Below are 71,101 nucleotides of genomic sequence, written 5' to 3' on the forward strand. Positions count from 1 at the left end.
ACGGCTATGCTATTAGCCTCTTCATCCCACCACTAGAACGTATTAATTCTTCAAAGGCAGTGATCCAACTTGACAATAACGAATTCTACCACAGATCGGCCAGCTATTTTACTCTTTTATTCGAAGGCTTCAAAAACGTGACAATTAAACACTCTTTGTTTCGTAATTGTCGTGTCAGTGCTTATAAACCTGAATGGGATCATCGTGAAACTGGTTTGTTTTACGAACCAACTGCTGGCGCCATATCTATCCTATTCAGTCCAGACAAACTGCTCAGTTCGGGATGTGTGAAATCCAAAAGCGATAATGAAACACATCCTTCATGGAACTATAATAACCATGTGCTCTTTGAAAATACAAAGTTTCAAGAGAACTTAGGAATTGAAGTTGGGGCTGTACATATCAGCAATGGCTTCACGAGATTCAGAAGATGTGTGTTTGTCAACAACTTTGGCATTCGTAGAAGTGGACACGTTCACTCTGCATATGGAACTGGCGGCGTAGAATTCGAACATTGTTCTCTTTCGAAGACAATGGAAAGTGCCACAATTTCAGACGGCACTCAATTTGATAAAGGTGTCTTCTTTTACTCTGAAAGTGGAGGTCCCTTGATATTCAAAAACACAACAATGACCTCACTAAAATTTAACCGGAGCTCTTATCCGATTGTTGACATTTCCAGTGGGGGATTTGTTCACATGGATGAAAAGACCAGGATGAAATGTAATAGAGGAGAGGCTCTTCTACTGGAAAATGGTACGCATTTTCAATACACGGAGAAAAACAAACGCATTTGTGTATTAAATGTTACCGTTTTGAAATATTCGTGCAAACCCTGCAATCCGGGCTACTACAGCCTTCAAAAGGGGGTCTCCGAAGGCTTATTGATAGCTTCCAGGGCTGAGTGTCATCAATGTCCGTTTGGAGCCATCTGTAGTGAAAGGAACATTGTTGCGAAACCAAACTTCTGGGGTTATGTAGCACCTGGCAATCCATCAATGCTGAAATTAATTGCTTGTCCTGAAAATTATTGTCCATTGACTTCGTCAATAGACTACAGCAGCTGCCAAGGAAACAGAAACGGTACTCTCTGTGGACGGTGTGCTGATGGGTTCACTGAGACTCTTTTATCAACTGAATGCCGCAAGTCTACCAAATGCAACGACTATTCTGTTTGGGTAGTGACCATATTTCTAACAATCACACTGGCTATCTATCTTTTGACCAAGCCCCCAATCTTGTGCACCCTAGGAGAGCAAATCTTATGGTTCAAGAAATCAGATGAAGATCAGCCGGGAGAAGGATCGGACTTCAATGGTGGTGGTGAACATTCCGAGAGTGGCTTCTTGAAAATTACGTTTTATTTTTATCAAGCAGCTGAGACTTTGATAGTAGGCTCTGTAGAAGAACTTATTGGAAAAATTTCTTCAATTCACTTTGTCATTTCTGCCTACAACTTCCAGGTTCAATCCATCAATCAAGGATTTGGCTGTCCATTTGCAGGACTTACCGCAGTAACAAAAGAGCTCTTTCTCTCTGGTACAGTGTTTTTGACAATGGCCAACCTTGTTCTCATCTATGTTGTGCATCATGTCGTCTATATGTTTATGGGAAAAGGAAAGCCGTCCCTTATCCGTTATATGGCCGTTGTCATGGAAGTGTTGCTGCTTGGATACGAAAGGCTTGCAGAAACAGCCCTTAAGCTAATGCACTGCGTCTCAATTGGATCTGGAAAGTGGTTATTCATCGATGCTAATGTCCCATGCATGCAATGGTGGCAATATCTGCTTCTTGCATATATTGCCATTTTCCTTGTTCCCTTCATCGTCGTTCTTTACTGGGGATCTTTCAAGCTGTACAGATCTTCCATTACAGCAGGAGAGTTTGTTGGCGCTAGTATGATTCCACTACCATTCCTTATATACTGGTTTGTCAAGGGAAAACTGAAAAGGAGAGACCGGGAGTCGGGGCAGCAGGTCCTCAACACAGATGTTTCGATTATACTCCATGGTCCTTTTCGTCCGCCAACCGATATTGACAACGGAACCATTTACTGGGAGAGCGTTTTGATTGGTCGAAGACTAGTTCTCCTCGCTTTTGGGGCGTTCATCACAGATGTCATGTTACGCATGGTCTTCCTATCTGCTGCATGCTTACTGATAACCCTCCATCATGTTTTGAAGAATCCTTATCGACATCCCATGGCGAATAATGCTGAAACATTATCTCTTGTAACATTATCTCTCATTGCTATCATCAATCTGGCCAAAGCAACTACATTGTCATTTGGTATCACGACTGACGGGCCGAGTGGGGTGTATTTGAAAGCTCTTGAGTGGTTTGAGGTGTGTGCCTTGGCATTTGTCCCGGCGTTGATGTCCATTTTGATCATATTCGCCGTTTTGTCTCAGCTTGTGAGGTTTACTCTTTTTCTAATTAAGAAATGTTTGAAGTGTTGCAGGAAGATATCTTTCTATCCACGGTACGAGGACCAAGAGCAAAGACCTCTCTTGGCTACCACTTAACAGAACTTTAATTAAACTTAGGATGCTAATATACCGTTCCTTGATTGATAATTATTCTCCTCAAAAATGTTAAAGTAATATGGTCAAAGATCGCGTCATATCGCTCAATCATCTCTCTCGAGGTGATTATAGCAGGGGCGCTAAATATCAAAATAGCTGCTTGTGTTTTGTCAATGTTACGCAGGAATTGATAAATGCAATGGAAGAAAGTACAATTTTGAAGAGCACAAAATATGCTATGAAGTTTTGCGTCACACTTTTCAAAAGAAAGATGTGAAGTTTTTGTTTTGTTCATTGATTTTGTTATCACAATAGCTTTCTTACCTCAATTGAGCCTAAAATTAAATGACACAAATAAAAGACACAAATAAATTTGAATCACAGATGTGAGAGGTTAATGGTAAAATCTGATTTTGCATGGTAACACATGGTTGTATGTGTGAATCACCTGGCGTTTGCGACAGGATTACGTTGAAAAGCTTAACTGGTAGTTAAAAGATACTCTTCTTTTGACTGACTGACTCGACCGGTTGGGAATGAATGAAGAAGAAAAGCTATTAATACGATGTGTATAAGCGTATAAAACATCTTTTGAATAATTTAAAGTTCATAAATAAAGCGTTAAACGGACTTCTTTGTTCTTCGATTGGTAAAACATCGAATGTTACTAAGACGTGGAATGGGGAATGGTGATCGAAAAGATTTGAGCATATCCTTTAATGTGGCCTCACTTAAATCTTAGATTGAAAATGCCGAAATACTTGAGCCAAGAATTCACATTTATTTTCACACTCAGAAAAAATTCCTGAGGCTTTGAAGATAGGTATCTCTCGAATCTTTTTGCGGGGAATTATTCGTATGTGCTAACCTTGACGAGCTCATGTCCATGAATCTTTTAATTCAGTTCTGTGCTGAAATTTTTTTAATGATCGGACGAAGAGCTCCAGAGGGAAATATTAATGTGAAGCAGATGATTGAACTGGGAGTTTTACCTCTGTTATATTTCTCTGATTGCTTGCGGAAGCGATTTGCTGTTTTCCACAGAGGAGCACGTATACAACAAAACATAAACAGAATCTGCACTAAAACACAGTTAGAGCCATTATGCATATGGAGATCATTAGTTTTACACAGGTCTCGTGGCGAGTGTCGACCAATGAAAAAGGATAAAATGTCTTGAGAGGCAAAGTGTGGTGTGGGCATTATGAAATTACCGAATCCACTTCGCACGCGCAACACTGTCTGTGATCAATCACAACTTGAAAGTGGGAATCAAACTAATCCCAATTGTTCTCTTCCAAAATGTTTGCAGGGCAAATGATAATTTTACGAAGATCTGGATTCGTGTCAACGCTTTGTCTTCCTTCATGCTGTTTAAAATTTTCCGCCACTGGGAGCGAGACGTCTGGAGACCTTGTTACTAGTCTCTCATCGCTATTCAAGAGTGACGGTTACAAAATGGCGGACAGAGTGTTTGAATAACATAAACAGTTTGTAAAAATTGCCATTTCTGTTTTGTTCAATCAAGGCAAATATTTTGGTTAAATTCCTTCCGCACACTAACTGAGGAATTTAAAAACCATTTTTATTTTATAAGATCAATCTGATCTCCCTCCCTCTCACACTGTTCAAATCTTACACTCTGGTCTCTCTCATTTTAAATATGTAATGAGATATAAGATAATTCAATCATCTGTCACTTATCGCAAAAAGTCAACCGGAAATCAATTAACGCTGAATGATCTTTCGCAATTTAAAGACCATTTGGATAATGGTGATCCTTTGAAGTTGAAGCCTGTTTTAAAAGATCAATCTGACGAAGATATATCTTGACTGCACAGCATTCACAAACTCAGAGTATCAGAGACATCCACCTTTTTATCAATTTGAAAATTTTTCTGGCAATAAATCTGCTGTGAAAGCGATTGTCCACGTGGAATAAATTTTTTTTTTCAGTTTTCTGGGGAACAAGATAATTTGGTTTTATCAACTGCGTTAATTATGTAAATGAACCACCGTAAAAAGTTTCGTTCTGACGAAGGGCTGACGGTCGATAAGTCAGCTCTGAAACTCTTTACGGTGGCCAGTTTCCATTATGAAGTAAGTTGATAATACCAAATTATCTTGTTAAACTCCCCCTCCGACTCAGCAACACAGTCTTTAGTACCCCCTCTTTTCTTGGGAACAAGTTCAGTTCTTGAAGGCTCCAGCTGCGAATAATTATGAAGGCGGTTAAATGAATGGCGCCACAGAGGCGCCTTCACTGAAAATATGAAAGTTTTGAGTCTGAATACTTAGAAGTGAGAATTGTTTTGACTGTTTTCCTTGATGCGCTTATACGCTGAAATGCACTGAAATGCGCTGATAAACGTTTCTCCTTAATTAAGATAATAGAATAGAAATAAGAGAGATGGTAAGTTTCCAAGATTATAGAATGTTTATTCTCACTTTTAATGTTTTGCCACCCCGTTTGGCTGTAAGGAGATCGAGATCTTCGAAAATTTCACTACATTAAGTATGTTAATTACTTTTCAACAAATCACGAGTCAACAGAAAGTTGTGACGAAACCGGAAATTGTAAATTAGCTTTTCGCTTTCTAACTTACTTTAGCTCCTAGGGTTTTCTTGGTTCGAAACAGTTTGGATTTGCGTGAGGAGGAAATAAGAATTAATCATGAGAAATGAGTGTTGGCTAAGTCTCATGGCGTATGTAAGCTGTTTGTTCCAGGCTCTCTTGATTTTGGCACTGTCAAGCAAAAGCGCAGGTAATTTAATTTGTCATGACCCTATTACTTTTGTACCAATGGTCATTATCTTATTACTAGATTCGTTTCCTTTTTTATCTCTGAAAAAAGTCCGCCGCCTAAACTATTCCAGCAGTCGGTCATTATTTGAACTTTACTAATGCTAAAAGAAGCTTTACTTCGTCTAAAATATGTGTCGCTCACTGTTGCTGATCAGATAACTTCATAAACTTTCACTCTAAGAGTGAACAATCATTGCTTAAAATAAGTCGTTTGCTTTCGTTCCCCTTTGAAATCACATCAAAATCGCACTATTAGATTAGAATTGAGTTTCGGTCTAGAGATGAAATAATAATAGCTGTTTGCTCAATTTGAGCTTTAAAAAGTGCAACGTGTTATGACGGATGTGAAGTTTCGAGATCGAGAGGGTTAAAGTACAATGTCTGACAGTTTTTTCACCTGCGATATCTTATCTATGTAACGACGTTACATTCAATTTTTCCTACTTTATTCAGGCCTCTCACTGAGTTATCGAAAAACTCCTCAGCAGGAGACATTTAAGCACAAAAACGTCTGAACAAAATTATAATCGTGGACAATAATCTTTTATAGAATCGCTGTAATGAATAGAACAACTTTTGAGAGTTTTGTGATGCATTCGGCGGATCTGTCATCTTGAAACTTCGCAAATGAGATTCACAAGTTAATTTTTTGATCGGATATAAATATCACTTCACAAACTTTCACTCTTAGAGCGAACATTCATTGCATAACATAAGTCGTTCGCTTTCCTTCCCCTTTGAAATCACACCAAAACCGCACTAAATTAAGGAGAACGAGGAAAAATTCAATTTTAGATAAGCATTGACTTTCGGTCTATAGATGAAATTAAAATAGCTGTTTACCCAGTTTTGAGCTTTAAAAAGTGCAACTTGTTATGACGGATGTGAAGTTTCGAGATCGAAAGACTTAAAGCGCAATGTCTAACAATTTCTATACCTGCGATATCTTATATATGTAAGGAAGTTGTTCCCAAATATTTCTTCTTTATTAAGACCCCTCACTGAGTTCCCGAAAACTTCTTCAGCAGGAGACATTTAAAACGTCTGAACAAAATTATAATTGTGGAAAATAATCTTTCATAAAAGCAGATTAAATAACAGAACAACTTTCGAGAGTTTTGTGATGCATCCGGCCGTTCTAATTTAACTTGCAACTCACAAGTTGGTTTTTTGATCATAAAACCTTTCACGTTTGATTGCTGCCTCCTCATTACTGTCATCAACCAAAGAAGAGTTTTTGTTATTTCAGCAGTTTGTTAGGACGTTTTGGGAAAGTCGGATATAATTTGTGCAAGCTTTTTGGCTTTTAAAGCGCAAGAGTTGGTTTCAGCTGAATGCGGAGACCGAGGGCAAAACCGAGACAACAAATCAGTCTCAAATTTATCCCACGTGTAAGTTGTTCGATGAACTGTCGGTGATAGACACGCAAAATCCCATCCATTGAATCATTTTGATGGTCTCCGCGGCATGCTATAACATTGTTAACAAAATTTTACATGCTATCGGATTGTAACAGTACGATTTGGAAACCAGGACTCTGATCCATACGATGTCTACAGGACTTTGCTTTACTTTTAATAATGCGCTTATCACAGTAAGTATCCTTATCTCCAGTAGACGTGAACTTACTGATTTTACATGCTAATACGAAGCTCCATGCAGCGCCCAAAGCGCTCAAATGAAGTTTCACATTTAAGGAAAGGTGAACATGGCTGCCCATAACGTGGGTACCTCGCAGTTGGTCAGTTCATCCGTCCATCCATCCAATATAGTGCAAACTAAACTTCGTTTATTTTATTTATAGCAGTCATCAATTACTCCTGCAGAGTACTTTTAATTTATTACTTTAAGAAAAATATGAAAAACAAAAAAAAACATAACAGATCGTTTATGGGCAGAAGACCGGGAAAGTTTGGCATGCACCAATTAAATGACAGCACGGTTTAAATGAAAAGGCATTCATTTATCGTTATATTCTAGAATTTCTCATGCCATTTTACTAGAAGTACTTTATAAAGCTCTGATTTGTAAAAATTTCAGGTTCAAACATTGAGAATGTGTATGTTTCTCTTCATGGAAAAGACACTAAAACTTGTGGCACCCAAAGCCTCCCTTGTCGGTCCATTGCTCAAGCAGTGTATCGCGTGGGCCATGGCGGGAACATCTATCTGGACGGACGCGGCACCAGGAAACGCCCTTATGGTTGCAGAAGCGGTCGCAATATTTTGATAGATCATCCGGGTGTTTACGTGAACAAGACCTTGACTCTGAGGGGATTGTACTCTACCCCACACGTTTTATGTACTGATGGATTTCACTTTCAGAAGACAAATGGCGAGCAGCTGACATTTGCTTTGGCGCTTTCAGGAATCGATTTTCAACAAACTCCGCTAAATTGTAATGACTGCCAGCGCATCACAATCCACAACTGTTCTTTTCATAATGCTTCAAGAGCCTTGGCCATCAAAATACAGAACGTTACATCTTTTCAGCTTGATTTAAAAGGCAATTCAACGTTCCGAAATAACTCACAATGCATCAACGTCCTTTTACTCAATAATACTAAAGGAAAAAGTCAAGACGTTACACTTAAAATAAAAGATGCAATGTTTGAAAGAAATGGTCTATACTGGCATGGTACTGGCAAAGACGTCATAATCATCAGATCCGTCGCAAAAAAAGGTTCTTCTACAGTATATATTCACATATTTTTCTGTAGAGTGAAAAGTTCTTACAATCAAGGCCCCTTCCTACATCTTAACGCTTCAAATGCGATTACAAACGAAACATTCGTAGATGTCGACCTACATCACCATGGAAAAGGTCACGGAAAACGAAATCGACGTTTATATTTCTCACATGCCAGAGAAACAAAAGCAAAGTTCTTCTCCTTGACATGCCATAACAACGCAAATAAACAATGCTTACTAGTTCAGTCAGACTGGGCAAATATAGTTATTCAAGACTCGACTTTTTACAACCAATCTGTCGATTCCAAAAAGTCAGGTTCTTGCTTGTCTTTAGCGGTTAGTACTAATGCATCTTTAAGTATCGTGAATTCTAACTTCCATAACAATGAAGCTGGGGCCGGCGGATCGATTTTTGCCAATAGCAAACATGGGCATCTAAAAGTCGATATTACCAATGTAACATTCAGTAAATGCAAAGCTGCCAGGTATGGATGCGTGATATCCATTGGAAAAACCGCTCAAGGCCAGCGAAAAAGTGATCGGGGTCCCCACAGGTTATATTTTACTCTCAGGAATGTAACCGTTGAACAGTGGGAAGGAAACAATGGAAAGAGAGCACCAAGGTGTATGGCTGTAGACGTTATGCTAGATGGCGGAATTGTGACATTAGAGGGATCAACGTTTACGAAGAAAATGTTATCAAGAGGCGATGGAGCTTTCAGCTTGTTTACCACTGTAGGTGAAAGTAACATTACAATTTCAAACTGCATTTTTAAGGACACTTCTATGGACGCAACAAGAGGAAATATTGTCCACATAGTCTCCAGAAACGGAAACGCAGGGATGGTTACAATTTCGAACAGTTTCATGGAAAGCAAAAACAACAGAAAAATAGCTTTGTCCATAAGTCCCAGATACCACATTAAACTATTAAACATGACATTCAAGTCTCTTAAATATGGATTACATACAGCATCAGCTACGCCAAAAAATGGCTCTTTTCCAATAGATATTTTCATTGATAACTGCTCCTTTATCGATAATACACATGATGCACTGTTTACACTTCGTAGTCCAACATCAGTCCAAGTAACCATTAAAAACACACTATTTAGCACCAGAAACGAAATAGCACAACGGGACCAAAGTGAATACGGCTATGCTATTTGCCTCTTCATTCCACCTCTTCGACGTATTAATTCTTCAAAGGCAGTCATCCAACTTGACAATAACGAGTTCTACCACAGATCGGCCAGCTATTTTACTCTGTTATTTGAAGGCTTCAAAAACGTGACAGTTAAACACTCTTCCTTTCGTAATTGTCGTGTCAGTGCCTTTAAACCCGAATTGGATCATCGTGAAACTGATTTATTTTACGAACCAACCGCCGGCGCCATCTCTATCCTATTCAGTCCAGACAAACTGCTCCGTTCGGGATGTGTGAAATCCAAAAGGGCTAATGAAACACATCCTTCATGGAACTATAATAACCATGTGCTCTTTGAAAATACAAAGTTTCAAGAGAACTTAGGAATTGAAGTTGGGGCTGTACATATCAGCAATGGCTTCACGAAATTCCGAAGATGTGAGTTTGTCAACAATTTTGGCATTCTTAGAAGTGGACACGTTCACTCTGCATATGGAACTGGCCACGTAGAATTCGAACATTGTTCTTTTTTGACGGCAATGAAAAGTGCGACAATTTCAGACGGCACTCAATTTGATAAAAGTGTCTTCCTTTACTCTGAAAGTGGAGGTCGCTTGGTATTTAAAAACACATCAATGACCTCACTAAAATTTAACAGGAGCTCTTATCCGATTGTCGACATTTCTGGTGGGGGATTTGTTCACATGGATGAAAAGTCCACTATGAAATGTAATGAAGGAGAGGCTCTTATATTAGAAAATGGCACCCATTTCCAATACGCGGAGAAAAACAAGGGGATTTGTGTAATGAATGTTACCGTTTTGAAATATTCGTGCAAACCCTGCCATCCGGGCTACTATAGCCTACAAAAAGGGGTTTCCAAAGGCTTGGTTGTAGTCTCCAGGGATGAGTGCCATCCATGCCCATTTGGAGCCACTTGCATTGAAAGTAACATTGCCGCGAAACCAAACTTCTGGGGTTATGTAGCACCTGGCAATCAATCAATGCTGAAATTAATTGCTTGTCCTGAAAATTATTGTTCATTGACTTCGTCAATAGACTACAGCAGCTGCCAAGGAAACAGAAACGGTACTCTCTGTGGACGGTGTGCTGATGGGTTCACTGAGACTCTTTTATCAACTAAATGCCGCAAGTCTACCGAATGCAACGACTATTCTGTGTGGTTTGTGACCATATTTTTAACAATCATTCTGGCTTTCTATCTTTTGACCAAGCCCCCAATCCTGCACACCCTAGGAAAACAAATTCTATGGTTCAAGAAATCAGATGAAGATCAGCCGGGAGATGGATCTGACTTCAATGGTGGTGGTGAACATTCCGAGAATGGCTTCTTGAAAATTACGTTTTATTTCTATCAAGCGGCTGAGACTTTGATAGTAGGTTCTGTAGAAGAACTTGTTGGAAAGATTCCTTTTATTCACTTTGTCTTCTCTGCCTACAACTTTCAGGTTCAATCCATCAATCAAGGACTTGGCTGTCCATTTGCAGGACTCACCGCTGTAACAAAGGAGCTCTTTCTTTCTGGTACAGTGTTTTTGACAATGACTAACCTTGTTCTCATCTATGTTGTGCATCATGTCGTCAATATGTGTATGGGAAAAGGAAAGCCGTCCCTTATCCGCTATATGGCTGTTGTCATGGAAGTGTTGTTGCTTGGATACGAAAGGCTTGCAGAAACAGCCCTTAAGCTAACGCACTGTGTCCCCATCGGATCTGAAAAGTGGTTATTCATCGATGCCAATGTTCCCTGCATGCAATGGTGGCAATATCTTCTTCTTGCGTATATTGTCATCTTCCTTGTTCCTTTCATCGTCGTTCTTTACTGGGGATCTTTCAAGCTGTACAGATCTTCCATTACAGCAGGAGAGTTTGTTGCCGCTAGCATGATTCCACTACCATTTCTTATATACTGGATTGTCAAGAGGAAGCTGAAAAGGAGAGAGCAAGAGTCTTCTGACCGGCAGATCATCAACACAGATGTTTCGCTCATACTGCATGGTCCTTTTCGTCCGCCAACCGATATTGAAAACGGAACCCTTTACTGGGAGAGCGTTTTGATCGGTCGAAGATTGGTTCTCCTCGCTTGTGGGGCGTTCGTCACAGATGTCATGATACGCATGATCTTCCTTTCTGCTGCATGCTTACTGATAACCCTCCATCATGTTTTGAAGAATCCTTATCGACATCCCATGGCGAATAATGCTGAAACATTATCTCTTGTAACTTTATCTCTCGTTGCTATCGTTAATCTGGCCAAAGCAACTACATTATCATTTGGTATCACGACTGAAGGACCGAGCGGGGCTTATCTGAAAGGTCTGGAGTGGTTTGAGGTGTCAGCCTTGACATTTCTCCCAGCGTTAATGTCCATTTTAATCATATTCGCCATTTTGTCTCAGCTTGTGAGGTTTGCTCTTCTTCTGATTAAGAAATGTTTGAAGTGTTGCAGGAAGATATCTTTCTATCCACGGTACGAAGACCATGAGCAAAGACCTCTCTTGGCTACTGCGGAACAGAACTTTGATTAAACTTCAGATGCTAAAATACCGTTCCCTGATCGCAAATTATTCTCCTAAAATCTCAACGTAATATGAATTTAGTAGAATTGCTTCGGTGATATTAGAGATTTGCGCGCTCTCATTGATCGAAGATTGCGTCATATCCCTCAATCATCTTTCTCGAGGTGATTATAGCATGGGCGCTAAATTTCAAAATGGCTGCTTTGCATATTGTCTATTTTACGCAGGAATTGATAAACGCAATGGAAAAAAATTAAATTTTAAAGAGCACAAAATATGCTATTATATTAAGTTTTGCGTCACACTTTTCAAAGAAAGATGTGAAGGTTTTGTTGGCTGTATTAGTGAACCTGTTAATTTCTGGCGGAAGTCTACGGTTTATGTTGATGCCATTAATCCCAACAATTGCAATGGAGTGGTTTCAAGAATAAAACGAATTGACTATAGAATTCAAGAGCGCCTCAGCAATTAAACTAAAACAAGTATTTGTTTCAGGCTCAGTGAATATTGTTCAATAATCTCCTGAGGGATTATTCAACAACATTTACTCTGCCTGAGGCGTAGAACTGTAAAGTGTTTCATATGTCTTACATCGAAGCGCTAAATTAAGCTTCACATATGTACATGCCACTAGAATCTTGTCTAGAATCTCAAATACTACTTTGTTTTCACCTTAATTTCTTTCGGTTGATTTTGTCATCACAATAGCTTCCCAACTCCTCTGGGGCTAAAAATTAACTAGTTAATCAATTGGTCTAAACAGCACTAGTTTTTTTTTTAAGGATCCGCGAGAAAAAAAACAATTATTCGGACCCCTGATTAGCTTCTTGTGAGATCTCCATCAGATTTTGGGATATCAGTATGTGTTATACATTAATCTTACAGTATTTTTTATTAATCATGAAGTTCGGCTTTTTCTTCCTTCCAATGACACACAAAACGAGGTTGAATTACAGTTGAAAGAGACTTATGATGGGGGTAAAACCTGATTTTGCACGGTAACACATGCTTGTGCGTCTGAATCACTTAGCGTTTACGACAGGATTACGTTGAAAAAGCTTAACTAGCATTTTAAAAAAAAACACTTTTTTTAGGCTGACTCGACCGGTTGGGAATGAATAAAGAAGAAAAGCTGTTAATACGATGTCTATAAGCGTATAAAACAACAAGGTTTGAATAATTAAAAGTTCATTAATAAAGCATTTAACGGACTTCTTTGTCTTTCGATTGGTAAAAGATGGGATGTTACTAAGATGTGGAATGGGAAATGGAAAAAACAAAATATTTCCTATTTTCCATATACCATTCCCCCTTCACCATTTCGCATTTTACGATTTAGTAACATCCGTAAAAGATCCGTCACAGGTAATTTCGAATTGTCGGTAACAATGCATTCATTTCGTGTTTTTAGTGATCGACATGGTTTGAGCATATCCTTTTATGTGGACCTACCTAAATATTAGATTAAAAATGGCGAAGTACTTAAGCCAATAGTTCACATTTTTTAAAAACTTAGGGAAAAGGCTCTAAGAATAGGTTTGTCTCTTGAATGTTTTTGCGAGGACTTATTCGTATTTGCCGACCTCGACGAGCTCATGTCAATGAATCTTTTAATTCAGTCCTGTGCCGGAAAATTTTCTTTCGGTCGTGCAAAGAGCTCTAGAGGGAAATATTACTGTGAGATGAATGATTGAATTAACTAGGAGTTTTTCCCTGTTATATTTTCTCTGATTGCTTGAGACAACGATTTGCCATTTCCCACGGAGGAGCACGTACACAACAACACATGAATAGAATCTGCACCAAAACATAGTTAGAGGCATTATGCACAAGGAGATCATTAGTGTTACCCAGCTTACGTGGCGAGTGCCGGCCAATAAAAAGGATAAAATGCGTTGAGTGGCAAAGTGTAGTGTGGGCATTACGAAATTACCGAATCCACTTCGCACGCGCTACACTGTCTCTGATCAACCACAACTTGAAAGTGGGAATCAAACTATTGCCAATTGTTCTCTTCCAAAACTTTTGCAGAGCGAATGATAGTTTTACGAAAATTTGGATTCGTGTCACTGCTTTGTCTTCCTCCATGCTGTTCAAAATTTTCCGCCACTGGGAACGAGACGTCTGGAGACCTGGGACGTAATTACATTGTTGTGGTTACCATTCTCTCACCGCTATTCAAGAGTGACGGTTACAAAATGGCGGACAGAGTATTTGAAAAACACATACAGTTTGAAGAAAATTTCTATTTCTGCTTTGTTCAATCCAGGTACATGTTTTGGTTAAATTCCCTCCGGGCACTAGTTAAGGAATTTAGAAATAATTTGGATAATGGTGATTCTTTGAAGTTGACGTCTAATATGTAAGGATCAATCTATTGAAGATATATGTTGGCTGCAAAGAATTAACAAAATCAAAGACATCTACCTTTTTCTCAATAAATAATTTCCGTGCTTTCTTTTGCTGTCATTAATTAGTTTTTCCTAATTTCCTGAAATTTTTCTAGAATCTACTGTCTAAAGGTATTGTCGACGTGGACTGAATTTTTTTTTCCTTAGTTTTCACTAGAACAAGATAATTTAGTTTTAAAAATTGAGTTAATAATGTAAATGGCCACCGTAAAGAGTTTCGTTCTGACGTTCGAAAAATCAGTTTTGAAACTCTTTATGGTGACCAATTTCCATCATGAAGTCAGTTGATAAAGCGAAATTATCTTGTTAAACACCCCACTGACTCAGCAACAGTTTCTCTAGAAACTTACCCCCTTTTTTTGGGTAGAAGTTCAGTTCTTGTGGAACGTAAGCTTTGGCTGCGAATAACTGTGAATGCGGTAAAATGAGTGGCACTACAGAGGCGCCCTTCATTAAAAATATGAAAGTTTTGAGTCTGAATACTTAGACGTGAGAATTGTTTTGACTCTTTTCCTTAATGCACTAAAATGCGCGGATAAACTTTTTTCCTAAATCGAAATTATAGAATGTTTCTATCGCTTTCAATGTTTTGCCACCCGTGAGACGGTGTGACCCATTTGGCTATAAGAAGATCGTGTTTACGAGCTACAGATCTTCGAAAATTTCATCAAATTACGAGACAACAGAAAGTTATGACGACACCGGAAATTGCGAATTAGCTTTTCGTTTTCTAAAAAAAAACAGAGTGGATTTACGTGAGGAGGAAATCAGAATTATTCATGAGGGCTAAGTGCTTAAAAGTCTCATGACATATGTAAACGGTTTATTACTGGCTCTCTTGATTTTGGCATTGTCAAGCAGAAGCTCAGGTAATTTAATGTCATGACCCAATTAATTTCGTACCCGATGGTCATTATGTTCTTGCTGGAATCGTTTTCTTGTCATATCATCTCCAGTCTTCAAATTGATGCTTATTTTGGACCATAGTTCTCCGCTTAAACTATTCTTGGACAAATATTCCAGCAGTCAGTCATTATTGGAACTTTACAAATGCTAAAGGAAACTTCACCTCGCATAACATGTTTTTAGCTCGCGTCACCATGCTTTCTTTAAGCTTTTCAGGTTGAAAACCGAAATTATTTAAGTGAATTTTAATCCTTGATTGGAACTCTCACTGTTGCTGATCAGATGAAAATATCCCTTCATAAACTTTAACTCTAAGAGCGAACAATCATTGCTTAACATAAGTCCTTCGCTTTCGTTCCCCTTTAATATCACATCAAAACCGCACTAAATTCAGAAGAACGAGAAAAAAATGGCACCAGTAGATAAGTATTGAGTTTCGGTTTAGAGATGAAATAAAAAAAAAAGCTTTTCGCCCAATTTTGAGCTTTAGAAAGAGCAATTTGTTATGACGGATGTGAAGTTTCGAGATCGAAAGACTTAAAGCACAATGTCTAACAATTTCTATACCTGTGATGTCGTATCTTTGTAAAGAAGTTATTCCCAAATATTTCTTCTTTATTCAGACCCCTCACTGAGTTACCGAATAATTCCTCTGCAGGAGACATTTTAGCACAAAACGTCCGAACAAAATTAAAATCGTAGACGATAATCTTTCATATAATCATTTCAACGAACAGAACAACTTTCAAGAGTTTTGTGATACATCCGGTCGTTCTGTTCAACTTGCAACTCACGGGTTAATTTTTTTTTTAATCGAAATATCTTTCACGTTCGATTGTTTCCTTCTCATTACTGTCACCAACCGAATAAGACTTTTTGTTATTTGAGTAGTTTCTTAGAACATTTTGGAAAAGTCAGATGTAATTTGTGCAAACTTTTCCACCTTTAAAGTGTGCACGAGTTCGTTTCAGCTGAATTCGGTGACCGGAAGCAAAACTGAGACAATAAATCAGTCCCACATATTATCTCAAGTGCAAGTTGTTCGATAACCCGTCGGTTATAGACAAACAAGATGGCATCGGTTGAATCATTTTGATAGTCTCCGCGGCGTGCTATAACACTGTTAATAACTTTTTTTTTTTCTTATAGGGCACGGTAACGAATCCTGTGATCTGATTGGTTCTTTGTGCGGTCCTTATTTTCCTATCTCTGCCCACGGGCAACGGTAACGCTTTCGTGAGTCGCCGAGTACATCCCTTCCTTCGTTTCCATTTTTCATAAACATCTCTTGTTTATCCGGCTGGACAGTATTTGTAAGCGAAAAACTTATGAATCCTCTCTTTTCTCTCTTTCAAATCACTTTGGTTGACAGAAAAATATTGGTTTCGAAATGAATTTTTATAAGCAAAAGTGTCATTAAATTGGTTGACAAGCGGCCCAAACACCACCTGCAATTAATTATAATCCTTCACAAAAAGTACGTAGAATGTTAAAACGTGAGGTATTTGGTTACAATTGAATTAATATGAAACTTTCATTCATTTATATCTAAATTCTCTCAAACAATTTGTTCGTGGTGTAAGAGCGAGCGAAGTTTTCAGTTCTACAACAAATATATGCTCTCGGTGAGTCTTTCCAAGTCCGTTCAATTTGGACATTTCTACCGTTAATAATATACATAGAAAAATTACTGATTGGTTAAATGAGGTAAATGCAGTTTTCAGGTAATTCAATGCAGAAGAGAGTTAATTCAGTGCAGAAGAGGGTTAATTCAGTGCAAAGAAAGTAACAAATCAGACATTCTGATTAGTCAATAATCAAAGAAACTCACAGATAGCCAATCAAATGCGAGCCTGAGTCATCCGGGCTACAGCAGCCTTCAAAAGGGGGTCTTGTAAGTAACATTGCCGCGGAACCAAACGTCTGGGGTTATGTAGCACCTGGCAATCCATCGATGCTGAAATTAATTGCTTGTCCTGAAAATTATTGTTCATTCACTTCGTCAATAGACTACAGCAGCTGCCAAGGAAACAGAAACGGCACTCTCCGTGGACGGTGTCTCTTTTATCAACTGAATGCTGCATGTCTATCAAGTGCAAGGACTATTCTGTGTGGGTTGTGACCATATTTCTAACAATCACACTGGTTATCTATCTTCTGACCAAGCCCCCAATCCTGTGCACCCTGGGAAAACAAATCTTATGGTTCAAGAAATCAGATGAAGATCAGCAGGGAGAAGGATCGGACTTCAACGGTGGTAGTGAACATTCCTAGAATGGCTTCTTGAAAATTACGTTCTATTTTTACCAATCAGCTGAGACTTTGATAGTAGGTTCTGTAGAAGAACTTATTGGAAAAATTCGTTGTATTCACACTTTCTTCTCTGCCTGCAACTTCCACGTTCAATCCATCAATCAAGGACTTTCGATTCGCAGGACTCCCCGCTGTAGCAAAAGAGCTCTTTCTTTCTGGTACAGTATTTTTGACAATGGCTAACCTTGTTCTCATCTATGTTGTGCATCATGTCTTCAATATGTATATGGGAAAAGGAAAGCCGTCCTTTATCCGTTATATAGCCGTTGTCATGGAAATGTTGTTGCTTGGTTACGAAAGGCTTGCAGAAACAGCCCTTCAGCTAATGAACTGCGTCTCAATTGGATCTGGAAAGTGGTTATTCATCGATGCTAATGTCCCATGCTTGCAATGGTGGCAGTATCTCATTCTTTCGTATACTGTCATCTTCCTTGTTCCTTTCATCGTCGTCCTTTACTGGGGATCTTTCAAGCTGTACAGATCTTCCATTATAGCAGGAGAGTTTGTTGCTGCTTGCATGATTCCACTGCCATTTCTCATATACTGACTTGTCAAGGGAAAGCTGAAAAGGAGAGGGCAAGAGTCTTCTGGCCAGCAGATCATCGACACAGATGTTACGCTCATACTCCACGCTCCTTTTCGTCCGCCAAACGATATTGACAGCGGAACCCTTTACTGAGAGAGCGTTTTGATTGGTCGAAGATTCGTTGTCCTCGCTTGTGGGGCGTTCGTCACAGATGTCATGTTACGCATGGTCTTCCTATCTGCTGCATGCTTGCTGATAACCCTCCATCATGTTTTGAAGAATCCTTGTCGACATCCCATAGCGAATGATGCTGAAACATTTTTTCTTGTGACCTTATCTCTCGTTGTTATCATCAATCTGACCAAAGCTACTACATTATCATTTGGTATCACGACTGACGGGCCGAGCGGGGCTTATCTGAAAGGTCTGGAGTGGTTTGAGGTGTGTGCCTTGGCATTTGTCCCAGCGTTAATGTCCATATTGATCATATTCGCCATTTTCTCTCAGTTTGTGAGATTTGCTCTTCTTCTGATTGAGAAATGTTTGAGGTGTTGCATATTTTTCTATCCTTGGTACGAGGACCAAAAGCAAAGACCTCTCTTGCCTACTGCTGAACAGAACTTTAATTAAACTTAGGATGCTAATATATCGTTCCTTGATCATTGACATGATACATTGATAAACGCAGTGGAAGAAATACAATTTTAAAGAGCGCAAAATATGCTATTAAGGTTTGCATCACACTTTTTAGAAGAAAGATGTGAATGGAGTGGATGCTGGCGGTTTATCTTGATGCAATTAATCCTAACTATTGCAATGGAATGGTTTCAAGAATAAAACGAATTTGACTATGGAATTCAAGAGCGCTTTCGCAGTTAAACTCAAACAATTATTCACTTCAGGTTTAGTGAACATTGTTGAATAATCCCCATGGGATACTTTGTCTACGGCATCTTCAAGAGATGTGTGCTTTCTCTATGCTTTGGGCTCTGATAACAAAACTTTTATAGATACTTCCATGGACTTGTAAGAACGACACAGTACCACTGAGTCCCGATAATAGTTTAATGCAACCTGTAGCAACATCCGATACGAATAGAATCTTCTCCATAGAACAGATGCCATGAATTTGCGCAAAAGGACACGTTTCATCCGTTCCATCACTTGCTCCTTCATAACCAGAGCCCATCAAGGTTTTAACGTTTTACTCAGAACATTTAATCGATCTCCTGAGTCAGTGAACGCCATCCCGTCTTCAAATTCACAAGGTGTTTTGATTCCTTTACAAGACTCCGAGTTGTTCTTTAGAAGTGGGTCAACTTCTAAGCTTATAGGCTTGCAAACATTAAGTTTCACCAAAGCAGCTACAAGTATACAACGGGCCTTGTTAAAAGTCCTCACTGTTTAATGCCTCAAGGCTTGCTGGTTTGGCAGTCAGTGGAAAAGTAATAAAAGGAATACATTCAGTTACATTTAAATGATTATAATTAAGATTTAAATATCAATTCTAACTGAGCAATGACCCAGGATATGGAAAACAAGACATTGATTGCATTATATTAGGTGGCTTGATCCAAATGAGCCAAGCAAGCTTTCTTTTTTGTTTCGTACATAATCATAAAAAAGCCCCATATTCTGTAGTTGTAAGTCATAAAGTGAAATTCAGGGCTGGGTTGTTCAAGGCTGGGTTAAGATAACCCAGGGTTAGGGTAAAATCTGATTTCAGATCTGATAGCTTTAAAAGAAAATTTGGTCAAATTCTTATTGTCTAAAATATGACCCTTTGATGCTCTAAAAAGAACACAGGACATTAACTCAAAAAGGCTTTTTGAGTAAAGGAATAAAGAAACTAAAAGATTAAAGTTTTAACCTTGGGTTAGCGCTAATCAGCTTTTGAATAACTGGGCCCAGTAATCTAACTATATACAATAGACCTAACTGCAGCTTTCAACACCACCTTGATGGGTTGGTGGGCAGGCATGACCTTACAGTATCTGTATGAGAATCCAATATCAAATAATCTTTGTGAATTATATTAGGTGGCTTGATGCAAATGAGCCAAGAAAGTAATTTTTTTTGTTTGGTACACAATCATAAAAAAACCCCATATTCTGTAGTTGTAAGTCATGGAGTGAAATTCAGTACTTTAACTATATTCAGTAGACCTTACTGCAGTTTTCAACACCACCTTGATGGGTTGGTGGGCAGGTATGACCTTGCAGTATTTGTAAAAGAATTTAATGTCAAATAATTTTTGTGAAAATTCTGTTATGATAAAAATATCAGTAATATGGCAAACGCAAGCAACAGTTGTACACGTTACAGGGAAAGGATTCTTCTGTAAAAAAATTTTCTTCTTGCACACTAAAATTTCCTGAAAAAAGTAACAGACAATGCATGGAAAATCTATTACAAGCAACAGGGCAAATTCAAGGACAGGTATAGCCATAGCCACCATGAAGTAAGCATCCCTACCACTCCCAAAATGCATTATCAGTTGCCTCAGATGTCCAAACAGTCCAGGGAACAATTTAAACATTAGCTCAGTTTTTTTTAATCAGACTAATTGTTGTTCAGAGTGCATTATTTCATGACAACGCACTTCAACAAGTTTGGTCTACACATAGTATATACCACAAAAGCAAATGATTTCTGGTGTTATTGCTAATTGAGATATTAGATCAAGAAAGTATAAGGTTGTTAATAAAGAGTTAAATTTTAGCTGCAAGCTTTTCGAGTTTTTAATTTGACAATTCACTGTAAGTTGTAAAATTACACAGCAAAACACTAAATTTAGGTTGTAAAACACTAAAATACTTACTTACTTACCTTTCGGTCTCAAAACGTTTTTCTCTTTACTGCTTTAAAAATTTGAGCTTGTGTTTACTGACGAAAAAGGTCACGCAAGCAAGAAAAGGTTTGGGCACAAATTCAGAAGGCTTGGCTACTGAGTTGAGCCTGGTTTCTACGCTTGCGCCATACTGTTCAAAATTTTCCGTCACTGGGAACGAGACGTCTAGAGACCTGGAACATAGTTACAGTGTTGTGGTTACCAGTCTCTCATCGCTATTCAAAAGTGACGGTTACAAAATGGCGGACGGAGTGTTTGAATAACACAATAAGTTTGTAAGAAGAGTTTTCCAGGTGTAGGTTTTAAAATTCAGTGGACATTATTGGACACGCTGCGCAAGCTCTCGCCATTTCAACTGTTTTTTGCGTTCTTTTATGAACTAAAATGCAATGGCGTCTTCGATTACGGCTGATTTACCGTCTCCAACCTCACATGATCCATTCACTTCGGCAGCAGAGACAGCAGAGACCTGTTCTGACGATGAGGAGAAAAAGGATTGTCAAACCGGAAAGGAGAGTTGCACAGTTTACTTACATCGGCTTAGCTCCAATCTCCCTGATATTCCAGACATACCTTCCCCTTTGATGCGACCGCCAAAATCCGGAGTGAAATCTACGACGACAGAAACGAACGCTCATTTGCCTTTGTCAGCTGCTCCTGCTCAGAGAAATGGCACTGGTAAGTGAAACGGATGGGGCTCCGTTTACTTGCAAGGTACATCAGAAGATTAACTGTACGGCCTCAAAGATTTGCGATCAAGAGTTTTCTTCTTCCGTTTTATTTAATTGCGTAACTTTTTACTTCTTACACATGTAAGTAGTGTTCATTACTGCGAAATCGCTGTCATATTACTATTTCTTAATCAGCAGTGCACATAGATGATTTTAATATATCCACATTCATTTAGTTGGTAGAGCGCTTCACTGATAAAGGTCATGGGTTCAAATCCCGTTCAGGCCTGAATTTTTTTCATTAGAGTTCATTACTTCAAAGACCGCTTTCATTTTTAAGAGATATTTTGTTAAAGGGATTGGAGTCGGCATAATTATCTCAGGCTGTTCCAAGCCCAGCGAGCCATTTCTATTAGCATTTTCCTAACCCTTAACACCCTAACATCAGTATGCATATTCTCCATACTGCTCTCTATATGCTCTTCTTAAGGTGCTGACAAGGAGAATTTGAATGTGCAGATTTTTACAGTCATTTTAAAAGTATCTGTGATTTCTGCTTCATAATCACTGCATTGAAGATTGAAGAAGCCTGCATATGCAATTTTGTATTTTTATTGTCATCAGATACTCAAAGAACACCCAATCCAGGTGGAGCTGAAAGTAGCAGGCCACAGGATGGTGTTGATAGTATGATCAGAAACCAAGTTGGAAGACAAGTTGACAGACTTTTTGTAGGTTCATGATTCTTTTTAAACCCTTTGCATCCAAACATCAGTATGCATATTTTCCATGATGTTCTCTATACATTTCTTGACACAGAGAATTTGTTTGAAAACCAAGAGCTTTTTGGTTAGGGATCATTTTGTTTACTCTCAATACTCCTCTGTTTGATTCAGAGGTAATATTTTAATTGTAAGGAGGAGTTACTTGATACATGTAGTCACTCATGAGGGTCAAGTTGTCTGAAACCTTGAAGTTACAGCTGATTGTGTACATAGTCTGATCATCAGTGTAAGATAATCTTAGAAAGGGGTTTTGCTAATAAATCAGGGGCTGATTTTTTGTCATGCAAATTACTTAGTTGAAAACCTGTGATATTTGGAGAACTAGAAGAACTGTTTGTGGTGGTGGTTGGGGTCTAACTGCCTTTTGACCTTCCTGCCACTCAGAAGTTAATTTTTCTCCCCCAACCAACCCCTGTGATACTAAAATGTATCAGTACGTGACCAGCAATGTTGACCAACAGTTTAATACAATTTTTGTCTACAGTCAAGTGAAATGAATGATCTTCATGGACACTTAATATCTAAGGCCAGTGAGGTTGATCAACTTAGAGTGGATCTTGCAAAGATGGAGGTATTTTTACAATTTTGTTATTTGCAGAAAATAAGGTTGCAAGTCCAATGAATCCTCTGTGATGCTTCATTACCTTTTTAACCCATGAACTGTACCTATATGTAACATGTTTAGTGTGCAAAAACTGTAGGCAACGTGATTCTAGTTGTGAGATGCATTTTAACTTATGACATGTTTATACCATTGATATCATTATTGAATATTATAATAAAGTTTGGATATAATGCACGTTGTCATTGGCTGTAAGAGCGTGCTCTATGAGAGTATAGAGCATAGAGCTGAGCTAAAGCTGTCACGCCATCTGCTATATTGTAGCATGTTCGACCTTTTTTTCTGATAATTGAAGGTGAAATTTTGGAACAAGCAAGCCGGCAAGTAGCAACAGAAGAACCAAACAAACATTTGTAAACATACTAGGCACCGTGATTTTAAAACGTGAGCAGATACGAAAATCCTCAGAGGAAAAACAAAATAGACATTCTGAGTTTAAAGATTTTCACGTTCAGTTAGATTGCAAGCTTACGTACAGTAATAAAAATCAAACACAGCTAACATTCACATAGTATATAAAGTTCAGTGTTCAAAAACAAAACAGAAAAAAACAGAAATGATGAAAAATATAACTAAACTGGCATAATTGTTAAAGTTAATACTAATCATGACGGTGTCTGATTGAATATGATCGTGCTGAAGTTTATCGCGGCTAGCTCATGGCGATCTCCAGTCATCACAATAAAGCAAGCCTCAGAAACTACATTGGCCGCCCTTCGAGTGAAAAAGTAAGAGCTTGCTCTGATATCTTTTCCGATACGTTGAGTGGAAAGTCACATCAGTCACTGCAGCCGAGTTTTGCGGCGCTGTCATCCCATGTGATCTTCATGTTCTGGTGAATTTGGCTGTCATTCATTCAACAAGCACTCACCTTGAACAGTTTGTTTTCTGCCTTGTCATGTGAAAAAACTCACATGTTTTTATGAGCCATAATTCGGCTGAAGTTCACAGAACATTTCACTTCAAGATTCTGTATTAGAGACTTAAAAACTTCAAGCAAAAGTGAGTGTTAAATTTGACTTGCCGAACTATTTTAGTTTGTAAACTATCGTAGAATGTGAACTTTGATGGTGTTTGAACTTTGATGGTTTGACACTTTTGACAGCTTTAGTCTTGTACAGCCAATCAGATTATTTGAACCATTCTAATGAGAGTATAGAGCATGCTGACGACACTGTTGTTCGCTTTGGAAATAAAGTTTGTTTTGAAAATTGAATGTAATGCTTGGGTAATTTAATGGATTCACTCAAGAAGTGGGAAGAAACACTCGACTACGTCTCATGTTTCTCCCTACACTTCTTTCGTGCTCTAGATGCTTCCTAAGAGCTTTATAGCAGAACAGAGCACTGAGTCAAGGCTTCTCTATTTGTTAAGTAGAGCACTGAATAGGCGTACTTCTTACAAACCAAGTTTGAGGTCCATGCAGTAAGTTGTGGACCGATTTTTTCTGCTCAAATTTATGGACCTAGCACAGTGTGCAGGCAATAAATCCAAGCAGAAAACATAAGGTTCCACAACTTACAGAACAGACTTAGAAAGCAACTGCTAGTAAAATATTTATTATATTTCTTGGTTCAAAGGGGGAAGATTCTGATTAAAACAAATTTTTTTGTTTAGTTTTTGAATACTTCATGATCATGACTTTCTTTTGCATGCATCAATCATTCATAAGTTTAATAAATTTAATAATCTTATGACTCCATTTACAGCACAGAGAAAGAGAGATTTTGTCTAGAATTTCACGTCCAACAAATGTGTCAGCAACTCCTCTACCTACTACTCATTAGTAAGTACTACAACCTTTAAAGCAAGAGTTTACTGATATAAAAATATGTCAATTGACAGAATAAAAGACTCAGAGCTAGAGGTCATGTGCTCCATACCATTCTCTTTACATTTCCTGTGGTAGAAGGATAATTTTTTCGACAAACAGGAGCTTTGTGAATTTGTCATCTTTCCCTTTTTTTTCATCATGATCTCTATATTTGATTCAAAGGTGATATTGTATGAATAAATTAGAAGCCAGTCACTCTCAGAAGTTAAAGGGTTTAAGTAGATGTAATTGTCCTGCTTTAAAACCCTTTAACTCCCAGATTAAATTTGTCATTCTCCTTACTGTCAACCATACAATGCTTATAATGTTAGGTCAGAAAATTTAGTGTTGGATCAACTAATTATCCCCAAATTGATATTTTTTTTCATTCTCATCACTTTTCTGGTTGATATTGTATTGATATTGTAAGGAGAAATTCTGGCTTGGTCACTCATGGGAGTTAAAGGGTTAATCTAATAAACAAATGTTTTTAATCAATTGATGAATTGTTATTTCTCATCTAACAGCACATTTTTTTCATAGTTCCAGCATCAGTTCTACTTATGGTGCACCCTTAAGAACGGGAGAGCTAGGTGGCAGTACAGTAGGGTATCCTTCTTCAGGTATTCCAAACATAGGAGCAGAGTTTGGTATCAGACAATCAAGTGCTCAGATCGATGAATTGAAAAAGAAGCTAAAAATGGTAATTACCCCTGTTTGAATGCTGCAATTAAAGCCCCTTCCTTTGATTAAATATGAATCTTTTAAACCTTTGAAAAAAATTAAAGTTACATGTAGCTTTTTTGTTATTCACTTCAAAAGGCTATGTGTAGTTTGCACTGCAGCATAGAAGATTCATCTATTCAAAGGCTTTCCCAAACAGTTTCCATGTATATGTATAGGTTTTGTACCAAGGGGGTGAGTGACAGTATAAAAATTAGGAGAGGGGTGGGGGTGGGGAAGTGAATATAGAAAAGTAAGGAGAAAATGAATTCTGATGGTGTAAAAGGTTGAAAGAACTATTTTCTACCAAACCCCTTATTTTAAATTCACTTTTTTTTTTGTCCGCTATATTACTCCAAGCTTCCTACACGGTTCCCACAGGTCCTGAAAGTCCTGGAATTTTATTTTGACATTTTCCAGGACCTTTTTAGTCCTGGAAAAAGACTCCAGGTCCTAGAAAGTCCTGAAAATCTGCTTAACTCAATAAAATTTTCAGAATTTATGTAAAAGGAATTATATAAAGATAGCAGGGAGAATTGATTTTGAAATCTTGGGAATAAAGGACTTTGAACTGAAATCTGAGTCCTGGAAAAGTCCTTGAAATTTGTCTCTGAAAAAAGGTACTAAACCTGTTCTTCCTATTTTTCCTTTTCTGTGCAACATTCAAATGAAGTAGCAATGTTAGTTGGGGTGATCTAGACCTGTGTAGCTGAATTTTTTTTTTTTTTTTACAGACTACAGAGCTTTGTGCAAAACAAGATACATATTACAGAGAGGTAATTGTTGAACTTGAAAATCGACTAAAGGAAACTATTGCAGGAAGGGATCATGTCTTAGCACTTAGGTGAGTACATTTTGTACATGCAGGTTGTCACTCAGAATGCTATTTAACTATCTTCTCAGGTCAATGAAGGTTAAATCAACTTTTGTGTAACTTTGAACCTGGTTACAGTGTATGTACAATACATCTGATAGTACACAACTCTTACTAAACGAGTTCTTGGCCGTACTGTAAGTTACAAACTTGTCTAATTTTTTTTCTTTTTAACTGAGCAAAGAAAAAAAGCGAAGTTCCATTACTTTCAGTACGGACCAAGACAACGAGGTTAATAAGATATTGATTATCATAGCTCTGGGTTCAAAAAGAGAGGAAATGTTTCAATTTAAAACAACTTTTGAATTTAGTGGGCCATGCAGGGAAATAAAGCGCACGAAATCGACCAATCATAGCGCACGAGCGATATGATAAATGCCGATGTTAGTATATACTAAAACAGTAGATAGCGTCAAAGGCCGAGGATATCACCCAATTGATTTTCCCCAATTTTCAAACCTTACGTCCACTGCGAAAAGTCTTCGTATAAATTTGATTCAAGAGTTTTAGATAGCTTTTACAGAAGAAGGAAGACATGTGTTTGTTCATAAAGTCGCACCAGGGAACACTTAAAAGAAAACATCCCACGCAGCAAACAGTAAGCTGTTCGTAGCCATGTTTACACGCGTTGCCAAATATTTGAAGGATAATAAATACAATGGCCTCTATTTTGCGCGAAAATATGCTCGTGTATTTGTCCTTTGACATGATCTGTTCCTCGAAGTTCACAGTTTTTTCCTTGAGCTCTGCTCCCGAAAAACTCTTCGCATCTTGGAACAGATAATGTCTGCAGACAAATATTTTCGCCTGAAATAGAAGCTACCGTTTATCTACGTGCAGCTACCTCCACTTCGGTAAATGGTTGTTGGCTGTAATTATATTTAAGTACATAAAGTTCCTCTAACCTTGAAAAGGGATCTTATGGAGCTATGCACGCGTATTTATTGTTTTAGACTTAAAGAATTCTTTGTAAGCTTCACTGTCTCCCTCCAAGATATGTGTACGTGTATCTGTCTTTCTCAGAAGATTCAGTTATGGAGGGAATGGGATGCAAGAACTTTGCAGCATATGTTTAAACTGCAATTGAAGACTTACTCAAATGTCTTTCATGTCAATACTCACTGAGCCTCGTACCCTTGTACATAAAGATTGTGGTTTGGTGAAAGTGAGCTGAAAATCTTCACATCTACACAGTAGAGCAGTTTTCAATTGGGTGTCAAAAAAAAAATAATAATAATCCCAGAGTCCAATCAAAGCAAAGGTTAACATTGAAGCGCGGGAAAACGCGAATGACCAAGCTGTGATTGTTTATTTTTTACATCTGATTGGTTGAGAGGATGGCACGGGTTTTCTAGACCAATCACAGAAAAGTTTAAGGAAAACTAAAGCAATCCCAGATTACGTTCGACGCTTAACTGAAAATTGCCTTGTACTTGTAATTCTTGTGTCTTCTGTCATTACAGGGAAAGTGAGGCTTCGGGTCAGTTGCAGTTGATTCACCAGTTGGAGGCGGGACTGAGGAAACAACAGCAGGCTATTGATACAAAGGATGAGGTACATATTAAGTGTCTTTTTAGTTTCTGTCAAAAAAATCTCATTGGATTTTGTTATTTTATCTCGTGCGCCTACGTGCGTAAACATAATTTTAAGTGGCACGCGCACCAAGAGGGCCCGCTGAACATTTAAAACTAATGAAGTTGTCCTTGATTGTTTTTTATCTTGAGTGAAATTTGGTAGACATGCTTAAAATACCGCCGTTTTCTTCTAAACATGCATGGTCTAGTGACGGAGAAACTTGTTCTCATAAGGAGCAAACATGCCATGTTTGGTAGCCAAACATCTGACTGGATACTGCGAGCTCCCCCCCCCCAAAGAAAATTCAATTTTTTTAAATAAAATAAATATTCCTAATTTTTTAAAGGTTGACTGGCGTAATATCCTACGCGGGATTTTTGGGAGAACACGAGAAAAATTTATATTTATCATGATTTGAAGGCAGTTTATTGCTTAACGCTTTCACTCCCAAGATCTCAGTAGTTCTCCTTATTGTCTGCCATAAATTGATATTTTTCTTTATTTATTTCTCATCACTTGTCTGCTTGATGTTGTATTGATATTGTAAGGAGAAATTCTGTCTTGGTCACACATGGGAGTTAAGGGATTGAACAACCGTTCAGCAAATTTTCGCGCCAAAGTTTGAAATTCAACGGAGTCGATAAGATGTTTTCGAAAAAAATAATTTTGCGGTTAAGACAGTTTGGTATCTGTTTGTGTCCTAAAGCGTTTTGCGCCCCAAAAAAAAAAAACCAAGGTCAACAATATAGTTACGTTGCTCTAGAACAACTGTATTAAACTAGCTTCGTTATATTTCAGACTTTAACTAAGATGGAATCTGATAAAAGACAGCTTGAAGTCGAGCTGGCAGATCATAAAGTTTTCCTGGACAAAGTGAGACGAATATCACTGGAAGAAGAAAAGAAGAGATTCCGCTCAGGACTAGTTACCAGTGCATTGGAGAACAACGTGGCTATCGGCCAGATCGGGGATGCTTTAGTAGAAATCCTTCAAAAGTGTCTCTTTGATGATGATAACGAGAAGAAAACGCTGCAGTCAAAGTTAGAAAGGGTAAGGGAGATGGCACGCTCATATTTTACGCAACATTATGCTACAGCAGTGGCGAATCAAGGCGCTCCTTATTTTGGGTTAAAAAATAATTAAAAATCGCAGAAGGATGAAAAGCCGGCGAAGCAAACGACAAAAAACAGCTCCCCCCTCCTTAGCTCAAGGTCTAGATCCGCCATTGTACTGTTTGATTATTGACCTACCATGGTTTGTTTTAACGCCAAAGAAAATTACTCAATTGTATTAAACAATGTTAGTGAAAATTAATCGCTGAATCAACGCCAATATCTGGGTAACTGTGCATCTACCCAACCCCCCCTCCTTCAACCTAACAACTGTTGATTGATATCAAGGCGCATTTAAGGTTTATTATGGATTGGAGGCATGGTACATGTACATCTAGGTACGAAGTTAAGATACTGACATTGTTCTAATGGGCCCGCTTTTTGTAAGTTGAGAGTCCACCACGTACATGTTGTAAACTACAATTAACTGCCTAGAAATGCATGCTGTTCTTCACGTGCTTAATGCCGTCTGATGTTGTTCTTTAGCATAATTATTCCACTCAATCTCAATAATCTTCCCTTAGATGGCAGACAGTGATTTTCTGATAATGTTTGTGACCGACAAACTTTGTAATCGCTTAATAAAAGGACAAGGCAAAAGAACACACGATTGTCTTAGTGAGTGGGTTACCTCATACGAAAACCTGAATTGTCTTTATATCTCAAAGATCAACTGCAATTATCAATTTGGGTTCGTGATCTTTTGTGCGCTAAAAAATCGCGGTATCTCGCTCAATCTCGTTCAATGAGTATGTAATGTTTGTGTGCACTGTATATTCTGCAGGTCGAGACAGATCTGAGAAGCAGCAAAGAACGTATTGATGCCACACAAGATGAATTGCAAAGGGATTACAAAGCCAGGTGAGAAAGTACGGCCAGCGATTTCAGTTTAAATTTCCTGCAGATTTTTCAAACTTCCGATTGCCCTTTCTTCATGTGGTGTTTTTGTAACATAGGTATCCGTTGTTGAAATGGGATGCCATTTTGTTTTTCTTCGCTTGCTTCGTAATTTCCTCTTTGCTAGTATCAAAAGCGCTTTTCACTTGTATGAACCATACTGATATACAGTTTGTTAGCCCGGGCTTATACGGTGTGCAAGAGCGAAAACAACCCACACAAATGTAATGATTTCAAATAAGAGTAATACCTCTTTTTTAGGCTATTGAAGCTGGAAGAGGAACATAAGCAGGCGTTAGATTCCTCAGCCAATAAAGCAGCCCAGTTAAGGAGAGAGCTGGACAGTTTACATGAAGAAACAGATAAACTTAGGTGAGTAACTCTAGTACCTGTTCTACTTGCGAAAGCCGGGTTCTTTACATGTGGATGGTGTTAATACACGTAGGTCTATGCTCAATCTGAGTTCTTATGCTTAATTTTACAGAGGGCAACATCAAATAGAAGTTTCTGCACTGGATGACAAAATGAAATGCCTTCATCTTGAGCTGGAAAAGACTAAAAAATCAAGTCACGAAACCTCACTGCAATTAGAAACAAAGGTATGTATGTTATTAATATCAATACTTTCAACTATAGTGTACTTTTTGAACTATCTTGGATAAGAGTAATCTCCAAACATCATGTAGTTCATGAATACGAGACTTATGTAACCGGGGGTCGTAATGTTTTTATATGCATGAAAATGACTGAATTTTTATCAGATTATGATAAAACTTCAGCATTAAATTACTGGCATAAGTCAACAAACTGCAATGCGCTCTAACTTCGGCACGAACGGGAGGTCGAGCCGAATGATTGCGTGGTGTGAGGGGTTTTGAATGATTTGACTCACTCCTTGAACCCTTTGTAAAATCAATAACTGGAAATGAGCTTGAGTAACGTTTCAAAATTAAGCGAAGGCCCCCGCCGTGGAATTGTCGTTGTTTCACAGTACTGTTACCTTTAATACAAAATATTTCAAACCTCAAAACTTTCGAGAAAAGAACTTTATTCTTGTTCGTAAAAGTGGATTATTTTCATCCCTTTAGAACAAAGAATTTGAATCCACTGTTCGGGAATTGACAGCTGAACTTCAAGTTGTGAAAGAAGAGAAACAGAACTTACTGGAGCGTGTTTCGCAAGAGCAAGCAAATGTTATTTCTGTGAACGAGAAGCTTAGAGCTGCAGAGAAACTTCGACAAGAAACAGAAGCGAAGAACGAAGGTCTCAGCAAAGAATTAACGGTTCTTCGGGAAACGTGCCGTGAAGAAGCCAATAGTTTAAGAACTGATATAAGTGAAAAAGATAAACTAATGAAAGACATTCGCGAAGAGAGTGCTAAACTTCGAGAAAGTGAAGTCGAAAGAGCAATTAATCAAGAAAGAGAGAAGGCGAACGCTCGCCTGGATGGTATATTAAACGAGCTTACGAAATCCAATCAGGGTATCTCCACCTTGACAGCTGATTTAGAAGGCAAAAAATTAGATTTATCGAAGCAGCGAGAAGACAATATTAAATTGAAAGATGATCTAGATTTGAAAACTAAGGAAATGAACCTTATGAGAGAGGAAAAAACTCGTTTAGCTGCGGAACTTGAAAAAAGACACGACGAAAATGATAATCTGCGTAGAGAAGTTGAAGAATTGGGTAGAACTTTAGAGGTAAAATCAAAGGATCTCTCCGAAGCGGAGAGCTGTGTTAGTAAACTTGAAACTCAACTCAAGGAAAGAGAGAGGACCATAGAGAATTTCCAAGTGCAAGGAACAAACCTTGCTGAAATTATTGAAAGAAACAGTCAAACGGGTGACTCGCTACAACGTGAGAGGGAGCAACTGATTCGAACGCTGGAGGACAGAATTAGCGAGGTGGAAGAAATGAAGAGTCATCGCGAAATCTTAGCAAAAAAATTGAGGTCAAAGGACAAACGTGTCAAGGAACTGGAAGAGGAAAGGAACTCTTTAACAAATAATTTGAATATTAAGCAAGAGGAGTTAAACGCTCTAATGGAGGACCGAAGTAACATCATGGCGGAGTTGAAATTGCGGCAAATTGAAGTGACAAAGTTGAAAGAGGAAAACAGTTCATTGAGTTCACTGATCGAAGGACAACATGGAGAGCGCGAGAAGGAGATCACCAAATTGTTATCTCGATTAAAAGGTGACAATAGTAGCTTTAACCCTTTATACCTTGAATTTAGTACAAGATCCATAATTCTCCATACTGTCCTCTGTACATTTACTAGGGTGCCGGCAAGGAGAATTTGTTTAACAATCAAGACCTTCTATAATTGGTGATCATTTCCTTCATTTTCATGACCTCAATGTTTGATTCAGAGGTGATATTCGTTTCTTCGCCTACATTTTGGAGAAACGCGTGTCTTGCAACACTTATAATGAAGGCGTGCAGTCAAATTTCTTGGCTCGATATCAGGGTTTCCCCCCCCCCCCCCCTTCTCCTTCTCCTTCTCCAATCCCCTCCGCACTCGTCGCTTTTTTTGCTCCCTTTCGCCCCATGCCCTCGCATGGCTCATGCCTCTGCCGCTTGAATGAAAGGAACGAAAAGATTTGTGTAAGCTCTGCTCAAGCTTGTCGGTCCGATAACCATTTTGACTTAAAAAAAAACTCTTAAATTTACGAACACAGGGATAACAAATTACCAATTTAGACTTGTGTTTTAACATATGACTGATGTATAGAATGAAAGAGAGAGAACTGAGAAATATGTTTGATTGACTGTGTTATTTACAAGTATGCTTTCCCTATGTTTACCTCCCAAGGTTCTGAGCAGGACTTAGCTTTAACGAGAAAGCTTCTGAAAACGAAAGGTGATATGAGTGGGAAAGGTGAGTATTGCTGCATAGCACAGTTTGAACGTCTTGTATCTTGGGACAACGGATGACGGTGTTGAGGAATTTCCGAAGTAATAGGAAGTTTCTTCGAAATAACCCGTGATCCGGTTCGTCTTTTAAGTTGTTATGTAACTATTTGAGGACTAAATGCTGCTTTACAGCTTAAATCTCCATGGAAATTCTCGTCTCTTCTTAAAATTCCGCGTGGGGTGATAACCATAAACATGTAATCCCAGAAAAATTTTTTCAATTCTTTGTTAAATTTGGATCAATGTCAGTGTCGGGGGACTGCGAACCTACCCTTCCCCTGACCCACTTGTTGTCCGTTGTTAGTTGTTAGCGTAGGGGGAAGGTAGGTACGCAGTTGCTCAGACACTGATCGGGAAATTTTGGTTCCAACTAACGTGATAACCGTGAAATATAAGTCGGGGTGAGAAGTGCGAAGTGTGTTGTTTGATATTGAAGGCGCTGCTTCACGACTTGTTTGCCCTTTTTTGCGATGTGTAAGGATTGCCTTGGAATGAAAAACGTTGATAAGTAGTACAATGAGGAAGACGAGGAACAAAGATGGAAGAAACAAGGCACCGGAAGGCCGATGGAGAAGATTATCATAGACTACCCCGAGAGCGCTTTTCGAGTAATCGCAACGGCCGATCAGAGGAAAGGAAAGTACTCTTTAGAGCCAGTGAGATCTCAAAGTAAAAGCAGCCAAACTGCCTAAAGCGCGGGAAAACGCGGGTGACTAAGTCGTGATTGTCTTAGTTTTGTATCTGATTGGTTGAGAAGGCGGAGTGAGTTTTCTGGGCCAATCATGAAGCGAAGTAAAGTTAATACAGTGCAATCGCGGATTACTTTCGATGCTCAATTGCAAACTGCACTTATGACGAATCAGGTCCATTTTGTTTCATGTTGTTTGTTGGTTTTTTTCTCAACGTGCATTGTCATACAACACAAGTTGAAGCAGTTTCTTTAATTTAAAGTACGCCTACTTCAAAAACTGAGAAGTTTTGCCTTCTGTTTGTTTTAAAAGCTGTACGAGTGGCAAATGCTATGCAAGAGGAGGTAACCGCCAAGCGAGGAGAACTTGACGCTATGCAAAACAAGTTAGTTATCCGCAGTGTGATTCTATTTAACATTCTATTTTTTCTCTGGTTAGTTCGACTAAAAAAACACAATCAAATCTACTGTTTTTCTTCTTGTTTTGTAGAATTCACTGGTTAACAGAAAGTCTCAATAACGTCTCCAAGGTAAATTGCACTTTGCTTGTGTATCACGATGTAGAGCCGGGTCCTAACCTTTTACACTAATATCAGTATACATATTCTTACTGTCCTCTATACATTTCCCAAGCGGCTGACAAGGAGAATTTGTTTAACAATCAAGAGATTTTTTAGTTGATAATCATTTCCTACATTCTTGTGACCTTAATGTGTGATGCAGGGATGATACTGTGAGCAGAAATTATTTGCTAGTCAGTCTTACGGGCCAAAGGTTAACCCCCCGCATAAAATTATGCAGCATGCTCAAAAAATTTAAAAAATTAGGGCAACCTGTCTTGGGTTTCTCTGAAATCCGCAGAGCGAGTTTTCGAAAATTTGATCCGTTAAAATGTTCGTGATCTAGTCAAAGCTCCTTTATCTTGCTACCTCTCAGCTACCCATACATTCATCGTTTTGGCCTCTGTCCTTCTTCTGAATGACTCTACGTTTTCAACATTGAGAAGAAAATCATCATTCAAATAGCGTTTCAATTTGCCTTTCAACCGGTTTAAATTTACATTATGTCCAAACAGAAAGCGCCACTCTTTTAAATGATTGCAGTCCGCCTTTTCGATACAAGTCGATACGATACAACTTCAGTTATTTCGATACCAACCAGTGAAGGTGTAATTGGATATTTTCAACAGTCTGCCAGTCCAATAAAAGGAGTTTAAGATGTTAAGACGGCACTGAATTTTTCGGATATACCTTGCTGCGAGAAGAGATTGGCGTAGGACTTCACTAGTTTGTATCGAAATGACGATCTACGTTTATTCAATGCCGACTTTATCAATTAATCGAATCGACTTCAGTTTGTATTGAATCAACCTGTATCGAAACGACCGTAAATCAAATGCTTTTGTGGTATTCGTTTGGTTTTTAGGACGCGCGTTATTATGAAAGGAAAAGCAGTGAATTATCAGAAACGTCAGAAAAACTGGCAGGTCGCCGAGACCAGTTGGAATTCGAGCTGCGGAAGGTCCGAGAACAGAAAGATGAGTATAAAAAACAAGTCAACCACATGGAGCAGGCCCTTGAAAAGGTATTAATTGTCAACGACTGTTTTTTAAAGGTATTAATTGTATTAATTAATTATTAATTGAATAACGATGAGGATTAAGGCAAACTGACAAAGCTAAATACGAAGGAAGTTCATGTTTGAGTTTGTGTTTATTTCAGTGCAAAATAGGAATCGTTTATAGCCTAATTCGGTGCCCCTCAAATTGTAGGGAAAATAACGGTGGGGTTCTATCCCCTCCATCCCAGAAATCGCTCATCCGCTGAGGAGGCAATACATTTTTCAGTAATCGAGTCTCTTATTCCTAATGTACATCGTCATACCTCCCTCATAGGCAGCTCTCAAGCATGCAGACTCGCAGGGTATCATCGAGAAGATGGAACAAGAGATGGCAAGACTTAAACTGAAGCACTCACTTGAGATAAAGGTATACCATCATCGTGCACAACACCAGAGTATGACATGTCCGTTTGCACTGTTGGGTATGTAGAAGTAACTTTACATTATCTACAATTTCGATGTTGTCTTCTAGGAACTTGAGCGGACATCCAAGGCACCCATGACAGTCAGACCAGAAGCTGCAACGCTAGTTGAACTGTTGACAAAACTAAACACTGGTTTTAGGTGAATATTTCAATTATTTTTTTCTACTGCCTGATTACTACATGCCTATTAGTCCATTTTCGAGATGATTTTTGGAAGTAAGTAAGCTTTCTAATGACACAAATACCCCAAAACTCATGTTAAGGTCATCCTGCACCGCTAGACACGGTGAACAATTCTTCTTACACTTCCTACGGTGTAACTTTTCGAATTCACCATTCTTTAACCCTTTATACCCTAACATCAGTATGCACATTCTTCTTACTCTTCTGTACAAATTTGAAAAAAGTGAAAAATATAGTTCGCGAAATAAAATTTCGACAAAAGTGGCCATTTGGTGACAAACAGGTTTAAAAAAAATGACCAAATGTTTATTTTGGCAACCATTTTACGGTTGAAGGTCGCCAAAAGGCCACTTTTTGAAAAATTAATCTTGAAGCGCTGCTCCTTGGTGGAGAGAAAATTCTACTCCTCAATTTATTTTGTTAATTTCTATTTGCCTACTGAAGGTGGCCCCCGCTAACCACTCCAGCAAATTACACCAATGTTCTCTTAACTCAGAAGACTGGTATTCCTCAGCATTTCCCAACACCTCTACCGCTTTCCCAGGGCTCTCAGTCTGAAGTGGCAGAATCGGATAATGGGCAGCTGATGCAAAGTGGGCCCTCTCGAGAGGTTAAGCGAAAGTTCTTTACTTTGTACTTTGTTTGTTGTGAGACTTGTGACGTAAGATTAAAATATGATAGTTTCTTGAGCCATTCGAATTCATATTTGCATCCGTAGACAAGTGAAGCCTCGTCGAAGAAAAACGATGAAGTTACAGATGACCTGAAAACGTTACTACATGAAGTGCGGAGCTTGATCTCAAGTTTCCAAGCGCACGTCACCCAAACTGCGACTCCGGCCAAGACTCCGAATGCTCCGTCTGCGTCACAGGGTTCTCTTGCTGAGCGAGCGCTGTTGGACGACTGCCCCGTGCGTCCTGACGAACCATATGTGGGAAAAAGTGAGCAGCAGCGTGCTGTCGGCGAGACAACCTCTGACAAGAAAAATTCTGGTCCTTCAAGTGAGGATGAAAAGCAAGGCCAAACAAGAAACGGTGACAGGAAAGTTCGTGGCGCAACCCAGAAGGGGCATCTTCGTTCTAAGCCCTTTATTTCCCGAAGGCACAGGCAGGAAATCAACAGAGAAGAAGGTTCATCTGTATCAACAGATCCGAATTCGAAAGTCAGCAGCAGATGCGATTTCGACGAGGTCAGCGACGATGTCAACGACTTTGCAATTCCGCTGCACAGTTCGTCTCCAAAGAGGGTTGATACTGCATCCAGTGATGCAGTCAGCGAACGTTCACAAACATTTGACAGGCCCCTTTCATTGTCGTCGTCGTCGATTCACAGTGACCACTCAGATGTCACCTCTCTTTTAATGGACCGATCAACTTCCACTGTGGACACTGTTATCTCACGTGACATCCTGAACGCGGCTCGTTATTGGAAGCCAAAGTCGAGCGCATTGTCAGTTACAAGTAATCAGTCAACTTCAAATGAAATGTCTGGTTTGGCGCCGTTACCAAACGGCAAGTCGCGCTATTTGCCCTTAAGCGAAAACGAAGGAAGACGAAATCTTGATTCAGAGTCTGCCCGACGTAAGTATGAGCCCCAAAAACGAGGAGATTTCATTTCAAGGAAAGAGAGTGACAGAATCATAACAGCAGGTGATATGCTTGTTGGTATATTTAGTCTTAATATGTGGCGATCTATAAAAGCCTACTTAGACCCGTTTATACTGAATCTTGACTTGTCTATGTTTGCGCGTCGAAGTGATGCTACCTTGCTTTTCATGAAAGAGCAGACAATGGCTGGAACAAATCGATGTAAAATTACATGGTTTACATACCACATGGCACAAATTAGCATGCTTGTAATTCGAGAGTAAGTTCTAGTTTGAATGACCTATTTTTGTCGCTTACTAAATAGCTACTCCACCTCGTCCTGGTTTGCGAAAATCTGACAGCACCAAACCTCAACAGTCCTCTTTTCGCACTATTTTCTCCATTTTTGTTTGTTTGATTTTGCTTCCATTTCTTTCTTTCTTTCTTTGTTTTCTTTGTTCTCTACATTATTTTCAACGAACTTTGCAGCTGAAGAACCTGCGAGGAAAAAGTCATCAGATGGTGAACCTGTGTACAGTCGTGCCGAGATGATCTTGAGATCGCTTGCACAAACTGGGGAGCAACTTACCAAGAAAAACAGAGGTCAGTTGTAACATAAATGACTTCATAAAACACTCTTCATTCGAAAATATGTTGGGTTAAAATTTCCCGAACGTTAATTCTTCTTAACTTTCCTGGAGGAAACATAACAAGAGTGAACTGTATCATTCATTATGACCCAGTGTTCGTAAGGCTCGCTCGACGAAAGTGATAGAAACAACAAACAGAGAAAAATCTCTGTTAGTTATCAGTATGGTAGCTTTAATTTTGTAATTCGTAATCGGCTCATTTCAGCCGTCGGGATGCAGGAAAGAAACTTTTCCACCAATTTTCCAACGTCGCGCCCATTACCGTTTGTTTGATTGTTGGTCTTTACTTTTTCTCTGTGAAGTTTATTAACGTTGAGCACCTTCATGTGACGTGTGAATGTGCTTCGATGTTTGTCCATGGAGAGAGTAGGTCGTCATTATTAGCGCTGCGGCACGATTGCTTCCTCGTTTGCTGGAAATTATGAGGCCTTGAGCTCCGCAAACCATTGCCCTTTACAGAACGTTTACAAACACCGCACTGTCGCAAGAGTATGTTGACTTTTTAAAGTGACTAATAGGAACAAACCAACATGCTTCTCCTTTAACAGTAGCGAAAAGTGTCCTTGGCTTTGAGCAACTTTTACAGAAAGACTTCATATCAAACGCAATTTCTTTAAAATCGGGGAATGTCAGCGCATATTCCTCTGCTTCAGCAAGCGGCCTGTTTGGTCTCATTGTAGTTTTGAACCAATGGCGTGCCTGAGAAAATACTCTAATGATGTGTCAAATTTTACTACTTTGATAGATTAATCTTCCTTTTGCGTTCTTAGAGATCGAACACTTGTTGAAGGAACAAGACAGACGAATAAAAAAGTGCCGGAAAAACGAGGACCACATGCATGCGCTTCTGTCTTGAGTACAGTACCATGATCATGAAAACTCGGTTATCTATCTCTATAGCTACGGTTGTATGCATTGTGGTTAAGACTAAGATGATATGCAATTTCCGTGTGAAAAGAAATGTATACTTTGCATATCTTTTTAAGAGAAAAAATAAGTACCTCATAATAAGAACATTGGCGGCCTCCCCTTGTAGTTCATTCCCTTTTCCCTCTCTTTTTTTTTCTTTCCTTCCAAATTATTTGTTCTTCACCATTTTCGCTGCAACCCATTGCAGACATCCTTTTGCTATTAAATATCTTCTTTTGCCGTTCAGCAAAACTTCGTTAATGGAAAATAGGTAAAGAGCTTGCCTAAATCAATTTTCTAGACTTGTCAGGAACTTTTTCTTTTCACTGTGCTAAATATTTTTTTTTTTTATAACAATCAATATACTATATCGAAGTTAGCTGTGTAATCTATGTACTCGCACACTAACCGGACAAAACCACAAACTGCAGTCGAATTGCCGGTGATAACCATTTATTTTAGAAGAAACGAATCTTTGAGGAATGTGTGATATAAGTGACAGATATTAGATATGAAGTGACTGATTATTATCTCGAGAAGCGTTCAGCAACCTTACCATATGTAATTTACCGCTGTTTCTAACTTATGTAATTTAATATTGAAATATAAACACACGCGTGGGATTCTTGATTACTTTGGACCATTTCAAGCGACCACTTACTTCTATGGAGTGCGCTATACCCGTCCACTGTTATTCGTTCACGGCACAAGGCGTAAGGTCCATGTTGAAAAGTAAATATGAAACGATAAATGCCAATTGAAAGTGTCTCGCCTCCTGTTTTCAGTGGGTGCCTTTCACTCTCCCTCTATTCAAAATTTGATCAGTGGATAAAGATAACAAACATATTAAAAAAATTACATTGTGCTTGAAGTGTTTTTTTTTTTTGGTTTTTTTTTTCATTAAAAATCTTGCATTAAAACCTGCGTAGTGAGATAAACTCGAGGATTAAACTTACCAATAGTAAAAAAACTCAAATGATGTATGAGGGCGTGATAACTAGCCCTTTTTGCGTCGACTGGATAGGGAAGGAGAGCTAATCGCGCAAGACAAGTTGCCCACTTTTGTCCGAATCGGAGAGGGCTCTATCTCCTAAAATTAGGATAATAAGATGGGGTGGGGTGGGGGAAGTGCATAGGGTGGAGGTGTATCGATCTTGGAAGGTGCTTCTACCCTTCGCATTTAAAGAATTTAACAAAGCTGACGACTACTGCAACAGCAATCTAAACAGAACTATGCCAGCGATGGCTAAGCTTTCTTCTTTATTAACATGTTATTTCATCCATTTTTTATTACTAAATAGCACCAAACTCTTTTGTTGATGCGGACGACTTAATTATACTTTTGTGATCCGAGCGAGAACTACAAAATTGCCCATACTGAAAAAAATTAATAACAAAACTAAGTGGATGATTTTCTAACGATCCACACTGATTCCAAAAGATCAAGTAAAATATCAGTTTGTAGAAAGTTCACTTTAGTAATGTGAGCATTTCATCTTAGTGAAATAAAGCTGTGATTTTCTTCGATTAGTTAATGTTTTTCATTAAATATTTAATTTGAAATTAAAAATGGTTCGCTATTAATTATGGGAAGAATATTTATTCAAACTTACAACCTTAACTGTGTTCAGAAGTTTCTTTTAAGTTCTCAACGAGTGTAATCCAAGAGGGGCTTTCTTTCTTCCTTTTTGGACCAATGAGCACTGCCATGCCAATAACAACATCTAGCAGCTTGCTCCAAAAGGAAAAACAAAACCCGGACGAGTTGGGAGAGAATGGCACCAATGACCAAAACAGACAGTGTAACCGGCACAGCCGCCAGCGCGCCAACCTCAAACCACTCCATGGTTTCCAGATAATATTTGTAAGGCCCGGTGATTGTGATGCCAAATGATATCAGGGTTGCCTTGGTAAGATTGATTATGGAAATTACTATCAAAGCAGTAAGGGACAACGTCTCGGCTCCGTTGGCCATTGGATCTCGAAATGGATGCTTTGATACATGGTGGAGCGCTATCAGAGTGCAAGCTGTAGCCATGGCGATCATTCGCAGCATTGGGCTTGTTATAAACGAGTGACAAGCTAGTAGAATGAATCTTCGGCCAATCAGCACGCTCTCCCAGTAGAGTGTCCCTTTATCGTCGCTCTTAGGTGGACGGAAAGGACCATGAAGTACTTCCATGACATCTTTGTTAACAACTTTTGCTTCAAGAGACTCATTCCTAGGTTGTTTCTGGGCTTTCTTACGAAGCCAATAGACAAGAAATGGCAATGGAAGCACGCACGCAGCAAGAAATTCAGTCGCCGTTATTGAAGCCTTGTAAAGCTTGGATGATCCGAAGTAAAGAACAATAATGAAGGGGACAATAAACACCGCAATGCAGGCGAGAACGAGATACTGCCACCACTGCATGCATGTAACATTTGCATCGATAAAAAGCCGCATTTCAGATCCGATTGAGACACAGGTCATCAGTTTGAGGCAAGTTTCAGCCAGTCTTTCGTAACCTAACAGCAACACTTCTATGATGACGGCCATGTAATGGAAGAGGGATGGCTTCTGGTTGCGCGTTATCACGTTGATAACACAATGGACGAAATAAATGAGAGCGATGTCAGCCATTGTCAAGAAAACGGTACCAGAAAGAACCAATTGCTTTGTCACAGATGTTAGCCCAGCAAAAGGGCAGCCCAAACCTTCATTGAGGGTGCGTAGTTTAAAGTTGAACGCGGCGGTAACCGCATACATGTATGGCACCTTTTTCAGAAGGCGTTCTTTGCATCCAACAATCAAAAGTTCAGCAGCTTGATAGAAATAAAAAGTTATTTTTATGTAGGCGTTATCTGTGTGGGGATCGTGTTGATGTGACGCGCTGTCGTCCCGTTGGCTTTCTTTCTTTCTAAACCAAATAATCTGATTGACGAGAAAGCTTAGAGTAGGGGGTTTTCTTAATAGGTATAACGATAACATAATCGTTAATAAGAATGTCAATACCCAGAACCAATAGTTGTCACATTCTTCATCCTTTCGACACTCTGGTGAGAACACAGTTACACTGTATCCTGGAATGCATTCACCACACAGAATTCCTCTTCTGTTCCCTGAGCAACTGTTATAACCGTTTGCGCCTGGGCCTGGACTTCGACAATAATGCTCTGGACAGGCAGTGAACGTCAGTGATGGTGGGTCAGATGAACCATTTAGATGGCCCCAAAAGTTTGGTTTGGCTACTATATTTCTTTCGACACAATTGGCACCGAACGGGCATCGCTGACATTTTACTGTTCTGTTCAATATCAGTCCTCGAGAGGTTGCACGTGAAATGCTGTAAAAACCTGTAGGGCAGCGCAGGCAAGAGTACTTCAGAACTGTAACATTTATTCGACAAAAGCTACCATTGTATTCAGAGTGAGCAAAATGCGAAGAATTGTCCATCAAAAGGCTGCAACCAGGGGGGCACTGAATGATCGAGTTATTATCCATGTGAACGGAACCCAGACTAGAGATGCCAAACACGGGATACACATCTTTTTCTATTATAAAAGAGTTCAACGTTGTATTTTTGAGACGAACTGGTCCTCCACTAACTGAATGCACGAAGGCTGACTTTCGAAACGTCGTACCGTTAAATTTCACGTTTTTTACTGTCGAGCTGAATACACAGTCTAGAAAATCTGCTTTTCCAGTTCCATCGGATAAGTAAACATGTCCAGAATGTTCAGAAGCAAAATTATTCTTAAAGCGACATCTTTTGAACGTTGTGTGACCATTACAGAGGTAAACACCACCCGCAATTACCCCACCATTACCGTCAAATGACGTATCTTCGAACTCTACACGAGTCTGGTATTCCCAGAGACGATGAGTATCGTTGAAGTCGTTCACGTCGACACATCCTGGACTCAGCCTTTTATCCGAAATTGAGGCGACTGAAATAGCGCCAGCTGATAAATCATAAACACGGTAGGCACTACTGAAATTTTTCCAACACCATGGATTTAAACAGCGGCAATTGCGGAATTGAGACCTTCTGATACGAATGGTCTTGTTACCTGGAAACAGAAAAGCTAAGAAGTTACATGGCTTCAAAGCAAATGTTACGTTGTCCATCTCGATGGTCGTGTTTGCAGAAGGGATTTCTTTTAAAGGGTTTATAAAGAATCGAAGGCCATATGAACGAGGAAACACCTCCCTGGTGACGAAAATCGTGTTCGTGATAATTAGTTCCACCTTAGTTGGATCAGGTGAAGTGGCCAAAATATCACGGACATTATTGTGAAAGGTACAGTTCTTGATTGACATAGAAAATGGATAACGACCCCATGATACTTTTGAAAACGAGACCTCATTTGACGCATTGATGTTGAGTGCTCTTTTATAGAGTTTGATAGCAACGTTGAACAGCTCGATACGAAAGTGTGAGTTTATCCACAAGGCTTGCCATGACAGATTTGTGCCACTGACCATGACGGTGTGAGCAATCAGAAAATTTCCTGCGAATCGGCTCCTACTTGCATGTACTGTAACATCACTTTCACTGGCTTTGTTTTGGACAAATGTACATCCGGAGATATGGATATCAGTGTTTCCACCAGTGTTAAGTATCTTTATTGAACGTGTCACAAATTGGCTGTTGTTTCTCCAAGAGGAATCTTTTACAACAACCTTGCCATCGGATAACTCGAGCCTAACACTGTCGCATCCGTTATGTAACCCATAGCAATGATGTACCCTGACCTCGTGGAAAATTGCTTGTAACATGATAGAGCCGAGTTTGGTTTTGTTCGTTCCTTTGATTTGGTCTGCAACGAGTATTGCACATCCATAACTTGCAGCGGCGCATTTAGTGAAGTTAACCTTAGTAATGTTCAGATTCAAGGTTCCACGCTGACTATAAGCAAACAAAGCCCCACCGCCTCTAGCTTTAATTCCTCGAAAACTACAGTTGAAAAGGAATACAGACCCGTTTCCTGTTGAATTGAACAACATTGCTCCCCCATTATGGTTTGTAAGTTGCATCTCTTCAAATGAAGAATTTAACACTTCAACTTTCGCTTCTTCAGACTGAATTGTAATACATCGCAGTAAGTGGTTTGAGGAACATCTGAGGTTACTGAACTTTGCGCGAGTTTTCTTTGCAACAGAGTTGTACAGACTGTTGTGGTCAAGAGACAATTCAGCAAAGAAATTGTTGGACAGCATGACATTATCGTAGATCTCTTCAGTCTTGGCTGTTGGGAGATCAAGATGTATGAAATGACCGTAATTTTTGAATGCTTTAATATGGAAACAAGATACTCTGACGAGCAAACTTAGTGGATGCGCGGCTTCAGATTTGGCTGTGATTAAACCACCGATAGAGTAATGTTTGCCGTTTTCCGAGAAAATTGCTTCTTTCACCTCCATCACTAGATACTGATCACTTAAAGTTTCTCTGTTTTGCCAAGATATTTTCAAGCAGAAAGTGTTGTTCTTGAAGAAAACAGACCCAGCAATGTTGATATGCATTCTTGTGTTATGTATTACGTAAACGCTCAGAGCTATGAACGAGTCTCGGAAAGAACAATTGGAGATCGTTAAGGCGTGACAATCCCAAAATGTTAGAGGTGTTCCAACGAAAACAATGTCCGATAGGACAATACTTAGAGGATTAGTCACATGCTTCGTAAGAAAGCGAAAACCTTCAGTACATGATACGTATGGCGTGGAATGTAAACCTAGTATGTGCAAACTTTTCTCAACGACAATTCCTTTCTGCTGGTCATGTATTGCCGAAGACTCGCAGTCATAAGGCCGTTCTTCAGTTCCAATTCCATTTAGGTAGATATGTCCATTCCAGTCCATCTGGTAAACTGCCATAGCAATGGATCTGCATGGATTACGGACTGTACCGCAGCTTTCAGAGTCGCAACCGTCCAGTGAAACATAGACATCAGTATGTCCGCCGTGTTGCGAAGCTAAAGGAGAATAGTGAAAAATCAAATTTGTTGGTCACGACTATGGTTCCCTACGAAACTTCTTCACTTTTTCTGTTTGATCTTCTTTTGTTTTGTGTTGAATTTGTGTGAGTTTTTTTGTTGTTGTCTCAGACTCCTATTATGATTAATTTTCGGTCGGAATCGGTGATTAGTATTACCAGGGGGGTAAGAGGATTTTTGTTTTGCACTGATAGGATTTACCCGATCCCTCCATAAGGTTCAGTAAGGTTCTTATGATCCTTTCTCTATGCCAATTTCCTATAGTCACCTCTTTCTAAATTATACCGTGTTAACGACTACTGGTACCCTATCCGTCCCCCCTGAAACCATGCGATCCTCCCCCAAAGTCCGCCACACACACCTCCCCTCCTCAGCGATAACTAATGACCCGCCTTTGTTACATGTAATAGAAGTCATACCCGTAAACTCAAATGCTTTTGAGCTCCCTTCCTCAAAGCTTCTTGAGCTTTATTACGGACATCTTGTGTCTGATTAGCTTCTAGCTTTTGAGATAACTCACGGCGGAAAAATGTCTCAATTTCTTGCCAGGCTTCCCGTTAGCTCGTAGCGCTCGCGGCTTCGCTGTTTTCATGCCGTATCGCCTTTTGACGAAAGCTTTCTCGCAGGCTAATTAGCTTCTTCTGTGGATCTTAATGCATTCACACCAAAATTCCACTCAATTTAATACCTCACGAGTAAGATCTGCCAACATGATAATTCTTTAGTTAGAATGATATGGATGTTCCGTGAAGCTATGCTTGTGCTGTCTACACGAAACGCCATGATTTTTGGTTTTAAATTTCCTTGTTGGTAATTTCGTTTGCCAAAAAAGTCATTTTCAGCCTTTAAGACACTTCCTATTCAAGCTTGAACTGAATTGGATCATAAAGCAAAAGGAAAGAATTGATTTGATTTGTCTCAAATCGTACTTGCGATGATTTGTGAACCAAAACCTAAACAAGGTTATAATACAAAAAACACGCTTCAAATCCATTTTATTCGAAACTAATGTATGACTGAGGCAGCACTAAAGTCCTTTTTCGTTTCGCACGCGTTAGCTTCAGTAAAGAAAATCGAAAGAACTAATTGGATTTCTCAATGATATGTTCTCATCGTCCACAAACACCAATGTTTGATAGACTCAATAACAAAGTAACATCCACGTTGAAATGGAAACTTAATTTAAGCTTTGCTTCAGTTTAATCTATCGAACAAATTTGAAGTGTTATTTCGGTTTCACAGTGTACATTATGATAATTTTTGTAGAATTTGATGAGCGAAGTAAACAGCATCATAACATACTACAGTTATAGCAGTTTTTCAGTTGGCTGTTTGTAAATATCGCTTAGTTTTTTTTTTCGGCAGTGAAATTATTAGGTCCCATTTGGGGCCGATAAGAAAAGCGGTGTATGAAGGCGGTGTACTTTTCGAAGACTCTGAAAGAAAGCGAATTTAAAAGCTTCCGTTGTTTTTCGCCGTTTAATACCGACTTTGACAAACTCCTTCCATCACTGCGTCCTGTTAATGATTAGAAAACCCTTAAATGTATCGATGTAAGTCATTCCTTTAAAGAAAAATCGTTCATTGAGCCGACAAAATTCCAACAATGAAATTGATCGTCCCCGATAACAAGCACTTCTCTGTGATCATTCAAACCTCACGAGGTTTGTCGCGAAACGTTTGCCGCAAAGCGATCAGAAATCAAATCGCCTATTCGATCCCAGCTTTGCTAACCGCTCAATGATTTAACACAACCTATATAGAGTACTATTCCTACTCACTCTTACTCTAAATCGATTACCGTCAACGTATTTTTTTAACTCTCGTTATAACTACCTGATTCGTTGATTGAAGATGATAAGTAGAGTAAAGCTGCTGTTAAAACCCGCCAGAGTGCCATTAAAAATCGCCTCCGAAATCAAGATGTAATGAAGAGAGGCCAAATGATGTCTTCTGTTCACTCAGTTCACAAGTTCGTACTCTTCGTGATGGGGATTTTGAGTAGATAGGCGTGCTTGTAATTCAACGCCATGGGACGAAACCAAAGTTATTTCCTGGGAAACCGAAAATAATCCTTCTATGTGTAAAAAGAGACTATTTATAGTTATTAATCTATTTGAGCGAAAGCTTCAAACACATTACATAAGGTCTAACTTTTGAGCAAAATCAATTAAAAATGAATGCGCAAATTAACCCTTGTAATTCTTGTAGCTGAATTTTCGGCTTCATGTGCCAGTCTAATGCTGGCCTCGTCAACTTAATATAAAAGTTAATCAATCTTTGAGTTTATCGAAAGGGTATAAACTATACTCAACTTGTGCACCCGGCGAACACGAGGGAGTGTGCTAGTTATTCCAAATGTTCGCTCGATTGCGGGAGGCGTGATTACCCGCGGACTCGCGGGATTAAGGCGAATAAAGATCATTGGACGTGATGCCATATTTAAGGAAACCGTGCACAGAGGTTCGGGAAATTAGATTTTACACTTCTTATTTTTAGGAGCAAAAGTGTATGAATGATTGCACACAGACGATTTCCACTCAGCATGTGATTTTTCTTTCTTTTATCACCTATAGACGTCTTTTCGAGATTATCTGTTATGGGTAATTGTTGTTTCCAGGACATTTCATCGAGTCACATATTGATTATGTAATACTACTCAAATAGTTCTTGTGTAAACTTCTGGAATGTTCCGGAACACTTTGTAAATAAATATAAAGACTCACTGATGTAGTAGTAGGAGTAGTTGTTGTTGTCGGAGTGACGAAATGTTTTGAACGCTATACCGAGAGAGAGTTACTGCGGAAGATTGCTCATTTCAAGGAGACAGTAGTTCAAATAATAACTAAATTTCCCTCGAGGTTTCATCGCTAAGAGGACCTAAAAGTTTGAGTTTTAACGTTTTAATTCTGTTGGGGACGACTATAAAATGTACAAAGTGTTAAAGATCGGGTTACCTCACCTTGAGGCGTTTACATGGTAAATTGTCACCCCAGCTGACCGGGTTGCCCTACTTAGCAAACCGGGCAACCTGCCTTGGCGGGTCACCCCGCCTATCATAAAAACGTGATTAAGGTGAGAGTTTCTACGGAAAGGCGGATTATCTCACCTACTTGGGGTCCCCAACCGCCATGTAAACAGGCCCTAAATGAAATTTCCAGTAGTTATTAAATGTTGGACGTAATACATGAAAAATGCTCAAAAATAAAATAATCTAATTTAGCAACAGTGTCTCTCTTTGGAGGTTCAAAAATGTAATCTTACTTCAACCTTAGCTTTGAAGTAAATTGACCATGAGCGTCTACACTGAATATAACCCCATATTCTGCCTACCATCGCTGCAGAGTTTCTCTGCTTAATTTTGGCGTATTATTGACCCTTTAATTCCCAAGATCTCAATAGTAATTCTCCTTACTGTCTCCCATACAGTTCTTGTGATGTTAGTTTGGAGAATTTGGTATTGGATCAACTTATAATCCCCAAACTGATATTTTTCTTCATTTTCATCACTTGTCTGCTTGATATTGTATTGATGTTGTTAGGAGAAATTCTGTCCTGGTCACTCATCAGAGTTAGAGAGTTAATGACGGTGCAATCTCCCCACTTCACATCGTAGAATGTACATAATTAGAAACCAATAACCCAACTTTTTCAGTGTTTTAATGAATAAGTTTTTTTATTATTTTAAGCACGTTTTCATGAAACTCGACTATAAAATACGTACCGAGTATATATTTCAATGTTAATTTTGCTTTTCGCAAGAGTAAGCCTTCCGCAAATTAACGCTAACTTTCTTCCAAATACACGATGGTATGTGATACAATGATTGGCATTATCCAGTAATTTATACGTTACAAAAAAAAACTCCATGTAACGGTTAATTAATGGGGGCATCTATCCTATGTGTGACATTGTAATTTGAACTAAAACAACGATAAAACAAATGGTTACATCCAGCCGTACTTTACAAACAATTGTTTGCATCAATTAGCAAGTTTTCCGGGTCCAAAAACAAAAACAACTTGCCGAATTACTCGAGCCTATTTTCTTTAAAAGTTGGAATTTTTTAAAATATGTATATATGCAAAAGAAATGCATAGAATTTAAAAAATGGGGGGGGGGGGGAAGAGAGCTGAGTCTATGACAGAGGGCCTTAAAAAATATCTGAAGTAAAAGTTGATACATATGAGAAAAATTTTTAGTAGGGGTTTTAAATCAACACACTCTGTGAGGGTTGAAAAACATCTCGTCACATTTCCGATTAATTAGACAAAAAACTTAAAATTTGCCATTGAAGTATTTTATAAACATAGCAAATGGAATAATTAAGATTATTTTGCTATCCGAAAGAGTAGAGGCTAGGTTGACAAATGAGGTATTACACACCCCATGAGATTTACAAAAATTACTCCAACTGGCTCGAAACTCGACACAGGTATGGAGTGACACACTGTCCTACTTTTGAATAGTCGTACAACTTCACCGACCGTTAAAGCTGTGAGAATAGCTAAAGCTAAACTAAGGCTTTTATGAAAACTCGAAACCGTAATACTTAGATCTCTATTGGCAGCCCATTTGAAAACATTTTTTTCTATCAATATACTTATGAGATAAAGGCATACTTGTTCTTTGGCCTAAACCGAATCTCTTTGCTTTTGTACTGAAGGTGAATTTATTTCACACCTGTAACGGAGTTTTTCGGACCCTTAACTTTTTTATTTTGATCCTCGTATAGAGAAAATAAAAACGTTTGCCGTAAAAGTTGGAAAGAAATTATCTTGAAACTTGTAACAATCATTTCTCCGAAGTTTTTTGATAAAACTTGGAAAAAAACGCTTTGACGTTCTCACTTAGCAACATCCAAGAGGGGCCTTGTCTGTTCGTCCCTGGAGCAATGAGTGTTGCCAGACCGATGACAAAGTCTGCCAGCTTGCTCGAAAAGAAATAACAAAACGCGGAGGAGTTGAGAGAGAATGGCACTAATGACCAAAACGAACACTAATACCGGTACAATCCCCAGTACACCAACCTCGAACCATTCCATAACATCAAGAAAACTTCCGTAAGGCCCGATGACCGTGATACCAAATGATATCAGGGTTGCTTTGGTAAGATTAATTATGGATATAATTAACAAAGCAGTAAGGGACAATGTCTCGACTCTGTTAGCTATCACATTTCGAAATGGATACTTTAAGACATGGTGGAGTGCTATCAGAGAGCAAGCTGTAGCCATGGCGATCATTCGCAGCATTGGGCTTGTTATAAACGAGTGACAAGCTAGTAGAATGAATCTTCGGCCAATCAGCACGCTCTCCCAGTAGAGTGTCCCTTTATCGTCGCTCTTAGGTGGACGGAAAGGACCATGAAGTACTTCCATGACATCTTTGTTCACAGCTTGTACTGCAAGAGATTCATTCCCTGGTCGTTTCTCGGTTTTCTTAAGAAGCCAATAGACAAGAAATGGCAATGGAAGCACGCACGCAGCAAGAAATTCAGTTTCTTTCATTGAACCCTTGTAAAGCTTGGATGATCCGAGGTAAAGAACGACAATGAAGGGGACAATAAACACCGCAATGCAGGCGAGAACGAGATACTGCCACCACTGCATGCATGTAACATTTGCATCGATAAAAAGCCGCATTTCAGATCCGATTGATACACAGGTCATCAATTTGAAGCAAGTTTCAGCCAGTCTTTCGTAACCTAAAAGCAACACTTCCATGGTGACGGCCATGTAATGGATGAGGGATGGCTTCTGGTTGCGCCTAATTATGTTGATAACACAGTGGACGAAATAAACGAGAGCAACGTCAGCCATTGTCAAGAAAACGGTACCGGAAAGAACCAGTTGCTTTGTCACCGATGTTAGCCCAGGGAAAGGGCAACCGAGCCCTTTATTAAGGGCGCGTAGCTTAAAGTTGAACACAGCGATAACTGCAGAGATACCTGGCACCGTTTGCAGAAGGCTCTCTTTAGAACTGACCATTAAAATTTCAGCAACTTGATAGAAATAAAAAGTTATTTTTATATAGGCGTTATCTGTGTTGTGGTCGGCTTCATGAAACGTGCTGTCTTCTTGTGGGCTTTCTTTCCTTCTAAACCAAATTATCTTATAGAGAAGAAAACTTAAAGTTGGTGGTTTTCTTAATAGGTATAACGATAATACAATCGTTAATAAGAATGTCAATACCCAGAACCAATAGTTTTCACATTCCTCGTCCTTTCGACACTCTGGTGAGAACACAGTTGCACTGTATCCTGGAGTGCATTCACCACACAGAATTCCTCTTCTGTTCCCTGAGCAACTGTTATAACCGTTTGCGCCTGGGCCTGGCTGTCGGCAATAATGCTCTGGACAGGCAATAAACGTCAGTGATGGTTGGACTGATAAGCTATTTGGATGACCCCAATAGTTACGTTTGGCCACTATATTTCTTTTGACACAACTGGCACCAAACGGGCATGGAAGACACTCTACTGTGTTGCTTAACGATAATCCACGAGTAGATCCACGTATCATGCTGTAAGAGTCTTGGACGCAGCACAGACACAAGTACTTCAGTACTGTAATATTTATCCTACAAAATTTACTATTGTAGTCATCTTGAACAAAATGCGTGGCATTATCCAACACAAGCATGCTGCCAATGGGGCATTGAATGGTTGAATTATCATCCATATAAACGTAACCTCCGCTGGAGATGTCAAATACGGGATAGGCCGAACAACTTTGTGGATAGAAAGAGGACATGGTTGTGTTTTTAAGGCCAATTGGTCCTCCACTGTCTGACTTCACGAATGCCGACTTTCGAAAAGTCGTCTTGTTCAGTTTCAGGTTTTCTCCTGACGAGTTAAATATACAGTCAATGAAATCTGCTTTTCCAGTTCCATAGGCTAGATAAACATGACCAGATTGTTCAGCAGCAAAATTATTGTTGAAGCGGCATCTTTTAAAGGTTGTGTTACCATTACACACTTGTACACCACCAGAAATCATTCCTCCATTACCCTCGAATAACGTATCTTCAAACTCTACGTGAGCCTGATATTCCCAAATAGGGTGCGTATCGTTGTTGTCTTTAACGTCGACACATCCTTGGCTCAACTTGTGATCACGGCCTGAAAAAATCGAAATGGCACCAGCAGAGAATGTGTACGCACTGTAACTACTTGTTATGCCAACCCATCCCCATTTATTCGAACAAAAGCAGTTAGTGAATTGAGACCTTTTGATGCGAATAGATTTATTGCCTGAAAATAGAAAAGCCAAGAGGTTGCAAGGCGAAGAGGCAAATGTTACATTGTCCAAATCGACGATAACGTCCGGACGGTGGATTATCTTCAGAGGTAAGATAAAGAAATGAAGTCCAAATAAGTCATCGCTAGTTTTTCTTGTGATGAAAATGGTATTCACAATTCTCAATTCCACTTGAGATGGGTCGGGTGAAGTTGCATTAATAGCCCTGACACTATCCTGGAAGGTGCAGTTGAAAATTGACAAGAAAAAGGGATAAGCATCCGATGAAGAATTGAGTACATAAGGATCCCAACCTCTGATAACCAGCGCGTCGAAGTACGACCTTACTATAACGTTAAGAAGGCTGGTCCTGAAGTTTGAAGTTATGTACACCGCCCGACTTTTGCCAGTTTTTTGGCTAAGCATTTCGCTGTTTGCAATCGTAACGTTGCCTGCTTTACGTTTATACGCCACAACAGTGATTTCCTGCGCATTAACAGCGTTATGAATAAACGTACATCCAGAAATAATTAAATCAGTATTACCACCTGTGTTGATAACAGACAGGGTTCCACCCACCGACCAATTATTGTTTCTCCAAGAAGAATCCTCAATGACCACTTTTCCATTTCTTAACATGAGGCTAACACTGTCGCATATGTTTTTGTAACCATAACAATCATGCGCTCTGATCTCTTTAAAGCTTGCAGTCAGGTTGTAAGTGCTGGCTCTATTTGTGTGATCTCCAACAAGAATTGCACATCCAAAAGTTTTTGCAGCACATTTAGTAAAGTTACAATCCATGATTTGTAGATGCAGGGTTCCATTTTCACTGTGTGCGAACAGAGCTCCGCCGCCCTTAGCTATGATTCGATAAAACATGTTGTTGAAAAGCGTAAGGGACCCACCTAACGTTGAATTAAAGAAAATCGCTCCCCCGCGTTCGTCTGGAATTTGCAGTTCTATGAACGACGAATTCTGAATTTCCACTTGCGACTCTTTAGACTGAATTTTGATACATCGCAAAAAACGGCTGTGGGAACATGTTAGGTTACGGAAGGTTGCATGTGTTTTCTTAGTTAGAGAGCTGAACAAGCTGTTTACCGTGTCGTACCTTTTCCCACCGGAGCTCGGTTCAGTGACGGTATTGTTGACTAATACGACATCTGTATACATTTCACTCGTCACAGCTTCCGATAAATTAAGATTTACAAAATACCCATGGTTTTTTGTCGCTGTGACGTGCAAACAAGAGATTTGGACGTGCAAACGAGGTGGTTGCTCCAGTTCTGATTTGATTGTAACTAAACCCCTTGCAAGCTGTTTGCCAAGTCCGTTTCCCGTAAACATGATATGTTTCATATCTATAAATATCGCTCGATCACCCACCTGAGAGGGGTTTCGCCAAATGACATCTAGACAAGAAGTGTTGTTCTCGAAGGAAGAAAAGCCATCAATGTTTATACGAATTACACTGTTACTTTTTGCGTAAACGCTTACTGCAGTGAAGCTTTCTTTGAAAGAACAACTTGAAATCGTTAGATTATCACTGTCTTGAAAGGTTAACGGCGTTTTCTGGAAAACAATACCAGACAGAAAGATCCCTAACGGTCGACTATCTGTCTTAACGAAATGGAAACCATTGACACATGACACATAAGACCTGGACTTAAAACCTTCAATCGTCAAACTCTTCTGGACAATAATACCAGATTGGTGGTTGGATACCACTGACAACCCGCAGTCATAGGGTTTTCGTTCCGTGCCAGTGCCATCGAGATAAATGTATCCACCTATGTCCACTCGTTGAACTGCCTTGGCGATGGACTTGCATGGTTGAATCAACGTGCCACAGTCGTCTGAATCGCGTCCTCTCAGAGAAACGTAAACATCCTCATAGCCTTGGTTTAGAGCACCTTAAATGAGATGAGACCAAATGTGATTGTGTAGTCAAAGGATTTCACGAATTCAGCTAAGCTGCAAACAATACTCGGTTGATGAATGTCTACCCTGAAAAATTCTTCGTAATTTTTAACCGACAGGTTTTATGTTTGTTTGTTTTTTTCTTTCCCTTTTTGTGTTCTTTTGTTTTTGTTTTCATCAGATTTTCTGGCATGTTAAGAGTCACACACCTCTGGAAAAAACACGCAAAAATGAGTTGATAGGCGACCATTTTTCCTTCTCTTCCTTTCCTTGTCATCTGACTGTAAGGTAGCAACCTTCAATTTAAAAGGGCCTGAGAGGCTCGCATTTGGGAGGCATGAGCATTGGGAAGAAAAGTCTTGGAGCTTTCAGCTTTAGACCGTCGCAATTCGTATTCAGGATTCTCCACCTCTAAATTAAATCAGTGAGTCAGTCCAAAAACCAAGTTTAAATTCCATGTCAGAGGACTAATTTTCCTTTGATTTATCCTTTTTGTGTGTGTGCCACTTATGAAAATAATATATTTCTGGTTTTTACTAGTTTTCGTCGACCGAACCCAAAAATTGCCAGCTTACTTGCTATGAAAGTACGTTGTATAAAATTTTGACCCGATTCCTCAACAAGTTCTCTTCAGCACAGACGGAAGGGCTTCAAAAAAAAACCTCAGACTGTTTGAGGAAGGATATCTCATTCATTCGTATGGAGCTCTTGAAAAAAAAATTAACTACTCTATCCATCTAATCATCGAGCTCAAAATAACCATATTTCCTTGATATGTAAAGTATTCTTTGTAAATCTGAACAATCGACAAAAAGATGTGATAAACCTGTCTTTAAATGTTTCCTCTCCTGCTTCTTTTATCAAGTTCAAAGTTGGCCAGCCTTTGCGAGACTCAAAACGAATTTTAAGAAAGAATTAGCAATGACTACGATGTCAGTTGACAGTTTGACAAGACAGAACTACATTGGGCTGTTCTGAATCACAACATTTTCCGTGAGTTTTAGTCTTCATTTGCTTTGTCCTTTCCTTGTTGGACAGGCTATTGCAACCAAGACAATGAAAAAACGACATAGCACACATTTATTCGGCAAATTCAATGGTTTAGGTAGATAACTTTAGGTTGACACACTCAAGAGGACTAGATTGTGGCCAATATTTCGATTGCAGTTTTTCGGTTTCTGAAAGGAGTCATAAGATATATATATATTATTTCGCTGACATAGGTTTTTGTTGATAAATCGAGAAGGGGTGTAATGCTGACAGAATTAAAAAAAAAAAAACGTGTCTCTTTTTTTTTTTTTTTTTTGGCATATTAATGATCCGGTTAAACATTCCTTAGCCATTGTCTGGTGAGAAAACGTCTGGGCCAGCAATTAGCTGTGACCAAACGTTAATTTTCCTTTAGTCTAATGAACCGGCCAACAGAGTTTAGAGTTAAGATTGTCAGAAGTTAATTTTGGTCACCGGTCACGGTGCAGGATGGCTTCAGATCTTGTAGTTTTGACTGTAGCGTTACATTGTGATTCATGTAAATAACTTTATCAAAAGCTTTGATCGATTTTTGTTTTTCTTATTCATAAATTCATTGATTCGTCTGAATATTTGCAAAGCTGTAGCCTAAGGTCATGATACCCTTATAGGTGCTCTACGCTTGACTGTTAAAACTCGGACAAATAAAAAAGTTGTATTTGCTCGATCAGTTTTTTAGTTCTCAGGGTCACTTCTCGAATCATTTAGTTTTATTTGTTTAGGCTTACGTCAGGATGAAAATACCCTTTGTGTAAGTTATTTATTCGTTATTCTTGCTTATTTGCTGTGTCAGTTAACTTCATGAGAAGGTCACAGCCATATCTAGTTTCCGCATCAACCGCTAAATAAAATATAAATACTCCGGTATTTCTTCGCTTCTCACCACTATAGCTGGCTTTTGTTTCATCATCCGTATTATCAGATAAAGCAGGCCTCAGTGCAGCACACAGCTTTAATTTCTTTAAAGTCAACACCTACCGGCTATCCGTAATAACGATGGATCGCCGAATATACTAAATCCCTAAAGTCGCGAGAAAGCATTTTTACAAAAAACGTAAACAAAATTTTCCTTTCGATTGTCACGAGCCTTATGTTATCCAAACGTTTAATAACCGTACGTCCAACATAGTAACATATATAACGGCCTAAGGTAGGTCTATGAGCAATAGTATTTGATATCCATATGAGACACGACTGCTTTTTCTTTTCTTAGCAAGCATGATAGATAACCTGCCTTTGAGTGTTTTTTCAGGGTTCGTTGGTAGTCATTACTCTTTCGAATTATAAATACCTGATTTGTTGAAATAAAAAGATAGACACAACAGGGTCGCAATAAAAAGCCACCTAAGTGCCATAGAAGATCACCACTTGAAAGAAGTGCTCGAATTCCTGGTAGAGTTTCTGTATTACCGACTGCTTGGTATACCATTTATATCCTCAGCCTTTAAGCGAATTCAGAGGAGTTTTCGTGATTTATTGAGTTGAAACCAAAATTAATTGGATGGAAACCGAAAAATACTCGTAAGGCTATATAGCTCACGCATTTAATTAAATCCGTTCATGAATACTCTCGAAAGTTTTTTCGAGAAAGCGAGCGGAAATTAACAAGGCTATTTTTGTTGATTGATATTGTAAAGCGCATGACCGTTAACTTATACTTAATTAATAGTTTTCTGCTCAGTACTAGATGACGTCAACATTTGATAATAACAATACAATGGCACACGGGGTGCAGCCAAGTGTGTCACTAATTCTCTTACCTTTCGTATGCTTCATTTAATCGTTTCAAAAGAGTAACCGAGTTAAGGTCTCGATACTATGATCCAACAGATCTTGGTAAAGACTGCGGATCGCGAATACCTGTCACACTAATAGCAGATGACTCGCCGTCCTTCGAGAATAGCTGTGAATACACGACATAAATTTCTTTTGAAGGCAGTGTAACAAGGCTAGGAATGTTACAAAAATCAATGGCTTTAACAGTAGATGGATGAAACAAAAAAAATTTCTTTATTCCTTTGTTTGAAAAGTCAAAAAGGCAAAAGAAATAATCATTACTCTTCATTCCGTAGTCAACGTGCGTGGCACCAATATCACTTAATGCTTACTACACCCTTTTCTCTTCGCTATGATCCCTGATACGTCACTCAAAATGTCACATCAGTCTTCATGATAACTTGGAAGACGTTTGGAAGGGTTGATAAAAGAATAATAAAGAGATCTCTTGATTTTAGCTTTGTTAGGTAAGATTTTCTGCACAGCCCCATACTATTGTAAACAGAAAAGCCTTAGTCCCTGAGGCAAATATTGTTTCTGCAATTGTTTTCTTTATCCAAGAACACTTTATATAATATATAATAATAAAGTTTTTTGGGCGCATTTAGAAAAATCAAAGCGCTTACATTACTATATAGAAAAAATAAATTAGTTAAAACCTAAAAAATGTTTCTTATAACAGTAATAAATAAAATAAATGAAATAATTTATTAAAAATTATGTGACATGAAAGCTAGGTACAGTTACTCGTAAAATAAATCAAAAACAAAACTTCCGAAACAAGAATGTTTTGAGGGAAGATTTAAAAGATGAAAGAGATGTTGTATTGTTAACAGAATCCGGTAGACTGTTCCATAATATAGGTGCGGAGAAAGAAAAGGCATGTTTATCGTATGTCACAGAGTTCACAGTATGGACCTTAAAAAGTAGTTTAGAGGATGAGCGTAGGCTTCGTTGCGGGTGGTATTGTTGAAGGAGGGATGACAAGTAGGCTGGACAAAGTCCATGGATAATCATGAAAGTGATGAGCAGAACTTTGAGCATAACCCGTGACTCAACAGGCAGTCAGTGTAGTTCTCAAAGGGCAGGTGTGATGTGCTCGTATCGTTTAGTTCCAGTGATAAGACGTGCTGCAGCGTTTTGAGAAGTGCTGCAGCGTCTAATAAAATACGGTGCTGTGCGAAAATCTGGCCCAAGTTTCAATTAATTATTCATACAATTTCGAAATAACGATTTATATCCATGAGCTCGTTTACTCTTAATTTTTTTTCCTCTTTTCAAGTTCGCATTCAGAACACAAAATGCCTGTCATTCTTCTTCATGCATGTTTATCCAGATAGGCATGAAAAACGTAACTCCGTGCCAAATCTGCGACAATCTAGCCGATTATTGGCTGCAATTGTTATTCCGGCTAAATTCATCAACAATCGCAAAGTTTGCAGTAAAATACGCTGGCCGTCGGGGGTCGAAGACGTTATTTTCGTGATGAAGAAAAAGGTTTCGCCCCGAGAGGAATGAGATAAATGGCCCTGTGAAGAAGGTAAAGAGAACCATTCTTTTGTGAGTACATTTATAGGTGAGCATTCCCTTTGGTTGATATCGTCTCTGGCTCTATCAGGGAGCTGCACGAGTTGTATTGCTGATTTAGTTCTACCAGTTGACACGAGTACATCACTTAGTCTGAGCGGCTCTTAACTAGAAGTTCGACTGAATAAATCCTAATTATGTAAAAAAATTTCAAGGGAAATTCTACATTGATGAAAGGTGACTTTTCTACTAAATGACTCGGTAGCCTTTTCTTGAATGTGAATAGAACTAAAATTTTTTTGGAATTTGCCTTGTTAAACTTCTTGTGGAGCAAAGAAGTTCGAAGGAAATACTTCAAACTTCAAACTGATTCCCAAGGCTTTCAGCCTTCGTAGAAAGTTTACAAGCATCCTCTCATCAAATTTCTCTTTCATCTTCAGGGGGAGCAAAGTTTTTAAAAGGATCACGGAGAGTGTACAGTGGATAAAGATTGTGGTCAAGAGAAGGTACTAGAATGACTGAATTTGGATGGATACAACAAAGATAAGAACTTTGGAATTATTGAGTAACAGTAGCAAAATGGTAGCTCTTTACAAATCTATTTAGTGAACAAGAAAATTTACAAATTATTATATCATTTGCTCAAAACGGTTCGAAATTTCATAGGGCTCGTTAGTTTTTTCAAATAAAACTGCAAATCGGAAGTGCAAAATTAAAACAGACTCAATTAATTCAATAATATCCCAAAATTAAGTCGCACATCTCATGTCTGATTTTATAAACTCTCTTACAAACTCTGCCACTCAACCAATCAGATGCAAAACTAGAACCAATCACGACTTGGTCGCCGGCGTTTTCCGGTTTGCCGAGCAGTTTGTTGTTTTTTGCTGTGAATTCTCTTTCTTAAAGGTATTTTTCCTTTATTTGATCGGCCGTTACGATAATTTTGGTTTTGATTTACACAGAAAAACGGAAAAAAGAACCAAAAACCAGGAGCCAATTAAAAACCTAGTACTTTCGATCTATATCGTTTACTTACCATACAACCGGAATTGAACAAGTCTAACGATCGACTAACTCTCTCAGAATGATTTGCTGTGGGAAGTCTTAGTAGATTGCGTGGAGCCTGCCTGTGAAACGTTCGAGCTTTCTAGGCTAAATTCATATTTGAAGGGTGTGCTCCTATATTAGACGCCATTTTGTTCTTCAATTTATCCGTTAATTTTTTTTGAGAATATGCAGCCTGCTTGTTTAGTGTCCCAGCTCTTGCGGCTAAATTCAAAGAGTTCACTCCAATATTCTATTATTACTTTGTGAATACAGCTTCACGAACTTGGAACCTAGAATCTCGGACTAATTACAATTAAGATAGCTCTCGACAAAATTTAATTCTCTTTTATCTCGCAAATTGCTTCGCCAATTTAGCTGAATAAACTTGGAAGTTAATTTTGCAATCCCCTAGCTTTCGTGGTGAAAACTAAATTCAAGATGTATGCTCCAAAAACTATTTTTTTTCTTTTTTCTTTACTTTATATCCAAAAAAGAAATTTTAATTGATGGAATTTAGTTCTGAACCTGCATATAAAATTTTCTGGTGATTTTCTTTCTGTCCCCTGTGTTGCATTCGACAAGTGGCCGCTTTTAAAGCCTTTTATTGTGCTGAAACATGATGGAAAGCTATATGACAGAAAATAAAGCAAACTTTGCCTTGATAAATCAACCAAAACTTAGGAGAACCGGAATATTTCTCACTGGACTTACAATATCTTGCCATGATGCTTTTCTGTTACGAACTTACATCCATCACCTCATGCAAAGAGTTGACGTCGAAAAGCGAAGGTCAGGAGATAGACTTGAAAATTTTTAAGGCAAATAACGAAATTCTCAAGTTATTTACGTATTTCTGAGCGTAAAATTGGCGTTCCCTTTCAACTTTTTGCACAATTTGTTATTTTCTTATTTCTTAGCGGTAAATTTTAAAGGAAGCCTTGTTAAAATTTTGTCCGAAAAGTTGCCAGAGGAAACTCTGTGCTTATTGGTCCAAATTTTCCCGCCAAGAGTCTGACGCCTTTTTTATTGAATGAATCGAATTTTATTTATTTAATTAACTTGGGTGATGTCAATAGAGTTTTAAAGAAATAAACCTTATTTTGCCTTCACTACACAACCGAACACACTCAAAGGTTGAGGCATGGGCGCGTTGGTCAGCCAGGCCCAAGATAGATTTTAATTGTGACAATGAATTTACAACAAAGTGGATAAGAGATACATCAAATAACGTCCTACATGCGCCAAAGCCGGACACGTAAACCCCAAAAACCTCTTGTTAGGAAAATAGGGACCGTGTACCCCCGACCAACTGCAGTGGCGCCACCTTTGGGGTTTTAAGGTTGATCTATAAACAATGAAGAGAATGAAGAAAACAAATCATATCAGGCTAATTACACAATAAAAATAAACCTTATGGGAAAGTGCTAGTGGCAAGGCTGACCGTAGAATGCCACAAGTTTCTCAACGATCTCTTCTTACAAACATACTACCCATGAGCCTTCGCGTACTACGCTCGCACCCAGTTCTCTGTTCCGTGTCGGCAAAATATTAATTTATGTCAATACCGATTATCACAAATTACATTTTCTGAGTATGAGACACCTGTAGTTTATTAAGTGAATACAGGAGCCCATCAGTTGGAGCCTTCAACTCCCGTACTAGGCCTATGTCACAGCGTTTTCACAGGACGGTTTATTTTTAGACTATCTTTTCGCGGGAAATAGGCTACTCGAGCTTACTTGGGTAATAAGGTCCATGAAACGCGAAGAAAAAAATGGTGGCCCTATGCAGGGACGTCTTCATATCAAAACTACGCAAATTCCGCCTTTCAATCATTTCAATCATATCATTTTTGCATACATTTTTGGGAACAGAAAAAATGACTTAGAACAAACATTCTAAGTATAGTGTTCATTCCATGCAATGGGACATAAATAAAAGGCTCTGGTGGAAAAGACACCTTATTTTATAGCTCTGATGACAAGCAAAAAGGTCACATGGGTACCCCGGTTAAAAATATATTGATAACTCTATTAATTAATAACAGTTCTAATTTAGAGGAGAAAGTTATGAGAATAAAATAAAAGTTGTCTGTACCACGAAGCATGCCTTCACTGTTTAGACTGAGAGTCCTAAAGCTTTTTAAGCATGTATTTGAATATCTTATGACGATAAGCCCCCCACCCACCCTACCCCGCGCTATACTGTTTTCACTCAGCGGCTGGTCAGCGGTCACGTTTAAGAGGTAAACATGGCAATCGCTACCTGATCACCTTTGTTGTCGATCCGAAAATCAAAATACCAGCGTGATATTGCCTTTAAGATGAAGCAGTGATGTTATTTGATTCGTACTTCACATTTGAGTCGAAGCTTGGGTGGCACAGGTTATTTCTTACGGTGGAATCGACGAGGGGAATTCGAACTCTAGTTGTAGTGTTTGAATTGCTGGAAGAAATGGTCGCACGGGGATGTACGAATGGTAAGTTTAACGAACAATTTCAAATTTTGCCGCTTGAATTGAAAGTAAAGTTCATTTGAATTGCTTTTGTATGTATTTCTGACGGGTTTAGATCTACCTGCTTGATTTATATCAATTACGCTTCATGTTGACAAGTCCTCAAAATGGCGGCCAAACTTGGAGATTTCCGAAAATTAGGTAAGTTCACGGAGTTATAAAGTTTGCGTAAAGGTCGGGCCGCAAAGTTTTTTTCTGTAGTCACCTTTTCTATGGCACCTACTTCCTAGCTATGTTAGTTGGATCAGTTAAGAACGCCTCACTTTTTCGAAAATTTACTTTGAATTTGATCGGTTTTGGCGTGTGCGACTTAAGCGAACCGATAAGGTGTCATTCAAGTCTTCCTGTTTCCTTGATTGAAACGTGATGTTTACAAAAGTCGCCTCGATAGATAAGATAGAGTTAATATACATGGCTGTGGTATTTGTTTTTTGCTGAGTTCCGTAGTTTTTTGTAAACTGTCCTCCAAAGTTGTCTGAAATTAAAGTCTTGAAAAGTGTCACGACAAGCCTTCGCTCGAGTGAAATTTAATTTCCGTAAAACTCTGAAAAATAAAGAGATCCGATCAAACGGATTGTGGTTTTAGTGTAGGTACATGAATGTCTTATAACACACAAGAAATGAGCGAATTCCGTGTCTCAAGCAAAATCGACCGGACCGCTCTTACAGAGACGCTCTCTTAATTCATAAAATAATTTGTAATTCTAATGACTTTTCTAACCAAAACACGCAGACCGAAAATTACCGACACCGAGCTCCACGTTCAGTTTCGTTAATTAACAAACGAAGCAAGATGGCAAGGTTAACGCAGATTTTACACTTAGAAAATTCAATTGGAAGGCTTAATTATTTTTCTAATTAAAGAAAAATTAGCTCAAGAGAAGATATGAACTTGAACTCTCTAGATAATTTGTAAGTCATTTCCCATCGACTTACAAGCATCTTCGGTACTTCGATCTGCCTTTCTGTCCAGTCGTCATATCGACTCAACGGGGTTCTACTGCATTCCAATATACATCAGGATAAATGTATCAATGTGTGACGATTCATTTTTCGGCTTTGTGGTCACTGTGAACTCTGGTAGGAGGCTCTCACTGGGACAACCGGTCGCCGTTAAACGGCCGAAATATTTCACCAGGACAATTTTTAAACCGTTGGTCGTAGGTAAAGAAAACCGTAAAAAATAATTTTGGTTATAACAATGAAAAGATGTAAACCGTTAGCGGTAAACTGGCCAACATTTTAACTGTTAGCCGTCAAAGCCGTCACCCATTGAGAGCCGCTAGTTTTGCCAGTAAAAGCAGAAAACAAGGAACACAAACACAGATAAATTTTTCTGCTGTTTTACTTTAGTTATATATTAATTCATAAAAATTTACTTATTTATTAATTAATTCATCCATTAGTCGACGGTCCTTTTTTACTGCATCAAGAATCGCCCTCGCTAGCGTGTGGTCCGTTAGCTCAGTCGGCAGAGCGTGGTGCTGATAACGCCAAGGTCGTGAGTTCAAGCCTCACACGGACCAGTCTAGTACAAAATTTATCCATCGCAAATCGGATTTTTCTCTCTTTTTTTATTTTCATTTAAGGAAACATTGAAGGATCTAAAAGAGTTCATAATTTGTAAAAAATATACTTCGATCCAGAATATACATGACATGACATACATGACAGCTAAAGAAAGATGTTTTTCGTCTTGTCACGAGGGTGGGACAGAGAAAAAATTCTGAGTCCCTAAGAGGAATCGACCCTCAGACCGGATTCCGCGCTCCGATGCTCTACCACTGAGACACAGAGACTTAATGGTGAGCGAGGTCTATAACGAAGTTCACATGACACCCGTCCTGCATACTGCTGGGACCAGCAATGTCGTTAGTTTGTAAATAAAATGAGAGAGATGGTAAATTTTGAGCTTGTAAAGAAGGATATGTGACAACTTTTCAAATTCTTACTTCAGAAATTTTTTACTTTTAATAACAAAGTTGCATAGGCATCTGCCAAAGAGGATTCATTTTGTTGGCTGCGACATGTTGGTTCAAAAATTGAATTCAACAAAAAAGCTTTTTAACGTACAATTACCTCGGGAAGGGCGTGCGTTATAAAAAATTTGGACTAACAAAATCGCCGGGCTTGTCCGGGAGTCGAACCCGGGACCTCTCGCACCCTAAGCGAGAATCATGCCACTAGACCAACAAGCCTTACATGGTCATATCAAAAGAAACAAATATCTAGATTCTTGTTATAGCTGGTGTTAAAAACATGACGTGTGACCTTACCTGTTGTAATTGTGCTAGAGTTACATGTCTTTTTATCGCTATAGAGTAGAAATTAAACTCAAAATCGGAAGCTCGTTAATTAGCTCTTTGACATCTAATGTTATCTTCAAAGGCTTTCAAACGGTGACTAATAAAACGAAGAAACTAAATTTTGCTTATTTCTATTGAGAGAAGCAGAGGCTTTTGAACAACAACAATTTGATGAGGGACAGAAATTTTCTTGTGTAGATTCACTTTTTAAAAATTATTTGGAAAGGAGCCCTGGAGCACGACAAAATTAATCGTTCCCACAACTGATGATTTGGAAAAGTTTACACCGGTTTACAATAACTCGTCAACCAATTCAGTTGACTGTTGTCAACAAGGTAGGAAAACTGTGTTGAGAAAAAATACCTATAAAACAACTGAGACTTACCATTTTCACGAGGGAAGTCAATATGATGGCGTTTGGCTTCTCTACTTCAGCGCTTCAATCTAAATTGCGTGCATTTTTGAAGAAATGTAAAATTCCATGTTTACGTAGCCCGATGTAAACACTTTGGAGGTTGGGAGAACACGAGATAAGCGTAGGAAACCACGACGCGAAGCGGAGTGGTTTCCAGCATATCGAGTGTTCTCTCAACCTCCCAAGTGTTTACATCAGGCTATGTAAACACGGAAACTATTTTACATTTCTCTTATAAAATAACTAATGAAAGAGGAACGAAAACCATGTTTACATACTCTCATGTATCATGTAAAATGGTTTTATGGCCAATCAGAGCGCGCGTACTATTTGAATTATTTTATAAACATCAATGTAATATTGTTCCAGAGAGGAACGATCAAGTACAAGTAGGTGTTACTATACGCTAGAGTATCACACCACATATGCTATGTAACTTTACTGTGATACTCTAATCTACTCAATTCATGTTTGAAGTTATTTATCAGGACCTGAATCTTATACCTACTTTCTCTTCCGCTTGTTTGCAAGAACTCTTAGGAAAGAGACTGTGAAGGGAATGCTTTTTAACACATTTACAATAACCTTGGCTAGAAATGTCTTTTTCTGGTAGCATGTTGACTGGATATCAAAATGCTAAACGGTAAAAAACTGAGTGTTCAATGAAACGTGTTCAAGGAAAACGTAGTTAAGAGATAAAGATACTTTATAAAATGTTCAGACGAGAAAGAAAAAGGGAAAGCAACAAAAACCTGTGTCCAAATGGCTGGACATCATGTTTTAATTTATGATGGTACATGATAAACTAGGGCTTAAGCTTAATCACGTACTTGTCATATCGAACGGAAAATCAAAGAAAATGCAATATGATACGCGAAATTTTTAAAACGTGAGCGCATCTTGTGTTGTATTTTGGTACTCATACTGACATGACAGTATGGTAAGATGTTCTGGCAAATTCGACACCGATTGCTTCGTTTATAGCAAAATAATGAAAATCATTTCATGTTTTTGTTTCTCGTGATAACAGAAGTAACCAATTTTTCGACTGTTTAACACATTTCCGCCGATTCTATGTCACAACTAAAATAATAAACGACCATTCGTTATGTGGCTACCGATTTGACCAACTAAAAGCGTCAGGTCTTCAAAAAAACCATCTAGAAAAGAGAAAGAAATTGCTCTAATGGACTGCCGTAATCCCATGGTAAAGTAGTTTAATTATCCGAATCGGAGCGGCTATTCTCAAAGATGTCCAAAGTCTCAAGACTATTCCCTTCAAATCTTATTAACAACTGAATCTTAATCGTCTGTACGAAATATTGATATTTTGAACTGATGAACAAGTAGCCGGCGGTGCTGCATGAGCTTCCAGCAAAATCTGCGAAAATCGATTCAGACCGCTTCGCCCGCCTGCTGGAGGTTGGCGGGTCAGGCAGCACGCACACACTCTACGGACTATGTGAGAAGCCCACGAGATTCACATGAAGCAGTGCAAAGAGAGTAAGAGACTAATCGCATGCCATTGTTTCTGAGAGAATTTTTTATTGTTTAGTTTGCTTATGTTTGTGAGGCCGCACTGCTAAAATTAGCTTCCGCATCCTACGTAGATGCAGCTACACCACCTGATTAAGAAGAGCGCCATAAATGCTTCTGTGCGCTAGGTTAACAGTCTCTTTTAGGTATTCTGGAAAAGTTTCATCAAGATGGATTTTGACATTGAATAAATTACCATATCAATATGGCGGACGGTCACGTTTTTAGAGCTCTTAGATGCTGGATCATTCTGCTTTATTTCTACGTTTGTTTCTCTGGTGCACTCCTTCCCAAGGCTAATCCTGACCTCGATATATCTGGTGATACTCTTCTCTTCATTTCTCACGGTCTGACGACAGTGAGAATTCAACCTTTTAACCATCGGTCACCGAGCTCGCAACATGCAAAGAATCTCCAGTTGCCGAATTCAAGACTTCTACTCCTTGGATGCCGTTTTGCGATTAATTCCTCTCTTTCCTTACTACTCATTCGTCTCGCAAATGATGTTGAACTTCAACCTGGTCCTGTTGGCTCCTCTAGTTCACATGACATCCTGTCTGATCTTCGGGATTTGTCAACGAAAAATGGGCTTACAATTATTCATCAAAATATCAGAGGCCTCGTGGCGAACAGGGATAGTCTATGCCAAATGATCGATGATTCCAAGCATATAGACATCATATCCCTCAGTGAGACTCATCTATCGGACAGTGAAGAGGCTCAAGTTCAACTGGATGGCTATACGTTCATTAATAGACCAAGGAAAACAGGCAAAGGTGGAGGTGTGGGAGTTTATATCTCCTCTTCTGTCCCCTTTCATAGAAGACTAGACCTGGAACGCGATGGGATCGAATGTATCTGGATAGAAATTTTATTTCCAAAATCTAAGGGTATCCTTATTGGTTTTATTTATCGCCCCCCGAGTTCTTCAAAGCATCTTTGTGCAGATTTTGAAAATAAACTGGAGTCGATGCTTTCTGCTGTATCATCTGAAAACAAAGAATGCATTTTGACAGGCGATATCAACTGCAACTATTTGGTAAGCTCAGACAACAAAGAACTGAAGGCAATGCTATTGTCTTTTGGCCTTAAACAGCTAATCAAGGATCCCACGAGGGTAACGCAAGATTCAAAAACACTGATAGATGTGATTTACACAAATCGCCCTCAGAATGTTTATAGTGTTAAAGTCATTCCCGCCGGCTTAAGTGACCATGATATGATTGGTTGTGTCCGGAAGCTGCATAACCATAAATTCCAGCCAAGAACCATCACCTGTCGAAACTATGCTAATTATGATCCTATATCCTTTTGCAATGATTTACGGTCCAATAGTTTCACACCTGTCTTTAAATCCTCCTGCGTTAATGAAGCATGGTCTTTTTTGAAAGCCATTCTGAAAGAATGTATTGATAAGCATGCGCCAGCTATAAAGAAGAGGATCAAAGGGAAACTCAGCCCATGGCTTACACAGAAGGTAAAGCAAGAAATGAATACCAAAGATCAGCTTTTGAGAAAAGCGAGAAAGACAAATCGTGAAATTGACTGGTCTTCGTACAAGCGCCAACGAAACAAAGTTAACGGTATGGTAAAAAATTGCAAAAGCAGGTATCACCGTGAACTCTTAGAGGAGACTGTGGGTTCACCTAACAAATTTTGGTCAGCTATTAAAAAACTATACCCTACAAAGTCTACAAAGGAACCAGGAGCAGCTTTTCTCGTTAATGAAGCAGTAGAAACCGACAAAGAGGTTATTGCAAATTTGTTCTGCAAATTCTTCACTGATGTTGCGCGATCTCTAAAAAGAAAGATCTTCCCTCTTTGCAATTTTGTCTGGAAAAGGCCCCTTACAATAGACACCCAGCAGCCGCTAGAGAACTTTGAGTTTAGATCAGTCTCGGAAAAGGTTGTCTTTAATGCATTAAAGAGCCTTAAGAGAAATAAGTCCTCTGGCCTTGACAACTTTCCTTCTGGAATGTTAAAGGACTCTGCTGATATAATAGCCAAGCCTCTCACGCATATAATTAACCTGTCTCTCGCAACAGGGTCTGTACCTACTGACTGGAAAGCGGCTAAAATTGTACCACTTTTTAAATCTGGTTCAATGGCCGAAATCGACAATTATAGGCCTATTTCAATACTTCCTTCAATGTCAAAGATCCTGGAGAAAGTGGTATTTAAGCAGCTGATGGCTCATTTTGAACAGAATGGTCTACTTTCTCATTTTCAGTACGGCTTCCGTCGCATGCGCTCTACTGAACTGGCCGTTACTCATCTTACCGATGTTATCAGAAGAGAAGGTGAGAATGGTAACCTGACAGGCTGTGTTTTCATCGATCTATCCAAGGCGTTTGACACCATCAGTCACTCTGGCCTCCTGAGCAAGCTTTCAACTTACGGAGTTCGTGGAACAGAACTCGCATGGTTCACTGATTACCTTTTCTGCAGATCACAAGTTGTCCAATATAAAGGCGTGCTATCAGAACCTCAACCCATTCTCACAGGTGTTCCTCAGGGAAGTATCCTGGGTCCTATCTTATTCATTATCTTTTTCAACGATGTACATAAACCGCTTCAACACTCGAAGATTATCACTTATGCCGACGATTCAGTCATCTATACCTCTTCTAAAGATATTGATACTATACAGAGAAGCCTTAGCGAGGATATGAATAACCTGTGCGAGTGGTTTAAAGACAACGAACTGATCATTAACCTAAAAAAGGACAAGACGGAGTCTATGTTATTTGGAACAGCTAAAAGAATCAACCTTCAAGACAAGGAACTTAAACTTTCTGCTAATGGGTCACTCATCAATAATACCTCTACCTATAAGTACTTAGGTGTTCACCTTGACTCATCACTAAACCTCGCATCACATTTTGACCGAATCTATAAAAAAGCTGCAACCAGAATCAATCTCTTGCGATCAATTCGTCCTTTGATCGACCAAAAGTGTGCAGAATCGATCTATAACACTATGATCGCACCTATCTTTACCTATTGCGGAACACTTGGTCTTAGCTTTCCGGATTACCGAAAGGAAATGATAAAGAACATCGAACGACGAGGCTTTAAAATTATCGGCAATAGTTCTTTTAATCCCCCATCCGTGAACAATTTGATCAAGCGTAAAAGCTGTCTGTTTGTTTTCGACTGTCTCCTGAATAATGTTTGCACACCCTTTAAGAACTACTTCGAAAGGCTGGTTCATTCTAAGGCCACTAGGAATAACGGTATATCAGTGAAATTACCCAAAGTTCGTTTAGAATTTGGTAAAAAGAGCTTCTATTACCAAGGAGCAAAGACTTTCAACAACCTGCCTGCTGAACTAAGGTCGTTAGATTCGAGACTGAAATTTAAGAACAAATTGCGAGATTATTTTAGTTAAATTCTATCTAAACGTGGTTATAGGTATCCTTTTCAGAGTATTTTTATTTAATTTTTAATTTTTTTTTTTTTTTTTCATTTTATTGTATGCTTTTCTAGACCTTAAGACCTTATATCTTGTTAAATTTTATTTTATTTATTTATTTATTATTTTTGACAGGACCCCAAGGACAACAGTGTTACACACTGATGGGTTTTTCAATCCTGTATAAAAAATTCGTTATTATTATTATTATTATTATTATTATTGAACATAATAAAGGCTTTAAAGCGTTTTTGTGACAGAAAAAACGAACAAAAATGCAATGACGCACCCTTTTTTCGCGATATCAAAACGTTATAGTACAGTTTCAGTTTTGGTGATTAGCTTTGCATGCATTAAATACGTAAGAAATACGCATATGTGTCTCACTTCTAAGGTCGTATGAGGTGGGAGCTGTATTTCGTTGAGAACTTCGTTTCTCCTGGAGAATACTTTTCTCTGTAGATATGAGTCACTTTCAGTCAAGTTCGACTAAGCATTTTAAGAATTTTCACTTCAATCAAATCATAGCTGAAATCCAAGAAAACTTATTATGGTATGATCTTAGAGAGCTTCCTTGAGAAAATCACAGGCTTATTCTCGTTTTGCGTTAATAAGGTTAAGACATAGCCTGACCTATGTCTTCCTCCTCAGTGGCTTGCCATGCCGCCTTCCGCACTTTTAGCAACACCAGACTACTTGAAACGGTGCCTTTTCTTTTTCCGGAAAACTCTTTTCCTTTTTCTTCCCTCCGAAAGTGGTGAGCGCTTTCTATTCGTTTTGCTCCACCAGAACTGTCGGCGGCCGTGTGTGCTGCAACCACTTCGAGAGAATGAACGCTAAATACCGGGGACAACCGTCCCTGAATTTTTTCCCTTCTCGTCTTATTCAGTTTTTCATGTCCTCCTTTCATTTCCTCTTCGCTAAACTGATCGAAGGCTTGGACTCCACATTTAGACATTTGTCCTTCCCAGTATAGCTGTTTTTCATCTGCATAATAACTGGCCTCGTGAACCCTTACACTTTCAGTTGATAGAATAGCCAATGAATTTCTTCGTTTGCCTGCATACGCTTCTTCTTTTGAGTTTCCATCCATTTTGAGGTCAAGGCTATTTTCTTGTCCAATGCTATTTCTATTTCCTACGAGCACTCGAGTGTTATTGAAGTTTGACCTCTCTTTGTAGTCGTTTGATCCAAAAGGGTTTTTTAGGAGCTGTTTGAAAGCTGAGAGGTAGCGTCTCGTTCTTGTGAAGTAGATAATCGGGTTCACCGTGCTCGAGAAAGCAATGCTGCTAGAAGCAGTAAAAGAAAGCCAATCATCGTCGTCATCTTTCTTATAAACCACTGCTGTAAACACGGTGGTAGGAATAAAGCAGAAGAAGTAGGCAGCTATTGTAATGGCGATGGTTTTGGTCGCTTTTACGTCCTCCCTCAATCGGGCTTCAGCTTGAGAGGAAGGCAAATTCATCTCTTTCCTCTAAAAATAATGTGAAGACGTCAAGTACGTTTACTGCTTTCAGGTCACCTCGATAGAAAATGATGATTGAGATACTGCATTCGAAATATTAAGACGATATGAGCTAAAACGAGGCATCACTAAACTGTAATATAAAGAGTGGCATTTAGGCA

The 71,101-nt window shown here is 38.9% G+C and overlaps 4 protein-coding genes, 1 long non-coding RNA gene and 3 other non-coding genes across 9 annotated transcripts; 3 read left to right on the forward strand and 5 right to left on the reverse strand.

The window, feature by feature from the left end:
* Positions 1-5,180: 5,180 nt before the first annotated feature.
* Positions 5,181-12,317, forward strand: LOC131787533 (uncharacterized). The gene is made up of 2 exons (XM_059104632.2): positions 5,181-5,290; positions 7,372-12,317. The coding sequence occupies exons 1-2, from the start codon at positions 5,200-5,202 to the stop codon at positions 11,715-11,717; spliced, it is 4,437 nt and encodes a 1,478-aa protein (XP_058960615.2). The 5' UTR covers positions 5,181-5,199; the 3' UTR covers positions 11,718-12,317.
* Positions 12,318-18,464: 6,147 nt separating this feature from the next.
* Positions 18,465-20,786, reverse strand: LOC136278193 (uncharacterized). Its single transcript, XR_010716239.1, has 2 exons — positions 20,694-20,786; positions 18,465-19,286 (listed from the first exon to the last, which is right to left on the reverse strand). It is a non-coding gene; the product is annotated as an uncharacterized lncRNA (long non-coding RNA).
* Positions 20,787-20,957: 171 nt separating this feature from the next.
* On the forward strand, positions 20,958-39,638 carry LOC131787451 (coiled-coil domain-containing protein 158). 2 transcript variants are annotated; one of them, XM_059104573.2, is made up of 22 exons: positions 20,958-21,393; positions 22,011-22,117; positions 22,656-22,742; positions 24,503-24,579; positions 25,150-25,309; positions 26,064-26,173; positions 27,667-27,757; positions 28,577-28,828; positions 29,675-29,751; positions 30,049-30,159; positions 30,272-30,386; positions 30,876-31,983; positions 32,603-32,668; positions 33,705-33,777; positions 33,882-33,921; positions 34,817-34,975; positions 35,286-35,378; positions 35,484-35,575; positions 36,064-36,229; positions 36,338-37,199; positions 37,695-37,808; positions 38,626-39,638. In XM_059104573.2, exons 1-22 carry the CDS (start codon positions 21,105-21,107, stop codon positions 38,709-38,711), a joined length of 4,335 nt encoding a protein of 1,444 aa, XP_058960556.2. In that variant the 5' UTR covers positions 20,958-21,104; the 3' UTR covers positions 38,712-39,638. The 2 variants fall into 2 exon arrangements, with proteins under 2 accessions (XP_058960556.2, XP_058960553.2); XM_059104570.2 differs by having other exon boundaries at positions 36,338-37,268; positions 38,626-39,637.
* Positions 39,639-39,991: 353 nt separating this feature from the next.
* Positions 39,992-46,749, reverse strand: LOC131787544 (uncharacterized). The gene is made up of 2 exons (XM_066161753.1): positions 46,580-46,749; positions 39,992-44,722 (listed from the first exon to the last, which is right to left on the reverse strand). The coding sequence occupies exons 1-2, from the start codon at positions 46,641-46,643 to the stop codon at positions 40,413-40,415; spliced, it is 4,374 nt and encodes a 1,457-aa protein (XP_066017850.1). The 5' UTR covers positions 46,644-46,749; the 3' UTR covers positions 39,992-40,412.
* Positions 46,750-49,589: 2,840 nt separating this feature from the next.
* LOC136278246 (uncharacterized) lies at positions 49,590-56,362 on the reverse strand. The gene is made up of 2 exons (XM_066161754.1): positions 56,227-56,362; positions 49,590-53,899 (listed from the first exon to the last, which is right to left on the reverse strand). The coding sequence occupies exons 1-2, from the start codon at positions 56,288-56,290 to the stop codon at positions 49,590-49,592; spliced, it is 4,374 nt and encodes a 1,457-aa protein (XP_066017851.1). The 5' UTR covers positions 56,291-56,362.
* Positions 56,363-63,256: 6,894 nt separating this feature from the next.
* Positions 63,257-63,329, forward strand: Trnai-gau (transfer RNA isoleucine (anticodon GAU)). The gene has a single exon. It is a non-coding gene; the product is annotated as a tRNA-Ile (tRNA).
* Positions 63,330-63,929: 600 nt separating this feature from the next.
* Trnap-agg (transfer RNA proline (anticodon AGG)) lies at positions 63,930-64,001 on the reverse strand. Its single transcript has one exon. It is a non-coding gene; the product is annotated as a tRNA-Pro (tRNA).
* A 2,902-nt stretch (positions 64,002-66,903) lies between these two features.
* LOC136278366 (small nucleolar RNA R12) lies at positions 66,904-66,982 on the reverse strand. Its single transcript, XR_010716296.1, has one exon. It is a non-coding gene; the product is annotated as a small nucleolar RNA R12 (small nucleolar RNA).
* Between the last annotated feature and the right edge of the window lie 4,119 nt (positions 66,983-71,101).

This window comes from Pocillopora verrucosa, chromosome 14 (genome assembly GCF_036669915.1).
Source record: "Pocillopora verrucosa isolate sample1 chromosome 14, ASM3666991v2, whole genome shotgun sequence".
NCBI classification, from domain to species: Eukaryota; Metazoa; Cnidaria; class Anthozoa; order Scleractinia; family Pocilloporidae; genus Pocillopora; species Pocillopora verrucosa.

What these genes read in the sequence shown, in the direction of transcription:
- LOC131787533 (XM_059104632.2), top strand. Translation starts at nt 5,200, where the DNA reads ATGAGAAATGAGTGTTGGCTAAGTCTCATGGCGTATGTAAGCTGTTTG. An exon ending in ACTGTCAAGCAAAAGCGCAG is followed by an intron (nt 5,291 to 7,371) that starts GTAATTTAATTT and finishes TAAAAATTTCAG; the next exon opens with GTTCAAACATTGAGAATGTG.
- LOC131787451 (XM_059104570.2), top strand. Translation starts at nt 21,105, where the DNA reads ATGGCGTCTTCGATTACGGCTGATTTACCGTCTCCAACCTCACATGAT. An exon ending in TGCAGTCAAAGTTAGAAAGG is followed by an intron (nt 28,829 to 29,674) that starts GTAAGGGAGATG and finishes TATATTCTGCAG; the next exon opens with GTCGAGACAGATCTGAGAAG. An exon ending in ATTGTTATCTCGATTAAAAG is followed by an intron (nt 31,984 to 32,602) that starts GTGACAATAGTA and finishes TTACCTCCCAAG; the next exon opens with GTTCTGAGCAGGACTTAGCT.
- LOC131787544 (XM_066161753.1), bottom strand. Translation starts at nt 46,643, where the DNA reads ATGGCACTCTGGCGGGTTTTAACAGCAGCTTTACTCTACTTATCATCT. An exon ending in ATCTTCAATCAACGAATCAG is followed by an intron (nt 44,723 to 46,579) that starts GTAGTTATAACG and finishes ATTCTCCTTTAG; the next exon opens with CTTCGCAACACGGCGGACAT.
- LOC136278246 (XM_066161754.1), bottom strand. Translation starts at nt 56,290, where the DNA reads ATGGCACTTAGGTGGCTTTTTATTGCGACCCTGTTGTGTCTATCTTTT. An exon ending in TTTTTATTTCAACAAATCAG is followed by an intron (nt 53,900 to 56,226) that starts GTATTTATAATT and finishes ATCTCATTTAAG; the next exon opens with GTGCTCTAAACCAAGGCTAT.